This window comes from Pinus tabuliformis, chromosome J (assembly GCF_031772625.1).
Source record: "Pinus tabuliformis cultivar Carrire ecotype Pingquan chromosome J, CPIR1, whole genome shotgun sequence".
NCBI lineage: Eukaryota > Viridiplantae > Streptophyta > Pinopsida > Pinales > Pinaceae > Pinus > Pinus tabuliformis.
This window is the reverse complement of record NC_142295.1, coordinates 1,046,209,594-1,046,281,682: the sequence shown is the minus strand read 5'-3', so window position 1 is coordinate 1,046,281,682 and position 72,089 is coordinate 1,046,209,594. Positions and strand designations below refer to the sequence as shown.

At 35.0% G+C, this 72,089-nt stretch overlaps 1 protein-coding gene and 1 pseudogene across 1 annotated transcript; both read right to left on the bottom strand.

Moving 5' to 3' along the window:
* Positions 1 to 53,757: 53,757 nt before the first annotated feature.
* LOC149230496 (ABC transporter C family member 3-like) lies at positions 53,758 to 55,459 on the bottom strand. The gene is made up of 5 exons (XM_089378965.1): positions 55,186 to 55,459; positions 54,788 to 55,093; positions 54,580 to 54,643; positions 54,015 to 54,372; positions 53,758 to 53,912 (listed from the first exon to the last, which is right to left on the bottom strand). Exons 1-4 carry the CDS (start codon positions 55,435 to 55,437, stop codon positions 54,248 to 54,250), a joined length of 747 nt encoding a protein of 248 aa, XP_089235091.1. The 5' UTR covers positions 55,438 to 55,459; the 3' UTR covers positions 53,758 to 53,912; positions 54,015 to 54,247.
* A 567-nt stretch (positions 55,460 to 56,026) lies between these two features.
* On the bottom strand, positions 56,027 to 60,302 carry LOC149230495 (ABC transporter C family member 3-like; annotated as a pseudogene).
* Between the last annotated feature and the right edge of the window lie 11,787 nt (positions 60,303 to 72,089).

Below are 72,089 nucleotides of genomic sequence, written 5' to 3'. Positions count from 1 at the left end.
GGTAGTCGCTCCCTTGTTAAGTAGAGAGTTTGTATGACTCAAAGAGAGGGTTTTGTTTTTCTAATTACAGAAAAATCTCCTATACCCTATGCCCACTCGTATTTGTTTCTCAGATCTACGTAAGTGTGCATATTTAAGTAGAGGGTTTGTGTGACTGAAAGAGAGGGTTTTGTTTTTCTAATACACCACCTTTTTTTATGCACACCACTATTTCTGGCATTTGAAAAAAACTCCATACATCAAAACATGGAGGGAAAAAGTCATGTCTTGAACAAAAAAGATATCAAAATGGGCAAATTTACTATCCAGCCACGGCGTCAACAAAGGCATGGATATACTATGTTATCACCTCTTCCTAAGTGAAACAGAAACTTCAGAAAAGTAGTTAAGGAGCTTCCTCAAATTAGTTTACTTGGTTTATTTTTGTGCCCTCCATACTCACTTTAAGCATTGATTTGATCCCAGCTTGATCACAATCTCGTAACTCTACAACATTGCTTGAATCAATAGCATAGAACAAACATCTTGGCATTATCTTGAATTTTCAACACTATCATTAATCACTGAGATGCTTGTGTTAAAAAATATACAGAGCACAGAGACATTGGGAACACAACAAATCACACACTCACTGTGTTATTATTGAACACATGACAAATTACATATATAGTTGTAGATCACCAACTTCTAGATGATAAAATCTGAAGAAGGTGGATCTATGACTCATAGACAACTCACACACATAGAGAAATAATTACTTCTAGAATCATACATAGGGACTCACAATGACAACTCATGACAACTTGGAAGTAATGCGAGCATTACTTCCAATACCTCCCTCAATGCTTAGATGACAAATACAGAAAATAGACATTACAACAAAGGGTGAATCTCTATCAAACTTGTTTGATATGGTCATCACTAGCACTCATGTCCACTGTGAAATCTCATGATTTCCGCTCTTTTCTTCACCACACTTTTGATATTCCCACTTGATCCATTTAAGACATAACTGCTTCAAACCATCTGATTGACGTTCTCAACCTCCCGAAGCGCAACAGGTCAGTCTCAATACTAAACCATCATATGGAAGTGCCACCATCTGTTGAATCCACGACCCTCCGCAGGCTTCACCAGTTATCTAGGATAGCATTCTCAGTACGAAATTTCTACAACAAACAATTCTACAACTTGACATTATAAAATAAATTGTACTCAGTCTCCTAAACCACAACAGGTCAGACCAGCTTCACCTTATTGATAACTACTTGTGACTAATGTTCCTGGAGCATGGTGATTCACATTAGTCTCTTCAATGGTTGGCATGTTCTTTGTGGTTTTTCATCATTCTTTTATGCTCCAAAATAATATTACAACTAATAAAAACAGAAACACGAATAGGATTCCTCACACACTTCCTTTTTTTTAATCATAAAAATAGATAACCAAAAAAAATAGAATTGGCCCAAAATAGACTCATGATGGGATGATCCTCATATGGGCAATTTTCTCTTGCGATAGTGGTTACAAAATTTTGCTTCATCCCATTTTTGGTGTAGTCAAACAATTATTGGACCCATCTCACCCATATGATACACATAACATCACATTTTGAATAAATTAGTATAGGTCGTGGGATTTTGATAGTTCTCTTTGACTCATTCTCAGAGCTTTCACTTGACATTCAACCATATCATTCTGCTTTGAAGGCGCACGCTTCCATTCCTGGGACTATTGTTCAACAAAGAAGATTTTTGAATGAAGAAGAAAGTTGATTAGAACAATATTTGTGGACTTAGAAATTTAGGGCTCACTGAGGTAGAAGTTTTGAGGCCAAACCCTTAATTGCATGTTCTTGCACAATGGTTTGCATAGACCCAACTTCTCGTGGAGAACACTGATGACAAAATCTATGCATTAAAACATGAATTTATATTGTCATGATAGAGGCAAACACTGAGAATGTCATTGCTTTGTAGATCATTACTCTGAATTTGTTGTGTACCAATCAATTTTATGCCAGAAATGCTTATCCATAGAGAATGACAAGCCATCTGTAGTGGCTGACCTTTTGAAATTTATGAGCAATAACTTTTCGGAGGTGATCATGAGACGACCTCTGCCTCAACACAGATTTTCATTGCCATCCCTTTTTATCTCACCGCAGCATGTAAAGCACCTCATCACCTGTCTCCGTCAAGAACAACAACCTCTCCCTCAAATTCGTGGCTATCAATGGATCTTCTCCTCACATTGATAATGCCCTCATTGGCAAGGATTCAATAGCTAAAACGGTCCCGAGCTTGATTAAAATGCAACAAAGCCAACCCTAATCACACCAGATTGGTGGAGATCATGGTATAGAGATAACCAGACACTAATGCTTCTGCTTCTAGGTTATTTTTCTTGCCTTAGTGAGTAATTTCGGGTCAAAGAACCCAGAAACTACTTAAAGAAAGAAAAGAAAAGAAAAACGAATAGATCTATACCACACACAGGAACACAAAATCCCACAACAATACAGAAATAAAACACTTTTAATTAAACAATTTACATAGCATCAATAAGCTCAACACTCTCTCACATTTTCCTGGCCCTCCCTTGAGGGAGTTAAGTTAGTACCCGCTCTGATACCATGTTAGAAATTAGAGAGAGCATAGAGGGATTAGGAACACAACAAATCACACGGTCATTGTAGATCACATGTATAGTTGTAGATCACTAACTTTTAGATGATAAGATATCAAGAAGGTGGATCTATGACTCATAGACAACTCACTCAAATAAAGAAATAACTACTTCTATAATCACACCTAGGAACTCATAATGACAACTCAGGACAACTTGGAAGTCATGGAAGAATTACCTCCAATACCTTGCTCAACCTCCTTCATAGTTAGATTTATGCAGCATCTCAACAAATTTGTTAAATTTCTTCTCAACTGGCTGGTATCGTCTTCCACGTTGTTGCACAACTGCAACAGTTAATGAAACATCTCATGCACTGCAACAGTTAATGAAGCATCTCATGCACTGCAACAGTTGATGAAGCTTCATTGAATTCAAACCATGGTGGTTTTGCAATTCAAATGCATGGCACCACGTTGTCAATGGCAAGAGGAAAAGTTGCACCTTCAAAATATTGTGTATTTCAATTGAAATTAACTTGTAACACTTCATACTCCCAAAAACAGCAACCCTACATTACGTAATCAGACTACATGTATTCACTGAACAATGAATCTTATCCATTGATTTTTTAAAAATGAAAATCCACAACTCCACAACCACCAAGGTTTATATTCCTAGAGTTTAATATTAATATTTATAATAAACCCTATGAATATAAAACCTAAGTTTAATACATATTGTAACAATGATTATCATACTGTTTGTTGCGTTACGACAATTTTTTTCACACTACAGCGTTGGAAAGATTTTTGCACCATTCTAATATAACAATATTAAACCAAATATTATAAACCCTAACATTATAAAATACAACATTATCAACCATAAGATTAATATTAAAAACACTAGGACTGAAATTATAAATCGTAGTATTAATATTATAAACCATGAGATTAATATAGTAAATGCTAATTTTGTAATATCACAATATAAAACCCTAATATAAAACCCAAATTTTATAAAAACCCAAAGATTAATATTATAAACATTAAGATTTAAACCCTAAATGTTAGGTCCCTATAATACTAGTGTAGCCCCTTATTGTTATTATTAGTGTTATTGTTGTGCCCATGTAGTCCATGTATTGTTATTATTATGCCCCATAGAAACTCACTATTGTTATTGTTGTACCCTTAGATTATTATTGATATGTAGGCTCCGATTATATTGTGATCCCTTAAATTCCTACATATAGAAAAGAGGTCTTGTAATTTGTATTATCCAATAATTGTTCATTTATGTAATGTAAATAAGGTTTTCCCCTTGAAGAGGATAATTTTTAAGTCATTGATCTATACTTTTGTGAGCTCATTGCATAACATTTGGTATTAGAGCTTTGGATTCTAGGGTTTCCCTACTTCAAACAGGTCATCGTGCAATTTTCTCTATAACTTATTTTCTATGAAGATTCAAAAGCTAAAGTGGCAACCACATGGAGCTAAAATATTGGTGAACATTGTGTACTAATTTCATATCTTGTCTCGCTACATTTTTGGAGATATGATATGATGAATTTATCATTATTGTAGACTCCATAATTCCATCTCAAACAGGTGACCTATGAAAAATCACCATAAATTTCTCTCTAAGCATCAAATTTGAAATTTGTAAAAAGTAACAAAAATATAATGGACTTTAGTTTGTTTAGTATTATTTTCAGGGTTGAAGGTCGAAACAATAATGCATGGTACTCCATACAAGTTCGCTCTACTGAACTGGTCTATAATACGGTCATCGTGGGAGATTGGACATAACTCTTTCTTGAAGAATCCAATATTGGTCTAACAGGTTGGACAGGAAATAAGACTCATATTATACAACATGAAAACATTTCATATCTTGGATATTTGTAATTACAGAGATACAATAGCTGCAATATCTCGCTACTAAAAAGAAAGAAAAATGTGTGTATTTTTTGAAATTTTGCATAACTTTATTTGAAAAATCATTTTGAAGTGATTCAAAGGGCATAGTGAAGTGTAGATATCTTTTTTTTTATTTCAAAATGCCTTGAAACAAAAAAAAATGGAAACAACTAGTAAGCATCTAGAAAGATCTTCTATGACACATAATGAAGAGGAAGAAATGCAACATGATATATCAAAATTACGAGACCAAGTGCAACAAATTTTTCTCTCGCAAAGAGTAACCAAAACTAAAATGGGAGCTAAGATGGATGGTTTGAAGAATCATTTAAAATCAAACATGGAAGGTTTCAAGGATGGATTAAAAGCACACATGAAAGGTTTGAAGGATGGTTTAAAAGAAAACATGGAAGATTTGAAAGAATGTTTGACAAAGTTGCTATAAGAAATGCTTCCTAATGGAGAAAATATATTAGTTGAAACACATGATGAGAAAAAAAGAAAGGTTAATCATGATTTCATAGAATCTAATGTTTTATTGAATACGCACCATATTCCAAAGATCAATAGAGGATGTTTGATGGAAAGGATACAATAACATGGATACTATATATGGAGCAATATTTTGATCTCCACAATGTGAAACACACACAAAAGGTATGCATTAAAACCTTATATTTATAACCCAATTAATTTGTATGGTATCATTGGACTTTTTTATCATAAACCACTTGTCACATGGTAAATTTTTATGGAGAAAATGATAACACATTATGAGGATACAAAAAGCAACACCTTCTTTAGCCAATTGATAAATCTCAAACAAAAGGGTTCAATGGCTAAGCAAATTGAGGACTTCCAGAAATTGAATATAAGTGTAAATGATATTCCAAAGGAAAATAGGATTGATGCCTTCATAAGAAATTTAAAGGATAACATCCAAAATTAGGTTTTCCATTGGGAACTTGATTCATTGGAGAATACATTCTGGGTGGCAAGAAAAATTGAAAGCAAAATTATGGCAACAAGGAAGTCTACCACTCACAACTATAAAGATGGAAGTGTTACTATTCCTATCCTTCCACAACCTACAGGTTTGACACCACAACAATTGGAAGAAAAATGAGCAAAATGGATTTGTTATAGTTGTGATAGAAAATATACTAAAGGTCATAAGTGTGTTAAGAATAAATTATTTCACATAGATTGTGAAGAGGAGGAAGAAAACAAATAATAAATATCAAAAGAAGAGGATATACACCAAGAACCAACCCTAGAGAAAGAAGAAATGAATCTGACCATATCTTGTAATGGATTGGTAGGAATTACTTCTCCTCAAACTCTCAAGATAGAAGGACATATCAAGAAAAATAGGTAATAGTGTTGATTGATTCTAGTAGTACCCATAATTTTGTTCATTATAAGATATCCAACGAATTGAATTGATACCTATATCCAGCTCCAAAGTGTCAAGTGATGGTTTCAAATGGAGGAACCATAAATCTCTCTAGAAAGTGCCATAATATAAAGCTCACCATGGGTTAATATGTATTAAAGAGTCCAATACTTTCCATTCCAATCGGTGGTTTCGATGTTGTACTAAGAGTCCAATGGTTACAATCTTTGGGTACGATAGCTTTTAATTTCCAAGAACTTTTCTTGGGATTTTTGGGGAAGGAAAGGAAGTTCAGTTAGTGGGTATCACATGGAAACCAAGAAAGATAATTAGCTCTAATGACATGACAATTATTCAAAAGTAAGAGAAATGAGGTGCAATTTCACAATTATGTTCACTAAATATTCAAACATCGAAATCATTTATTCCTCCAAATCTCCAAAAATTCTTGGACAATCATTCTAAGGTATTTTAGACTCCCAAAGGCCTCCCATCTATTCGTGATTATGACCATGCTATTCATTTGATTCCAAGAAGTATTCCTCCAGGCATCAGGCCTTACAGATGTCCCTATGCCTAAATGATTGAAATTGAACGTATGGTTACAGAAATGATAGAGGCTGGTATAGTTCAACCTAGTCAAAGTTCTTTCTCTACTCTAGTGGTATTCGTGAATAAGAAGGATGGATCATGGTGCATGTGTCATGATTATAGGGAGCTCAAAAGGCTCACTATTAAGGATAAATTTCCCGTTCCTATCATTGATGAATTTTTGTATGAATTACATGGACGAATTTACTTCACCGAGTTGGATCTTCATTTAGGATATCATCAAAATTGAATGAAGACTGAAAACTTTCTTAAAAAGACATTTAGAACTCATGAGGGTCATTATGAATTTTGTTCATGCACTTTTGCCTTACCAATGCACCTTCTACAATTCAAGGTTTGATGAATTCCATTTTCAAACCCTTCCTTAGAAAATTGCTGTTAGTATTGATGATATAGTAATCTACATCAAGTCTTGGAAGGATCATGTTCAACATGTTGATAGGGTGCTCAAACTATTGGAGGAGAAATAATTATATGCAAAAACCTCCAATTTTTTCTTTGGAGTACAAGAAGTGGAATATCTGCATCATATTGTATCTCTTGAGGGTGTTAAGGTAGATGCTAACAAAACTAAATCCAATAAGGAATGGAAAATACCCCCAACCATAAAGAATATTCAAGGATTTCTGAGTTAGACAAGGTATTATTGCAATTTTGCTAAGAATAATGGGAGAATAGTGGCACCTCTAACAAGATTACTAAAGATAGATGCATTTTCTTCGACTCTAGAACCAACTAAGGCTTTTGAACATCTTAAAGAGGTAATGTGCCAAGGACCGAGCATAGCTATGCCAAACTTCACAAAAAACTTTATTGTGGAATGTGATTCCTTGGGAAATGGAATTGGTGCCATTTTAATGCAAGAAAGAAGACCCATTTCCTTTGAAATCCATCCAATCAAAGGAAAGTATTTACATGAACCTATTTATGGGAATGAAATGTTGGAAATATGACATGCACTAAAGCAATGGCAACCTTACCTAATGGGAAGACACTTCAATGTAAAAACAAATCATGATAGCCTTAAATACTTTTTGGAACAAAGATTATCTTTAGAAGGGCAGCAAAAATGGGTCACAAAGATTTTGGGTTATGACTTTGAAATCATCTACAAAAAAGGGAAGAAAAATTTTGTTGTAGATGCACTCCCAAAAAATGTTGAGGATGTGGAAGGATTTCTTTGCTCCATTTCAATTATCCAACCATATTAGATAACTGAAGCAAGGCTTGAATGGAAGAATTACAAAGAAGTGTGGACGCTCATTCAAAAGTTGCAGCAAGATCCAATATATATGATACATTTAGCTGGAAAAATGATTCATTATGGTTCAAATATTGCTTATATCTTTGTAAGGATTCCCAACTCAACCAAAATATTTTTTTGGAATTGCACACCTTTCGCTTAGGAGGGCACTCAAAAATTTTAAAAGCTTACCACAAGGTGAAGAAGGAATTTTTGTGGGAGGGCCTTAAATCTGATATTCAAAAGTCTATGGCAGAATATTTGGTTTGCCAACAAAATAAAGTTGACACAATTAATACCTCATGTCTATTACAACCATTATCCATTCCAAGTCAACGTTTGAAGGAGGTTTCAATGGATTTTATCATAGGTTTACCCAAGTCCGAAGGAAACAATGTCATCGTGGTCGTAGTTGATAGATTTTCCAAGTATGCACATTTTTGTGCATTATCTCATCCATTTAAAGCTAGTATAGTTTCTACTGAATTTACGGAAACAATTCAAAAGCTACATGGAAACCCAAAGATCATTGTAAGTGATAGAGATCCCATTTTCACTGGAAATTTTTGGACGGAATTATTTTCTTGTCTATGTACTCAATTAGCTCATAACTCATCTTATGATCCTCAATCTGATGGGAAAACTGAGATAGTGAACAAATGTTTGGAAGGATATCTTCAGTGCTTTGTATCTGATAAACAAACACAATCGGTCAAGTGGTTACCTCTGGCTGAAAGGTGGTATAACACTTCCTTCCATACTACAACAAAAATGATCCCATTTATGGCACTTTATGGATCTCATCCACCACCCATCACATCATATTTAACATAAAGTTCTAAGGTTCAAGCATTAGAAGGTCACATCAAGCATCAAAAAACAGTTCTCCAACCCTTAAAGGATAACCTCACTTTAGCACATAATCAAATAAAAGAACAAGCAGATCAGCATCGCAGCAAAAAAAGTTTTGATGTAGGCAACTTGATAATTTTTATGGCTACAACCATAGAAACAAATGTCCCTTAGGCAAGCTAAGAAGGATAATAAGTTATCACCAAGGTACTATGTTCCTTACAAGGTGTTGCAAAATATTAGTACTATGGTATATAAATTGTAGCTTCCTGCATCTTCTCGAGTGCACCCAATTTTCCATGTTTCATGCTTAAAGAAGGTTATATGTGACAAGCTCCCATTTCAAACAATATTTCCAGAACATCACAAGAAAAGAAAAATTATATTGGAACATAAAGCAGTCACATAAACAAGAACCCAACAACTACGAAATCGATCAATTTCAGAGTATCTCATCAAGTAGAAGAACTTACATGCTGAAGATACCACATGGGAGGATGAGAATTTTATATAGAAGCATCCAGAACTACTCAAGCATTGAGGACAACACTTTTTTGAAGTAGAGGGGCATGTTAGGTCGCTATAGTACTATTGTAGCCCCTTATTGTTATTTTTAGTCTATCTCACTTATTGTTATTGTTGTGCCCATGTAGTCCCCATATTGTTATTATTGTACTGCATAGAAACCCACTATTGTTATTATTGTGCCCTTACATTGTTATTGTTTTGTAGGCTCTGATTATATTGTGACCCCTCAGGCTCATATATATAGAAAGGATGTCTTGTCATTTGTACCATCCAAGAATTTTTCATTTATGTAATGTAAAGGAGGTTTCCCCATTGAAGAGGATAACATTTAAGTTGCTGATATATCTTTTTGTGAGTTGGTTGCATAACACTAAGCTTAATGTACTAAACCATAAGATTAATATTTTAAACCTTAGTACTAATATTAAAAATTAGGATTATGAACCTTAGGATTAATATAATCAACACTAAGATTAATATTCTAAATCATAGTATGATTAACCTTGAGATTAATATGTTAAACCCTAATTTTTCAATGTCGCACTCCAATGTTGAACTAATTGGATTAAAATGTAACATTGTGACAATATTATAAACCAAATGCATTCAAAAACTTATAATCCTTGGGATTAACATTATATTTATTGGCATTAATATTATAAACCAAAGGCATTACGAAACCCAAGGGATTTATATTATAACCCAAGGAATAAATAAACCCAAGGGATTATTAATATTAAAAACCCAACTGATTAATGAATGGAGTGGCTTGTTAATATTAAAAACCCAAAGGATTAATATTGTAGAATTAGGGGATTAATAAACACAAGGGATTATTAATATTGGAAACCCAATGATTTATTAATATTATAAACCAAAGGAATTAGTAAACCCAAATGATTATTATTAAACCCTAGGATTAATATTATAAACACTAGGAAACTAAACCCTAAGGTTAATATTATAAACATAAGGGATTAATAATATAAGACCAAGGAATTATAAACCTAAGGGATTAATCTTATAATCCCAAGGGATTATAAACCTTAGGATTAATATGATAAACGCTAATAATATAGACCATAGGATTAATATTATAAACCCTAGTAATAGAAACCATATGATTCATATTATAAACCCTAATTCTGCAATGTCACAATGTGATGTTGAATAAATTGCATTGTAATGTAACATTGCGAGAATGATTGTCAAATTGATTACCGATTGCGAGAATGTTTTTCATAATGCAATATTCGATAAATTTATAAATATATTATACCCTAATATAACACCCTAATTTTATAATGTGACAATACTAAATCCTAATATAAAACCCTAACATAGAAAAGAATTGTGTGAAACCATTCAAGAAGAAGAAACGATATTGGAAGAGGTCGTGGACTCGATCTACCAAGAGATGATGAATTTACATCAAGTTATGTCACCATTCCTATCCATGTAGAGAGAGTCTAAGGAAAGGGCAACAATGCTTAAACTAGACACCATAACTATCAAGAGCATACATGAGTGGACCATTCAATATCTAGATGCACCTAAAGCACTTCCAAAGAAAGTTTGGATAACAACAAAAAATGATAAGGATGTGGTATGCATTAAGGTGCATTCACATGACAAGTTGGCTAAATATTTGGACAAGGTAATAACCTCATACAAGCATTTACTTAGTGGACTAGAATCTCTTATTCATGTGCATAAAGTCCCTTCTAATGGTTCATTGGGTTAGATAAAGACAGAAGAAGAGGTCAAGCAGGACATCCAGGCATTTTTCAGTCCCTTCAAGTAAGCTACTACTACAAAAGACTTGCAAGTTATAAAGGAGGAAATTTCCTAATATGTGGTGGAGTCTGTAAGGATATACATGAAGCACATGACCCTATCGAATAAAGTGAAGGCAAATAAATTGATTCTATTTCTAGACCTAGAATGTGTTCACATGCATGGGGATGAGTTACAACATAAGGTCATCAGTCCTGCAAATGAATAGAAGCTTTGTTGTGCATATCTAGTACAAGAATTACATTTATATGTCCCAAACCTCTCTATTACTATATTACTAGATTGTGAATATTTCATTTCCTTCATGTAATGTATTAATAGTAGAGTAGAGAGTCACATGGGAATATGACATGTCATGGGGTAACCCAAGATTCACAAGGGAAGATGAAAGGTCACCCAATTTTCTATAAATATATCCTTAGGACTCAATGTAATGGTCTTTAGTTTTGGACTGAATTGGTATACATAGTTTGAGAGCTAATAGAGCTTTTGTGAATGCAAGTGGTGATTTAGCACTTCCACTTATGGTTCTCATGGACTCTTCATGTGATGGTGTTATGAGTATTTCAATTTTTTATCCTTCTCGAGTCTAAGTGTGAAATTCTTCCATGTGTTATCAATCATTGTAGGGTTTCTCTTGTGATTATTGGATGGTACATGTTGATTTTATTTTATGCCTATATTAGTGAACTATTTCATTGATTTGACCATATGTTATGTGTGGGATTATGCACCTTTATATTCTTTTATGAGGTTGTTGATTATGAACTTATTTATGATAAATGAACTAATCTCTATTAAATACATGGGTTTTATTTGAAGTTTTGCTTACATTTCTTCTCTTAAGATTCATGTTAACACTATTTAATTATTGTTATATGCATTTTGTTTCACATTTTTAATATCTATAATTTGTTAATTTTGATTTGTGGAATGTTTTATTTTGTTCTCTAATGATTGTTGTTTGTTTCATCCAAAGCAAAGTGTAAGCAATATAATGGTTGTTGGTCCTACATATTGGATGGGACTCCTAAACCAAACAGTGTATATTCTAGTTGGGATTATACATTAGGGAGATCCCCTTGCTCTTGGAAGAACATTCTAAACCGTCAAAACATCCTTACATAACGAAGCTCAATCTTCAAACTCATGACTTAGACAATGCTATTGACAGTAAATAAACTAGTTAGGGCATCATACATCTTCTTGGAAGTGTCAAGATTTGAAATATAAGGAATTAGATGATATATAATGGAATCCATAATAAGACCCACAAAAATGTTGTCAACTTCCTTAAGCTTCTCTTTTCCTACATTATTTGTTGTTTCTACAACATTGTGCTTCACAATATAAAAAACATTTTTTTTTGAAATAATAAGATCAATCATAGTTTTCCAAGCTCTAAAATTTGAATCCCCCTCTAACTTATTCTCAAATTTCGTAGTACAATCCATGATTGTAGATCAACAAGAAGAACTTAACAATATTTATCTCAATGTAGGTTTTCTTCAAGGGTTATCTTAGTGTTCCCTACTTCACGAAATCTTTTATACCATGTTGAAATTTTAAGTGCAATAGATACAAGCACACTATTTTTAAAAATTGTTAATTGATTCTAATGATTTTGATATTCCTTTAATTCTTCCAATATATCATTCAAAAATTATACTTCAGAAATTCAACCATACAAAAGTAGTAGAACAAGAGAGATCATAATGCACAAAGAGAGCACAATATTTACCCTGGGAAAACCCACTATGGGGAAAAACCTAGCAACCTTTTCAATAGATAAATTTGTATATTCAACAAGAGAAACACCTAGACTTCTAGTCAATTAGATCAAACTAATCTTAAACAAATCTATGGTGAAAGTTGTTCAAACCCTCAAATTCAAGCCTTCTAATATAATCCCACAAAGTTTCCTTCTAATCTTCCCTAGGCCAAATGTTTTCCTCCTTGTTATGCCCAAATACCTAGAATTTTTCCCTTGTAGTTTCTCAGCAAATTCCAATATCAAGAATTCAATTTTTATTTTTTTAAAAGTCCAAAAGGACATGACTAAAATTATTTAGTTTTTATTTTGATTTCGGCATGAATAAAATCCTTTAAAATAATGAATATCAATACATCAAGGGCCAAAATATACATTATGAATACTAACCATAGTTACAAAATTCAACATGAATTGTCACCTCTACTAGCTCTTTAGTGGTGAAAACCCATTTTCATACTCTATATTGTAACCCTCATAGAGTATATTTATCACACATGTGTTATGGGAAATCCTAAATAATTGGTCAACATAAAGGTTATGATTTTAGGATATTAAGTTTTGATTATACATACTAAAATGAATTAATATGATAGAAAAAAATGAATTATATGTGAATCCAGGATTGGGATATCGCAACACTAACTACATATAAGATTGAATGTTTTTTTCCTCTTCTTCCCATATATTAAACCACATTATAGTGCATATGTAACACACCTAGCCCTCTTATGCATGATTAAGGTTGCAGGATATCTAGAATCAATATCTGTGGCCACTTTATGAATATGGGGCTATAAATTTTTCTTCATTCCCCAATCTCCTCAAAACCTATTTTTGGCATTGCCATAATTTTTTTCTCATCAACAACATTCCAATGATATAATTTTTTGCTAAATAAAACCTCTAGGAAAAATTTTATGTTGACTTGAAGGTTTACCTTATAATTCCATGTGGCCTCTATACCACTTCCACATAGTAGACACATGGTATCCAATGCTTGTATGTCACTAGGGTATAGTTCCATTTCACTAGCATGTGGTAGCCTTAACCACATTATGTAGAGTGCCACTTCATGCTCCTTATTTAGCTTGGTAGTTTAGGGAGGAAAACCAAAAAATCTTGTTTATTTCTCTTGACCCTAGAAACTCTAACATCTAAATGTACATTATTTAACCATTCAATAATGGGAATAATGTCTCTCATACCTAATAATATATTGATTTCTATTATTATCTGGAATATACACTATTAGTAACTCTATAGATCTCTCGTCACTTAATATCTTAATGGCCTGATAGCTTTATCAGTTCTACCACAATTTACACTTGGAAACAACATTATCACCACTACAACCTAAAGCTTCATCATAATGCCACTTGGAAACCATGTCATACCATGTTAGCATGTGACATCATTAAAGGCTATGCCTTGTGCCATGTTATAATGACAAGTCATCTACCACATGGACATGCCATGTCATTCCATGTCAGTGTCATTCCAACCATGTCATCTTGCAATTCCATGCCTATATCGAGCCTAGTAGTATCAAGAGGTAGGCCTGACACCAATTTTTGATTCTTCCAATATCCAACCTCCAACTTCCTTACATATTCTAAGTGATTAATGAAAAATTTTCCCAACATTTAGTTAAGGGTCGACTTCATCAATACCAAGAAAACTAAAATCAACCATGATCCATGTATCTCTCAACTCCTAAAAATTTTCTATCCAATTTCCTAACTCTAATAGCTCAAACTATATAGTAATCGACAGTAAAACGGTGTGAAAATTGTCTGATAGTTTGTCAATTCCATTAGTACTGGGAATTTATAGAAGTCTAATCTTGCTAAAATATCAATAAATATCTCTATGCATATCAACACCTCATCCCCAATAGCTTGATAACCACTCAGGGGTTAGCTCTTAGTAACAACATGTGTGGGCCATGTGATCATGGCACCTAGAAGAGCTTCCAATTCCCCAACTTAGAAACCTAATCTTGGGAAACTTTTAAGGAAAAATACCAAATACTAACTTCTCCAAAGTCCCTAAAAAAGCATCTTGAAGACCCGATTTAGAAACAAATCATGAGAATAATTCCCATTTATTAATAGAAATTTTGGGACTATCAGTGTTGGGGATTTTGCATGGGTGTTTGAATGTCGTTCCTGACACCTAGGGTCCTGATACCCTAATACTCTCAAATTCTTGCTACCTCTTTGTCACCACTAGTGGCTATGTGACTAGGGGTTAGGGCTATAGAAATCCATCCCCATACTTCCAATTTTTTCATATGATCTCAAAATCCACCTAGGGGGATAATCCTGAAAATTCAATGGGTGCATCCCTAAATTTCTAGATATCTTGATATCTATTCTAAACCTATTTCAAAAGTCTATAATTCTTTCTAACAGAGTTGGAATCTTCCCCAAAGGATTCTAAATACTTGGAAACACTTCAACATCATATAACATCCTTTCAAAGTCTATGCATTTCTTATTGGACCCTTACCCTCTTTCTATTTACCCCCATGACAATTGTTGCTAGTGCGAATTTTAGGTGTCCTGCTTGGGTTATGGGGTAGTTCTTGGAAGGATATAGTGTGGTACATAGTCCATACACTAGGAAGACCAATATTGTGTCTTTCATTTACTCCTAACTACTGGAAGTTTGTTTCCCAACTACCGAATTAAGAAAATCATAGCATAATTTAAATCTAGAAAGATAGAGAGTTTCCAACCCCCTCATAGGTTTCCCAATGAAGCTTTTATCACATGCATTGAGATCCATATATGATGTACTCTCATTCAATTTTGGCTATACATATATACTCAAAATTATATTCACATCATGATAAAATACGATATAATATCAATGCTAGTTATCTAGCATTAAAAGCATAATTATTGATAGGTCCTACAATTACCTTCTAATTAAATAGTAGATAAGCAAGTAATTGTAGATTTAATTGTCAATTCAATGTTTGTATAAAACTTGTGAATTATCATGCACTCTATATGATAATACAATATGTTATGTGATAATGAAATTGTAGTGTTAATTAATTTATTAATTATAGAGTTTAGGTGTTAGTGACATTTTATTAAGTCACCAATACAATTAAATTATCCACACACTTAATAGGAATTGAAAGATCATACTTGAAATAATTGAAATATCACACTTGTAGAAATTTAAATGTCACACTTGTCATAATTAATGAAATATCACACTTGTAGGAATTTAAATGTCACAATTGTAGGAATTGAAATGTTACTTGTAGAAAATGAAATCACTCTTGTTGATAAATAAACATAATTTCACAAGAAAGTAAATTTCTATTGATAAAAAGTAAACAAATTAGGAAGAATGTAAGTAAGCCTTGCTAAAAAGTAAACAAACTAGTAGGAAAGTAAATAAGTCTAGCTAAAAAGTAAACAAAATGGAAGGAAAGTAAATTGGCGACTTAATTATGATGTTTGTTCAACCCTCAATCCTATAATATGAACATATGTGTTTCAAAGAATTGATAACTACTAAAAAAAATTAATCTAGAAATAAGAGAGCATTAGAAAAGAAATTGTTATATATAGACATAGAATTGATAAACAAATCCTGCAGAACTTAATAACTGGCTAACAAAAGCAATCTATAATAGAAAAAATAAACCTATGCTACAATATAAGTAATATCTGACTAAACATTGGCCCTACCTTCTTAGGTGAGGCACTATTTAAACTTCTACCAGATAATTTGGATTATCATCACAACGAACAAATGGATTGAATCAAACAATAACAACAATTTGTATTAGAAGTGAACTGGAGAAATATGATTACAATTCTCATAATTCAATCTCTATGCCTCACTCTAACAGAGTTAAGTATTTATACACTACTGGATTCTAATAATTAACATAGAGGTAAAGAACATCTATGGGAATCTTTGCTTCTTAGGTTGTCTTTCCTTGTTACAATGATGTGGGTAAATATAGGTCACATAATAGATACTAAATCATTGGTCATCTCAACCCGTGAAAGTTAGTCAAAAGCTATTTTAATTGAATCTCCTTTATTAACCAATCCTTTGTCATATTTCCCATTTATACCCATGGACCTTTAGGTGTTTTGCCTATTTCTACCTAAGGATATTAACAACTCAGTGATGCTCCCTTTTTAATAGCATCCCTTGTTGATATATTATCCCCTTCATTTTCCACTTGTCTGCTTGAGATTTCTCCCATATGTCTAGCACATCTATTTGGAAAATCATTTCTTCTTTTGGGTCAACCTCTATCTGAGGAACTTGGAACATGTACTTCAAGCTTTCCTTCCTCTATCTCAATATCCTCTTCGTTGATAGATATCACATCTATTCTTATGCCTCCTTCAACATTTCTTGTTTCCATGAGTATTTCTACTTGAGAAAGGTAGTCCATCCCTTTGTAGAATTAGTGATCCCTCAACCTATATTTTAAGGTTTCCACCTAATGATAAAAAAAATTATCGTTCCTCTCCAATATCTTATTTTCTAAAAAAGGTTCAATATAGTTGTAAAAAGAAGGGTGTGCCTATATATTTCCTCTTCTTCTTGGTTTTGTGGAGACCGTTCTGCATTTTCACACTATGAATGGGATTTTGAGTTACTACAACTATCACCTACCTCCCTATTTATCATTTTGGTGTTGTAGCCCTTGTACCTAATGCCTATTATTCCAAATCACTCTTTTCTATTGTTGGTTCTTGTTTTGCTACAAGGTTTTCTTCTATGTTTAACCATATTTTTTGTGTGGAAATAAGTTTTATCTATTAATACGCCCCTAACAATTCTTATATGGAAGAAAGCTTTGTCTCCTCATCCACCCTTGATAGTCGTTATATCAAAACAACAATTATCTCTTCATTCACCCTTGGTAGTTGTTGTGTTAAAACAATGATTATCTCTTCATCCACCCTTATTGGTTCATATGTGGTATTAGGGTCTATCTCTTCATCCACCATAGCCAATTCTTGCGTAGTAGCATGTTTTATCTCCTCAGCCACATTGAAGTTTGTTTCCATGCATATCAATTTTTTCAACTATGTCACAGCAAGTTCTATCTTCGAGTACCTTGTGCATTCTTGGGTATGTCTATGTAAGAGAGTATTTTGGTTCCTCTTTTTGTTATATCCCTCAACCTCCTAGTAGGTATCTAGCTCCCAATGACTTTAAGATCATTTTCATGAATCCGCTCTTATTTTAGTCTTATCCATTTTCATGGTTGTCGTGGCTCTATTTCAACCTCTACATCTAGTTCTAACATAGCTGCTAGTTCTTCTTAGGGTGTTGCAACTTCTACCCATAATGATAGCTTTGGAATGGGTGTTGCAACTATTTCTTGTAATGTTTCCATTATCATGGGTGTTTCAACATATACATATTCTTGTCAGTGTGTTGCAGCTTCTTCTTTCAATGGTTCATATGTTACGAATTTGCATTCTTCGAATTCTTCTACAACTATGGGTTCTTCTAGTTCTATTACATGATTGGATGCTTCTAATTATAGTAACCCTGCTAGGATATCCAATGTTCAGCCTACTAACTAGAGTGCTTGCATCATATATAAGGATCTTTATGATGCAGTGTTATACAAGACAATCTCCAGACCAACTAAACTTATGGGAACTAGCAGGCATTTTTTGTAGGGTTTTTCATAACAATAAAGACATGTTAGCTAACCCATGGTGTCCTAAGTTGTTAAAAACTTGTAGTTGGTGCTAGAAGATGATACTATGATGTAATTCATTGGTGAAGTATTTCTAGATAAATACAACCACATTTTCCCATGGTGCAAGAAATGAATAACAATCAAATCCATTCCACTTCTTCACCAATACTTGATTTTCTTCCAAGAATTCCCCCCTCGTTGTTGATTGTGGCTTTTTTGAGGAGCACTTATACTCTCCCTGTTGACGTAGTCCTAACATGGTGGCTATTGTCTCCTCATTGATTGAAATTGGGACTCCTCACACAATGGTTCTATCTCCTTGTAAATGTAGAGAAACAAAAGGAGTGATATCCTCATTAAACCCATATAACATTTAAACATGCATCAATCTTAGATTGAAAATCATGTGTATGGTTCTTTGATCCAATGTTTGTGCTCTAACATTGTGGTAAAATACTCCCTATATGTGATTGAGATTCAACACAATTGGTCTCTTTCTTTTCATGATTTCGAGGAATGTCCATATTTTCTTAGAAATCCTCTCTCAGAGAGGATTTTCCATGGAATTAATGTGTTTTGTATTTATTCCTTGATTTCCTTCATCTTTTATTCAATATTGTTATTGATTGTTTTACTGGGTAATTTAATTGTTAATCAAATTACTTCATTAAATTGTTGACTAGGGCTTGTGTACTTGTGAAGTGTATGTACACAATATATGTTAGGATTTTATTTTTAAACAAAATTTTAAAATGAAAATTGTAAATCTAGCTTATTCAAGACCAATCCTTATTAAGTGTATGCACATGTTCTTTTCTATAAGACTTTCTAAATTGAGATAAACTTTGGAAAAAAAACCTATTCTATAATGTGAGTAATCAAAGAAAACTATTCTAACAACATGAATCGAAAAACTACTCTATTGAGAAGAATTAAAAGTATATTATAGTGAACTCAATGGAAGGTTATTCTATTGATTAAAATTAAAATTCTATGCTATTCAACCTGAAATAAATCTATTACATTTGACTTGAAATGAAACTACTTTAAGTTCTTTGAAATTAATTCTATTCTAATGACACATAAGGAAATGTAACTATGAAGTAGAGCTGAAACTAACTTGAAAGACAATGATTGAATTGAAAAAGAATGATCTAAATTGAAATTCTTTACAGATTACTAGAGTGTGCAACTTAAATGAGAACTAATCCAAGCATTACATTAAATCTAAGACTAAGCAAGGAATTTCAATAAGTAAGCTACTAATAGAAATATTTTTTGTGTTTTATTTTTGATGCTAAGAATTCAACTTGTTGCAATCAAAATGATGATGAGTAAACTATGCATTAAAACAGAGAATCATTCAAACTAAAAGACATCTAACTAATTGAAAACAAGATCGAAAGAAATACCAGACAAGAATGAAATAAAAAAATACTATGCTATCTCACAACTCGTCAAGGGGCCCTCCTAGTGAGTGCGAGATGTGAAAACTCAAATCAACAAATCAGGTCACCAACATATTCATTTAGGAACATAGTAATTGCATTCACTGGAAATGAAGTATCAAAGAGTAATAATAATTACAGATTTTAAAACTTAGATGTTTTTTCTTCAAATAAAATTAATTTATACTATTTTTAACTAATAGCTTCTAAGAAAGCAACACTTAGAGGCAAGTTCCTCAATCTACACTAAGGATTCTTCTAATTAAAACAAAAATTGTATTCTCCTTGATTTTTTACAAAAGGAGAAAATCATAAAAGTTCTCATTCAACACATAATCATATTTAGCTCTAGAACCTTTCTCACTTGATTCCACGCTTGCCTGATGAGAATTGTTTCCCTTAATGTCTTGTGTGAGAATAGACCAATTTTGACTTTTGCTTTAACCAATCATATTCTCAAATTTTATGATCTTCCACGTAAGCATGATAAGTGGATATCCTTGCACTTGAAATTTTCCGCTTATACATGTATCACATTAGTCTTCAAACTCTTAAGAACCTTTTTAACCTTGGACTTCACTCCATAAATTCTGATTAACTATGAAAAATGTACGTTTCAGTAGCCATAGCTGTAGGAATTTACAGGGTAAGTTCCTCAGATAGAACACCAAAGGACACCGCTCACACACAGATCACAGATCAATACACTAGTATTTTGATGTGGTTACAACCCTCAAAGAGGGAAACAGTCCACGGCCTGAGCCAACGCGGCCACTTCAGGCAATTTATTAATAAAAGAATGAAATTTTACATAAGCTTCTCTCATGAACCGTTAACCTACAAATGACCCTCCATGCTCTTTAAATAGAGATCATGGACCAATCGGGTGTTAAGCCACGGATCAAGTGTCAATAATACCGAGGAGAGAATGAACTGTCGGATCACTACATATCGTGACCGTCGGATTGTAAGTTACAAAATGTACATAGTAAAGAAACACACTTTACCTAACTCTATACTAGACCAAGTTATACTTAACTATTTCCTATGTGTCGGAATATCCTAACATCCCCCCTTAAGAACAACCTGGGATAGGATTGAAGGATTTACAAATATGACACAATAGGAGAAGGAAGGAGGCACTAGAGCCTATCCCCCCTTAGTGACAACTTCCTGAACAACAACCATAAATCGAAGTTTAGTGAACTTCGCGTCTGTGAGAGCCTTTGTAAAGATGTCTGCAACTTGATCATCTGTTGAACAATATTGCACTTCAAGAACATGGTCATGGATGAGCTTTCTAATGAAGTGCATGTGCAGTTCAATGTGTTTGCTACGCTGATGTTGGACTGGATCTTTGCATAGTTGAATGGCACTTTGATTATCACACCAAAGTGTAGTCGGATGTTGCTGCTAAAAGCCAAATTCTGACAGGATCTGATGAAGCCACAAGGCTTCCTTACTAGCTTCTACGGCACGATGATATTCTGCTTCTGCTGAAGAGAGAGAAATGGCACCTTGTTTCTTGCACGCCCATGTAATAGGTCCTGAACCAAGAGTGAACACATAACCTACTGTAGAGTTCCAATCATCAGGGTCACCAGCCCAATCGGAATCAGTGAAACCAACCAATAGAGGAGCTTCTTCGGCACTGTAATGAATCCCAAACTGAATTGTACCTCGAACATAACGAAGTATTATTTTAGTTGCTTTCCAATGACTTTCATGTGTGTTTTGCATAAACCGAGCAACAAGGCCAACATCAAAGGAAAGGTCAGGATGAGTATGGGTTAGATACAAAAAGTTTTCCTACAAGTTGACGGTATAAGGTAGCATCAACTTCAGGAGAAGTACAAGTGACTGAACGTTTGACTCCAGACTGAAAGGGAGAAGGGGATGGCTTACAGTCTCCCATGTGAAAATGGCGTAGAATATCATAGGCATACTTGGACTAGGAAAGGGAAATATCTTCCTTGGATTGCAAGACTTGAAGACCAAGAAAATAATGTACGTGTCCTAATTCTGTCATTTCAAACTTCCTTTTAAGGCTAGACTTCACATGGTTTATAAGGTTGGGATCACTACCAGTCAAGATAAGATCATCAACATAAAGAACAAGAATGATAAGAGACTTGCCCATTTTCCTGGTGTAGACAATATTGTCATAATGACACCTAGAAAAGCCATTTTCTAAAAGAAAGTTATCCATTTTGGCATACCAAGCTCGAGGAGCTTGCTTGAGATCATAGAGGGATTTCTTAAGCTGACATACAAGGCTGGAATCTGTTTATATAAAGCCAATAGGTTGTTCCATATAGATTTATTCATGCAAGTCCCCATGCAAGAAGGCAGATTTAACATCCATCTGATGGACTTCCCATTTGAAAGAGGCAACAAGGGAAAGAATAAGGCGGATAGAGTTCATTTTGGCAACAGGGGAGAAGGTTTCAGTGTAGTCAATGCCTTCAACTTGTGAAAAACCCTTAGCAACAAGATGAGCTTTATGTTTATCAACTTTCCCATCTGGTCCATACTTGGTTTTGTAAACCCATTTGCATCTAACAAGTTTTCGTCCCTTTGGTAGACGAACAAGATCCCATGCATCATTTGCCAATAATGAATGATATTCTTCATTCATAGCTACTTCCCAATTTGGATGGCCTGAAGCTTCTCCAAAGGTGTCAGGATCATAATTCACTGAAGCTTGAGCCAGTAAAGAAGAGGCTCTATTAAACTGAGAACGTGTACGTCGCTGATCTGTAGGATCACCAGAAAGATCACCTACTCCACCCCGAGTAGCATGGACCCATTTTGGAAGCTGAGGAGCTGAAGGAGGATCCTAAGAAGGTGGGGGAGGATTTTCATCCTCGATTTCATCATCTGAAGAAGAAATATTTTCAAAAGTAGAAGAGATAGGGAGAGGTGGCACATCCGCCGAACTAGGCTCGTAGGCTGATATATTTTCAGCAAACTTTACATCTCTTCTAATGATAACATTTTTGGACTTAAGTGGAATAAGTCTATATCCTTTGACATCTTAAGAATATCCAACAAAAATACATTTTTCACTCCTAGGTTCTAAATCTTTATGTTTCTCATCTGGAATATGGGCCCATGCTTCACTTCCAAAAACACGAAAGTGACTTACATCTGGTTTAATTGAGCTCCATGCTTCTTCTGGAGTGATATTCTTTAAAACCTTAGTAGGAGTATGATTTATTATGTAATTTGCATAGTTAATTGCTTCTGCCCAATAATTAAGACTAAGTCCTTTAGATTGAAGCATACAATTAGCCATTTCCTTTAAGGTGTGATTCTTCCTTTCAGCTACACCATTTTGTTGTGGAGTATATGGAACAATATGTTGCATTTGAATTCCATTCTCAGTGCAAAAGTTGATGAATTTGTTGTTAACATATTCTCCGCCATTATCAGATCTTAGCTTAATAATTTGATGTCCAGATTGTTTTTCAACAAAGGCCTTAAAGGCCAAGAACATGTTAAATACTTCACTCTTGAGTTTTAAGAAGTATACCCAAGTGCGTCTGGAGAAATTATCAATGAAAGTTAAGAAATACTTGTAGCTAGAGAATGAAACAACTGGAAGTGGACCACATAAATCACTATTCACGAGCTGTAAAGGGGCTGAGGTGTGCCAAGAGGCACGCTTTTCAAAACTATCCTGATGATGTTTTCCGAGTACACATCCGGAACAAATACCATCTCTGCAAGATACCATTGGAAGACCTGTCACCGTATTTTCTTTACATAGATTCTGAAGGGAGCGATAGTTTAAGTGACCAAATCGCTCATGCCAAAGTTTGCTCACTTCATCATTATGAGAAACAAATACTGAGGGAAGATTTGATGACCCAAAGTTGTGAAACTTATACAACCTTATAGAATCATCAGCAATGCCAGTAGCTAAAATCTGTCTAGGATCTCTCAGGTCCTTAATTACAACATCGTGAGGTGAAAATTCAACGATTTTATCTTCACCTGAATGTGTTATCTGATATACAGATAGAAGGTTGCAGGATAAGGTTGGAACACATAATACATCATTAAATTGACCATTGTCTATATGAACAGTTCCAGTCCCTACAACACTAAGAAATCTATCATCACCAACATATATATTTTTGGTGTTACAATCATTTAAAGAAGAAAACATGGCTTTGTTTTTGGCCATGTGATAAGAAGCTCCAGAATCAATGAGGAACTCATGAGAATGAGAAGAAAAAGATACATTTAGTGCATAGCCTGACCGAGATGCTTGACAACCACATGCAAAAAGTGCCATTCCTGAAGATGAAGTTGAAGTTGAAGAGTGCTCCAAATGGATATTATGCTTCTTCATTGCTGCTTCCAAGGCTTCCATCTTCTTAAAGCATTTGGATTCTAAGTGGCCATCTTGATTACAAAAGTTGCAATGTCTATCAGTCTCCTTCCCTTTGTTTTTATTGGTCTTATCATTTTGTTGAAATGATTTTTCATTTTGAGGTTAAAATTGCTTAGGACCCTTGTTTGGTTTAGGACCATTCCTTTTAGGATACAACTTCTTAGGATTCTTTGAATTTGGTTGTTGTTGGGCAACTAATGCTTTCTTGGAAGAGTTTCCAAGATGAAGAAGACCAAGGTGTAAGAGTTTTTCTTGTTCTCTTATTAAAGAATCACAAAAGGAATCAAGGGAGGGGACTTGTAGGCTTGTCCTTGAGAAATGAAGACTTCTCTTGTAGAATGGAAGGTGGAAACAAACACAGAATAGGCTAGTCCCAACTTAGTAAGAATGGAGTAGATAAGGCTACTATCTTCTTTCCTAACCTTAACACCTTCCAAGAGAAGTCTAAGGGTCTTGAACTTGGACAAAAAATCTTCAATGCAAGAAAAACTATTGGGGTCTAATGTAAATAACTCATTTTCAAGTTGATGGGATTTAAGTTCATTTTTAATTCCAAAAACTTTAGTGATCTATTTCATTGCTTCTTCAGGAGTATCAAGTTCTGTAATATGGAATCTAAGATTTGGAGAAATAGACATCCCTATCAACCCACGTGCTTGATCTTGCCTATTTTCCCATTTCGCTGCCTTATCTTCATCTTTCGGTTTGGTTTCTTGGCCTGAGGCTATTCTGTAGAGACCTTTAGTTCTAAGTAAATCCACAATGTAGGACCACCATTGGAAGTAATTGGTGCTGTCAAGAATAACTTAGCATGGACTTTCCATTTTAACAGAAACTGAAGCTATAGATGCTGAGACTAACTGTTCCAATAGAAAGATCTCAAAAAATTAGGCTGGTTCAAAAAAACAGCTCTGAAAATGGCTTCTGGATGAAGAAGTTATGGCTTTTTGAAGAAAAGTTGATGAAGATGTCGACAAAGTGCGGGAATGTGCGGAAATGAAAAATCCGCCCCCACAAAAAGGAGACTTGAACTCAAGACCTCTACTCTCATAACTTAGCTTTCGACCAAGTGAGCTAAACTAAAAGTTTGAGAGAGAGAGGGGGGGGGGGGGAGCTTTGGGTTGCGTGCTTGCTTGAGAAAGCTCTTTTTCCCTACAAAACAAAAAACACAAAACCCAACACGGACATACAAAAAAAAAATGAACCTTACGGATCGAAGTTAGCTTTAGCCGGAAACTAAATATTTTCCTCAATGTTTCTGATTTTCTGAGATCACACTAAGGCGCAGGGGAAAAGAGCATACGCATGAGAAAAATCCTTCCTTTATGTTTCTGATTTGCCCAGGTCACACAGAGTCGTGGGGCAAAGAGCATACACAGAAATGAAAGGTACAGATCTGGTAATAAAAAAAACAAAAAGCTAAATAAACCAAAACTGAAATAAACAAAGAGAAAATAACTGTAAACTGCAAATAAACACTTTATACCTCCAGATCTTAAAAATGATGTAGATAGGGCTACCAGAAACCTTTTCGTGTGAAACGAAAGGGGTTCCTCACTGGAACAGATGCTCCCAACACAATAGAGCATTCCTCTCGGCCCGAAAGTAGTCAAAAAAAATAGATCTAGGAAACGAGAGTCGGATGCAGTTCTATTGCCTTCAGATTTGGATCACCAATGGACGCGGCCCTCAAATAGCTCTGATACCATGTAGGAATTTACAGGGTAAGTTCCTCAGATAGAACACCAAAGGACACCGCTCACACACAGATCATAGATCAATACACCAGTATTTTGACGTGGTTAAAACCCTCAAAGAGGGAAACAGTCCACGGCCTGAGCCAACGCAGCCACTTCAGGCAATTTATTAATAAAAGAATGAAATTTTACATAAGCTTCTCTCATGAACCGTTAACCTACAAATGACCCTCCATGCTCTTTAAATAGAGATCATGGACCAATCGGGTGTTAAGCCACGGATCAAGTGTCGGTAATACCGAGGAGAGAATGAACCGTCGGATCACTACATATCGTGAATGTCGGATTGTAAGTTACAAAATGTACATAGTAGAGAAACACACTTTACCTAACTCTATACTAGACCAAGTTATACTTAACTATTTCCTATGTGTCAGAATATCCTAACAATAGCAACATTTTAATCAATTTCACAATGAAATTGCAAATTATGAGTTATGAATGAATGATACCTTATATATAAGTTGAGAATGACCTGTACGAATTTATAACCTATAAATATAGGAAAAAAACATATGGAATAGGTGAAAAGAAAGAGAAAAATGATGTCAAAATGAGGAAAATTCAAGGATCCAACATGTTGCACATCTGATAAGTGCCCTTCCAACTTAGATGCCTAATACTCAACATATTTTATTTCCTTATGAGTCATAGATGATCCCTTTATAGGTTAAAGTGGTGAAGTAACATGAAAGACCCTTAATAGCCATGTGTATAAATAAAAATGCTACTATTTTTCCTTTTTACCACAAATTTTAAATAAACAAATACCTTGAAATGATTGTTGATATTTTTTTGGAAATCCACTAGAAGAGAGGATATAAATGTTTGAATGTCTAATGAGAAAAATTGTGCAGTTATGCCCATGGTTTCCCTTTATGAATCATTTTTTCATGCTATTAGAACTTATCACTTTAAATGGTTTCCCTTGGATATCTCTAAGCTCAATTTCCTTTCCTTTCATGGAAAATATCATGAAAAGATCTTAAAAATTAAGGGTCAATATTCCTAATTATTATAACCATTGGACCCCTAGTAGAACATTATAACCATTCATTTCAATTGAAATCATAGAACTATCCAATAAATGCTTACCCATATTAAACTATATACTATGACTTCCTAAAGAATTTATGATAGCTCCATCGACGATCATTACTTGATATTTTTTCATTGGACATACAAATAAATTGAGAAGTTTTTCCAATTTATAATTGATGAAGTTATGGGGCACTTCCTAAATCAACCAATATTGTTACAATTTCCTTTTTTATATATCCTTCTAACATAAAGGTTTATGGAATACTAATGTTTGACAATGCATGACAAAATATGTTCAAGTATTGTCTTCTAGCAGTAGGTTTTGATGCTCCTCTTCATATTTAGTGTATATTAAAATGTAATCAAGAAAAACAACAAAAAAATTATCTAAATATTCCTTGAAGACTCCATTCATTACACACATAAAAACTCTTTGTTCATTATATAATCCAAAAGGTATTACAACAAAATCATAATACCCATAATGAGTTTGAAAGATTGTCTTATTGATATCTTCTCCTTTGATCTATAGTTGCAGATATGATAATAATAAATATATTTTATAAAATACCTTTTCCCCATAAATTCGGTAAAATAGATCATTGATTCTCAACAATGGATATTTATTTTTAATAGTGATCATATTTATTTTTCTCAACAATGGATATTTAATAGTCATCAATGGATATTTATTTTTGTCAATTTAATAGTGATCATATTCCTAGTTTTTCTTAGTGATCTTAGTGTCTCAATAATTAAATGAACTAAGGGGCATAAGGGAGGAAAATTAAAGAGATACCTTATAGAGAAGCCAAAGTACTAAAATAAATGTTATCATCGCCTTTTATAATTATTTTTAACAATTTCATTAATCATTCAAAATATCTTAATAATATATAATAAGCCCATTGTATTTGTTTTCATAAATTTTGTATTCTTAACTTGTTATTATATTATTATATTACACATATAAATTTAAATTTTAGGAAAGAAAAGAAAAAAATGATTCCAAACCTATAAGAATAAAAGTGAAGTACTTACCAAAAAAGAGGAAAAAAAATTCAAGATACATCTTCACAAGTGTATTGCAATTATATACTCTATAAATTGATATAATAACATATTTTATTTTGTGGATAATTTCATTTATAATTTTAATAGTTATGAATAATATTCTTTTCTCCCAGTTAACAAAAACCTTGAAAAGTTCTTAAAGATATTAAAGAGACACTCTAATTTGTTTGCAAGGGAGTATTTCCTTTTCGAGATAATATCTATCCCATGAAATCTTAATTGGAAACTTTTTATACATGTTGGAGGTATGAGTTATTTTTCATATTTGAATTAATTTTATGGTAGAATAGATTGGAGTATACAATTTCCTTAATGGAAGGGAATTCTCACAAATGAAGTGATGATGGACCTTTCCAATTTAATTTAATTTAATACAAAGACTTATTGTAGTATGGAAAGGGGAAAAGTTTCCCTATCAAAGATTTTGGATACTGTCGTGGAGTTTTCCAGATTATATTATTAATATTGGTATGATATTGATAATGTCGAGAGGTTCCTTCTACCACATTTCGGTTGGAATTTGTTTATCCACGTGGAGGTATGATTTATCTTTCTTATTTGAATAAATTTAATTTGACAATAGATTGAGGCATACATTCGTCTTAAGAGAAGGAAAAGCTCACAAATGAAGTCAAGATGGACCTTTTCAATTCAGTTTATTTAAAACAAAGGCTTATTATAATATGGAAAGGACAAATGGTTAATGGTTAAGCTCACAAATGAAGTCAAGATGGAACTTTTCAATTCATTTTAATTTAAAACAAAGATTTATAAATTGGAAAGGGCAAATCTTTTCTTATAAAATTAGTGGATACTTTTATTATAAAAATATTGGATATTGTTATTTTTATTTTGTACTTTTCTCACTTATATTATTAATATTCATATGATATTGATTATATTCAAAGGGGTTTTCTAATTTAATATGAAAAAGATGTTGTAATGCTATGTTTTATATTGATACAATAAGAGATGTTGTAATATTTTGTCTTGTATTAATATCATATTGATTATGTATAGAGGGAAGGGATGTTGTAATGTCTTGTCTAGTCCTGTTATATTATGCAATTATTTTGACTTGGTAAAAATACATAAAAATAAAAATAAAACAAAATAAATCATTATAATTTTTAATTAAAACATTTTAACTAGTAAAATTATTTTAAAAAAATAATAATTATTACTAATTAAATTAGCATAAATTTATCTTAATTTCATATCTACCAAATGTTGAGTAAAAGAAATTTGATCATTTTTAAATTTAGGAAATCCATAATTAAAATAAGCCTACAATAACAATGAAATTCATTACAACCTCTTAATGAAATATCAACCCAACAATATTGAGAGAAATGGAAATGAGAATAATAAAATTGAGGGAAAAAAATACAAATAAAATCAAAAAAATAATTATACCACTCTAATTATAAAAAAATTGAATGTGTTAGAATAATAAAATTGAGGAAAAAAAAAAATACAAATAACAAAAATACAAATAAAATCAAAAAAATAATTATACCACTCTAATTATAAAAAATTGAATGTGTTACCCCTCCACTATAATTATCAAACGGGCACTTAAATATTATGTCTACAAGCAGCTGAGAAACTTTAGATGACCATATATGGGGGACAATGGACATCTTCAAGGATCTCATTGAGTTGAATATATTGTAGGTGGTTGGTAGGGTTTAATGATAACCTCTCCATCAAGGCTCAAATCTCATTCATTAACATTACTATGTATGATTACCCTCAAATATAAGATATATTGTGAGTTGAGAAAATGGAAAGAATCTTAGTCAAATGCGATTGAGTTTTGTCATATACTCATTAAATGGATTGCAAGGGCAAATTTAAAATCAATTGTTTTGCAATTTTATGGTACCATTTAGGATATAAAACTTTTGTTTTATTGTTTCTAATTTGTAATAGTGGAATTCATTGCCCAACACTCTTTTACTTCTTCATTTTTTTTTGTTTTTGTTTTAGAAATTGCCTTTTTTTTATTGAATTAAGTTGAATTCAGGTCTGAGCTAGCTCCAATATTAGATAGAAGAACCACCTGCCCACCACTAAAGTGCTAGCACTTAAATTTTAAATACACTTCAAATAATTTAATTCGACAAAAATAACTATAATACTCAATCTTTCTCATAAAATTTCAACATATAACTAGGTGGAAACTAAACTCCATACAAACCAAATTATCTAGCCCTGATAGATACTCTTCTATTTATATTTTAATATTATAATCATAGGAATATGTTCCATGTAAAAGCCCTTCATTCTGTATTTTGAATGCTACTTGGTTATAAAACTGTATTTGAAATACAAAAACTATAAAATAATTTCAAATTATAGATTTGTACGCTAGATACGGTGAGACGATGTGGAGTGACGCTAGATAGTCGAATAATGGAGCAAGCCACAGGACTAAGCGTCAAAGGTTCCCGGTTACAAGTCGCGTCCCTACACGAATACTGTGATAAGTTTTTCCATATATTCAAACGTCATCTAATACCGGTTATTCAAATTCATATTCCTCATAACAAGAATTCTGCAATCGATGGAGAGATCGAGTGAGATGGAAAGTTCGTCTGTGAAAGCTGTGGAAAGGATCGCTAAGGAAAATATAAAGCAGCTGCGATCATGCATCGCCCGTCTTACAGGTGTATCTATACTTCATTTCCTCGTAATTTAATTTTAACGTGAATGCCAAAGTCTGTGCAGTAAAATTCATAGTATAACGTTTTGGCAGGCAAAAAACCGAAGGAGAGCACAAAAAAGGTGAAAGCTGTGGGGATCATTAAAAAGGAAGATTCAAATCCGCTGCCATCCATCCTCGCCCGCCATACAGGTATATATACTTATAAGTAGGACTTCGGCGTAAATCACATAAAGAGAGACATTTGTCGTGTCAATTGTTGAATTGAAGTTTCTGTGGTTTATAATATTTATAATATTTATAAGTAAGACTTCCGCGTAAATCACATAATATGTGTACCTCATTCTCTCCAAATGCCAAACTGTCAATGCGCAGTGAAATTCATGGTTTCGGGTTTTTGCAGGCGAAAAATCGAAGGTGAAAAAGAAGGTACATTGGGCTCCTGACGTGGTAGATCCCCAGACCAACAAAGAGGAATACCTGCCGAAGCATCTTATGGATCCAAATGATTTAGTTGAGGAAAAGATTGCTTCTTCAGAAGAAAATAACAAGAATGAAACATCACATGAAAACAGCATCACGAATTCAAACAGTAAAGAGCCTGTGAAATTACAGAGGTTGAATCAATTTGTAGCAAAACGGTGACTAATCGTTAATAACTTGGGTTTCCATTTTTTCTTAATTCATTTATTATAAATACTTGTATAACATAGATTTTTCCCAATCACCAAATATATATAATCAACCAAATCACCAAACATATATATTTATATAAAATCAAAAGATATCTGAAATATAGGTAGAGATTTTAGTTTAATCGAAATTTAGGTGGGTGATGTGTATATAATTTGAACTAATAGAGGTTTAACTTGAAGGTAAGAGTGTGAAAAATTTTGTAGAATTTTGGTCCCAAACAATTCACATCAAATTGTGAAATTTAATTGGAAGACAATAAGCGGAGCGATCTCAGAGTATGTTTGGTGCATTTTTTAGATTTTAGTTCATTACATGTATAGAGATATACATTATGAAAGTTATGGTAATTTGTGAACGATCTTAATTTCAAATGTGTAGTTTTGAAATTTTTGTTACAAATTATTTTTTTGGGAAGACTTAAGACCATGAAATTTATAGGATATTGAGGATACTTTCTAAGATACATTTAATAAAATTTTATGTTTTATTTTACTATAATTTGGAGATATATTTTATGAATGATATGGTTGGTGAATAGTTTTGAAATCAGTATCAAATAAGTGATCGTGATTGGGGGATTTTTGTATAACTTTCTCGGAGAAGTTTTAGATTTTAAAATGTTTAGGAATATGAAATGAAATATTAAGGTATTTTCTACTGGGAAGAAGAAAAAAAAATTATATAACTTTCTCGGAGAAGTTTTAGATTTTAAATGTTTAGGAATATGAAATGAAATGCTAAGGTATTTTTTATTGGAAAGAACAAAAAGGAACAAAATTCGGGAAAGTTACCAAACCTTTCACTTCACCTTAAATTTTGGTCAGACTGTAAAGAAAAATTACCAAATGATTTTAGGCCAAAATTTCAAATTGATAAGGGAACATAATTTAGAGATATTTTAAGGCAAGGGTTAATCATACAAATAGTATATAAATTGGAGTTTCAAATGTATGGAACTTACAATTGTCATAGGGTTTTATTGGAAAATCTATTTTTTGTTGATTCAAATTCATGATAAAGGTAAAATAGAGGAACATTATTATTTACAATGATGGCTCTTACTGCACCACTTAAATTTGTAGAGGGTTGATCTATGACTCATGAAGAAATAAAAGGTGTTGAACATAAGGTGTCTAAGCTAGAATGCCACTTGTTACATGTGCAATTATTAATAACAAAGAGGCTTTTTAAAAACAAGAGATTTTAGGAAATCTTAAAAATAAGTAGAACAATTGTGTTGAAACTCACTCACATATGGTGAGTATTTATCATAATTGGAGACCACAAATATTGGATCACAAAACCATAATCATCGTTTTTCAATATAAGATTCACATCATTAGGGTTTCAATTTAGCATCAAGGAGCTACTTCATTCTAAAGATTGATATGAGAAAATTTAATGGTAATGATCTTCTAATATTGATATTCAAGATGGAGTAAAAATACTTATATCTACACCAATTGACATCCCTATAATAGGTAAACTGGGGATTCATGTATTTATAAAAATGTTATGGGGATGCTAAGAGAAATACATTATTTAGACAACTGGTAGATATTTAACAAAACGTTTGATTACAGAGCACATTAAACAATTCAAAATGTTGATTTTTAGGTTAAAGAACATTTTAGTGGATAATTTGTTAGAGATATTTGTAGAACCTTAAAGGAAGACATCCAACATGAGGTCTGTCTCTTTGAACCAAATTCCATAGAGCATGATTTTTTTTTGGAGAGGAAAATCGAAAGTAAAAATATGGCTATTAGAGGACTGCTTACTAATAACTATATAAAACATCATGCTCTCTCTTCTAAGCTCACTCAATTGATAAGATTAAAACCATTGGAAATGTATTAAAGAAGAGAAACAAGATTATGTTTCAATCATGGAAATTATAGTAGGGGGCATAAATATCGCAAGAAGAAATTATTCTACATACAATATGAAGAGGAAGAATATAAATGATTGGAAACATAAAAAAACCTACTGCTAGAAGACAATACTTGAACATATTTTGTCATGCATTGTCAAAAATTAGTATTCCATAAACCTTTACGTTAGAAGGATATATAAAAAAGGAAATAATAACAATATTGGTTGATTTAGGAAGTGCCCCATAACTTCATCAATTATAAATTGGAAAAACTTCTCAATTTATTTGTATATCCAATGAAAAAATATCAAGTAATGATCTTCGATGGAGCTATCATAAATTCTTTAGGAAGTCATAGTATATAGTTTAATATGGGTAAGCATTTATTGGATAGTTCTATGCTTTCAATTGAAATGGATGGTTCTAATGTTCTACTAGGGGTCCAATGGTTATAATAATTAGGAATATTGATCCTTAATTTTTAAGATCTTTTCACGATATTTTCCATGAAAGGAAAGGAAATTGAGCTTAGAGATATCCAAGGGAAACCATTTAAAGTGATAAGTCCTAATAGCATGAAAAAATGATTCACAAAGGGAAACCATGGCATAACTGCACAATTTTTCTCATTAGACATTCAAACATTTATATCCTCTCTTCTAGTGGATTTCCAAAAAAATATCAACAATCATTACAAGGTATTTGTTTATTTAAAATTTGTTGTGAAAAGGAAAAATAGTAGCATTTTTATTTACACACATGGCTATTAAGAGTCTTTCATGTTACTTCACCACTTTAACCTATAAAGGGATCATCTATGACTCATAAGGAAATAAAATATGTTGAGTATTAGGCATATAAGTTAGAAGGGCACTTATCAGATGTGCAACGTGTTGGATCCTTGAATTTTCCTCATTTTGGCATCATTTTTCTCTTTCTTTTCACCTATTCCATATGTTTTTTTCCTATATTTACAGGTTATAAATTCGTACAGGTCATTCTCAACTTATATATAAGGTATCATTCATTCATAACTCATAATTTGCAATTTCATTGTGAAATTGATTAAAATGTTGCTATTGTTAGGATATTCCGACACATAGGAAATAGTTAAGTATAACTTGGTCTTGTATAGAGTTAGGTAAAGTGTGTTTCTTTAATATGTACATTTTGTAACTTACAATCCGATGGTCACGATATGTAGTGATCCGACGGTTCATTCTCTCCTCGGTATTACCGACACTTGATCAGTGGCTTAACATCCGATTGGTCCATGATCTCTATTTAAAGAGCATGGAGGGTCATTTGTAGAGTAATTCATCTATGAGAGAAGCATATGTAAATTTTCATTCTTTTATTAATAAATTGCCTGAAGTGGCCGCGTTGGCTCAGGCCGTGGACTATTTCCCTCTTTGAGGGTTTTAACCACGTCAAAATACTAGTGTATTGATCTGTGATCTGTTTGTGAGCGGTGTCCTTTGGTGTTTTGTCTGAGGAACTTACCCTGTAAATTCCTACATGGTATCAGAGCTATTAGAGGGCCGCGTCCATTGCTAATCTAAATCTGAAGCCGGTAGAACTGCATCCAACTACCGTTTCCTAGATCTACTATTTCTGACTGCTTTCGGGCCGAGAGGACTACTCTGTTGTGTTGGGAGCATCTGTTCCAGTGAGGAACCCCTTTCGTTTCACGTGAAAAGGTTTCTGGTAGCCCTAGCTGTGTCATTTTTAAGATCTGGAGGTATACAATGTTTATTTGCAGTTTACAATTATTTTCTCTCTGTTTATTTCGGTTTTCAGTTTATTTAGCCTTTTTTTATTACTGGATCTATACCTTTCATTTCTGTGTATGCTCTTTGCCCTGCGACTCTGTGCGATCTGGGCAAATCAGAAACAGAAAGGAAGGATTTTTCTCATGCGTATGCTCTTTTCCATTGCGCCTTAGTGTGATATCGGAAAATCAGAAACATTGAGGAAAATATTTAGTTTCCGGCTAAAGCTAACTTCGAGCCGCAAGGTTCGTTTTTGAAAATATTTAGTTTCGAGCTAGAGCTAACTTGGAGCCACGAGGTTCTTTTTTTTGTATGTCCGTGTTGGGTTTTGTGTTTTTTGTTTTGTAGGGAAAAAGAGCTTTCTCAAAGCAAGCACGCAACCCAAAGCATCAACCCCCCCCCTCTCTCTCTCTCTCTCTCTCAAACTTTTTGTATAGCTCCCTTGGTGCAAAGCTAATTTATGAGAGTAGAGGTCTTGGGTTCAAATCTCCATTTAGTGGGGGCAGATTTTTTCATTTCCGCACATTCCTGCACTTCGTCGGCGACTTCATCAAATTTTCTTCAGAAAGCCATAACTTCTTCATCCAGAAGCCATTTTCAGAACCGTTTTTTTTAAACAGCCTAATTTTTTGAGACCTTTCCATTGAAACACTTAGTTTCAGCATCTATAGCTTCAGTTTTTTAAAATGGAAAGTCCATGCCAAGTTATTCTTGACAGCACCAACTACTTCCAATGGTGGTCCTACATTGTGGATTTACTTAGAAGTAAAGGTCTTTACAAAATAGCCACAGGCCAAGAGACCAAACCGAAAGATGAAGACAAGGCAGCTAAATGGGAAAATAGACAAGACCAAGCACGTGGGTTGATAGGGATGTCTATTTCTCCAGATCTTAGATTCCATATTGTAGAACTTGATACTCCTCATGAAGCAATGAAACAGATTACTAAAGTCTTTGGAATTAAAAATGAACTTAAAGCCCATCAACTTGAAAATGAATTGCTTACATTGGACCCCAATAATTTTTCTTGCATTGAAGATTTTTTGTCCAAGTTCAAGACCCTTAAACTTCTCTTGGAAGGTGTTAAGGTTAAGAAAGAAGATAGTAGCCTTATCTACTCCATTCTTACTAAGTTCGGACCAGCCTATTCTGTGTTTGTTTCCACCTTCCATTCTACAAGAGAAGCCTTCATTTCTCAAGGACAAACCTACAAGTCCCCTTCCTTTGATTCCTTTTGTGATTCTTTAATAAGAGAACAAGAAAAACTCTTACACCTTGGTCTTCTTCATCTTGGAAACTCTTCTAAGAAAGCGTTAGCCACCCAACAGCAACCAAATCCAAAGAATCCTATGAAGTTGTATCCTAAAAAGAATGGTCCTAAACCAAACAAGGGTCCTAAGCAATTTCAGCCTCAAAATGAAAAATCATTTCAACAAAATGATAAGACAAATAAAAACAAAGGGAAGAAGACTGATAGACATTTCAACTTTTGTAATCGAGGCGGCCACTTCAGGCAATTTATTAATAAAAGAATGAAAATTTACATATGCTTCTCTCATAGACGAATTACTCTACAAATGACCCTCCATGCTCTTTAAATAGAGATCATGGACCAATCGGGTGTTAAGCCACGGATCAAGCGTCGGTAATACCGAGGAGAGAATGAACCGTTGGATCACTACATATCGTGACCGTCGGATTGTAAGTTACAAAATGTACATAGTAAAGAAACACACTTTACCTAACTCTATACTAGACCAAGTTGTACTTAACTATTTCCTATGTGTCGGAATATCCTAACATCCCCCCTTAAGAACAATTTGGGATAGGATTGAAGGATTTACAAATATGACACAATAGGAGAAGGAAGGAGGCACTAAAGCCTATTTGAAGGCGGATTTAACATCCATCTGATGGACTTCCCATTTGAAAGAGGCAGCAAGGGAAAGAACAAGGCGAATAGAGTTCATTTTGGCAACAGGGGAGAAGGTTTCAGTATAGTCAATGCCTTCAACTTGTGAAAAACCCTTAGCAACAAGACGAGCTTTATCTTTATCAACTTTCCCATCTGGTCCATACTTGCTTCTGTAAACCCATTTCCATCTAACAAGCTTTCGTCCCTTTGGTAGAGGAACAAGATCCCATGTATCATTTGCCAATAATGAATTATATTCTTCATTCATAGCTGCTTCCCAATCTGGATGGCCTGAAGCTTCTGCAAAGGTGTCAGGACCATAATTCACTGAAGCTTGAGCCAGTAAAGAAGAGGCTCTCTCGAACTGAGAACGGGTACATCGCTGATCTGTAGGATCACCGGCAAGATCACCTGCTGCATCCCAAGTAGCACGGACCCATTTTGGAAGCTGAGGAGCTAAAGGAGGATCTTGAGAAGGTGGGGGAGGATTTTCATCCTCGCTTTCATCATCTGAAGAAGAAATATTTTCAAAAGTAGAAGAGATAGGGAGAGGTGGCACATCCGCCGAACTAGGCTCGCAGGCCGATACATTTTCAGCAAACTTTACATCTCTTCTAATGATAACATTTTTGGAATTAAGTGGAATAAGTCTATATCCTTTGACATCTTCAGAATATCCAACAAAAATACATTGTTCACTCTTAGGTTCTAAAGCTTTATGTTTCTCATCTGGAATATGGGCCCATGCTTCACTTCCAAAAACACGAAAGTGACTTACATCTGGTTTGATTGAGCTCCATGCTTCTTCTGGAGTGATATTCTTTAAAACCTTAGTAGGAGTGCGATTTATTATGTAATTTGCACAGTTAATTGCCTCTGCCCAATAATTAAGACTAAGTCCTTTAGATTGAAGCATACAATTAGCCATTTCCTTTAAGGTGTGATTCTTCCTTTCAGCTACACCATTTTGTTGTGGAGTATATGGAACAGTATGTTGCATTTGAATTCCATTCTCAGTGCAAAAGTTGATGAATGTGTTTTTAACATATTCTCTGCCATTATCAGATCTTAGCTTAAGAATTTGATGTCCAGATTGTTTTTCAACAAAGGCCTTAAAGGTCAACAACATGTTAAATACTTCACTCTTGAGTTTTAAGAAGTATACCCAAGTGCGTCTCGAGAAATCATCAATGAAAGTTAAGAAATACTTGTAGCTAGAGAATGAAGCAATTGGAAGTGGACCACATAAATCACTATGCATGAGCTGTAAAGGGGATGAGGCGTGCAAAGAGGCACGTTTTTCAAAACTGTCCCGATGATGTTTTCCAAGTACACATCCGTAACAAACACCATCTTTGCAAGATACCATTAGAAGACTTGTCACCATATTTTCTTTACATAGATTCTGAAGAGAGCGATAGTTTAAGTGACCAAATCGCTCATGCCAAAGTTTGCTCACTTCATCATTATGAGCAACAAATACTGAGGGAAGATTTGATGACCCAAAGTTGTGAAACTTATACAACCTTGTAGAATCATCAGCAATGCCAGTAGCTAAAATCTGTCTAGGATCTCTTAGGTCCTTAATTACAACATCGTGAGGTGAAAATTCAATGATTTTACCTTCACCTGAATGGGTTATTTGATATACAGATAGAATGTTGCAGGATAATGTTGGAACACATAATACATCATTAAACTGACCATTGTCTAGATGAACAGTTCCAGTCCCTACAACACTAAGAGATCTATCATCACCAACATATATATTTTTGGTGTTACAATCATTTAAAGAAGAAAACATGGCTTTGTTTTTGGCCATGTGATAAGAAGCTCCAGAATCAATGAGCCACTCATGAGAATGAGAAGAAGAAGATACATTTAGTGCATAGCCAGACCGAGATGCTTGACAACCACATGCAAAAAGTTCCATTCCTGAAGATGAAGTTGAAGTTGAAGAGTGCTCCAAATGGATGTTAAATCCGCCTTCTTGCATGGGGACTTGCATGAAGAAATCTATATGGAACAACCTACTGGCTTTATACAAACACACTCCAACCTTGTATGTCGGCTTAAGAAATCCCTTTATGGTTTCAAGCAAGCTCCTCGAGCTTAGTATGCCAAAATGGATAACTTTCTTTTAGAATCTGGCTTCTCTAGGTGTCATTCTGACAATACTGTCTACACCAAGAAAGTGGGCAAGTCTCTTATCATTCTTGTTCTTTATGTTGATGATCTTATCCTAACTGGTAGTGATCCCAACCTTATAAACCATGTGAAGTCTAGCCTTAAAAGGAAGTTTGAAATGACAGACTTAGGACACTTACATTATTTTCTTGGTCTTCAAGTCTTGCAATCCAAGGAAGGTATTTCCCCTTCTCAGTCCAAGTATGCCTGTGATATTCTACGCCATTTTCACATGGAAGACTGTAAGCCAGCCCCTTCTCCCTTTCAATCTGGAGTCGAACTTTCAGTCACTTGTACTTCTCCTGAAGTTGATGCTACCTTATACCGTCAACTTGTAGGAAAACTTTTGTATCTAACCCATACTCGTCCTGACCTTTCCTTTGTTGTTGGCCTTGTTGCTCGGTTTATGCAAAACCCCCGTGAAAGTCATTAGAAAGCAGCTAAAAGAATACTTCGTTATGTTCGAGGTACAGTTCAGTTTGGGATTCATTACAGTGCCGAAGCATCTCCTCTATTGGTTGGTTTCACTAATTCCGATTGGGTTGGTGACCCTGATGATCAAAAGTCTACTGCAGGTTATGTGTTCATTCTTGGTTCAAGACCTATTACATGGGCTTGCAAGAAACAAGGTGCCATTTCTCTTTCTTCAGCAGAAGAAGAGTATCGTGGTGCCGTAGAAGCTAGTAAAGAAGCCTTGTGGCTTCGTCAAATCCTATCAAAGTTTGGCTTTCAGCAACAGCATCCGACTACACTTTGGTGTGATAATCAAAGTGCCATTTAGCTATGCAAAGATCTAGCCCAACATCAGTGCAGCAGACACATTGAACTGCACATGCACTTCATCAGAAAGCTCATTCACGACCATGTTCTTGAAGTGCAATATTGTTCAACAGATGATCAAGTTGCAGACATCTTTACAAAGGCTCTCACAGAGGCGAAGTTCACTAAACTTCGATTTATGGTTGGAGTTCAGGAAGTTGTCACTAAGGGGGGATAGGCTCTAGTGCCTCCTTCCTTCTCCTATTGTGTCATATTTGTAAATCCTTCAATCCTATCCCAAGTTGTTCTTAAGGGGGGATGTTAGGATATTCCGACACATAGGAAATAGTTAAGTACAACTTAGTCTAGTATAAAGTTAGGTATAGAGTTAGGTAAAGTGTGTTTTTTTACTATGTACATTTTGTAACTTACAATCCGATGGTCACGATATGTAGTGATCCAACGGTTCATTCTCTCCTCGGTATTACCGACACTTGATCCGTGGCTTAACACCCGATTGGTCCATGATCTCTATTTAAAGAGCATGAAGGGTCATTTGTAGAGTAATTCGTCTATGAGAGAAGCATATGTAAATTTTCATTCTTTTATTAATAAATTTCCTGAAGTGGTCGTGTTGGCTCAGGCCGTGGACTGTTTCCCTCTTTGAGGGTTTTAACCACGTCAAAATACTTGTGTATTGATCTGTGATCTGTTTGTGAGCGGTGTCCTTTGGTGTTCTTTCTGAGGAACTTACCTTGTAAATTCCTACACTAGAAACCAGGACCGAGGGTGCAACATTTATCTTGTTTATTATGGTTAAAATCAAGTCGATTGTAATACAAGGACTTGACTCATTAACATATTAATAAGTAAACTTACCTTAATATATTACACTTGCAACAATGCTCTTTGATTATTGCATGTCTTTTTTGCATCATAGAATGAGTTCCTATGTATTGCACTTATAGCGATGCTCTCTGATTATTGCATGTCTTCTCTGCAGGATGTTAAGTGAGCTCATGTCATAGGAATAACATGACCGAATCAGACCTTTATTCGCAGTGGAATGAAGTAGCAATAGGAAGGTGGAATGAAGAAGTGGGGCAAAGATGTGTTGGCCTTGAAATGGAGTAGTGGAAGATGGCGAAAATTTGCTATCAAAATACATGGCAAGTGGAAAAAAGTGATAGAGGTGGCATGAGTATCAAACTTTGGATAAAGGTAATCCAAGCAATCTAGACTTTCGATAAAGGCGAATATACTATTCCCACCTGATGGGCTCTACAAACTTTGGATAAAATTAATAGAGCTAAATTGCATGTTGAATCTATACTTTGGATAAAGACAGAGAAAGCATTCCCACCGCATGGGCTCCACCACAAGCCATCCAAACTTTGGGTAACATTAACAAAGCGAAATGGCAAGTGAATCCAGTCTTTGGTTCAAATTTAGTTTTAGATGTGCAAATTCTGCACCCCAACAATAAGACCTCAAAATGAAACGTTGGATAAAAGCGAATGTTTTTGTAGAAATATTGGTTAAATGCATCGGTCAACTCAAATTAATATGCATTCAACACCAAAGGTAAAGCTATAGTCTCTGTGCTGCCCTAAACAAAGACTAATAATAACCATGGTTAACTATAAACCAAATTTTGATCAACTAATAATAACCATGGTTAACTATGAACTAAATTTGTATTGATCTAAGCTAAACCATTTAAAAAACAAATACAATGAACTCCATGTTATGGGCTTTCTCTTTTCTAAGTTTGATAATAAATTACAAATGACACCATCGCACTGCATGAGATTTGCATTATGGTTTACACTTCAACGTGAAGAAGCGGAAGGAGTGAAGAATAATGAGGAGATAAAAGTGGAAACGCCATAGCACAGGGCCTCAGCAAAACAACTCCAAGCCGTCGGTTCCAGTTGGATCATTTGAGAACTATATATTGAATCCGGCCATCAATCATTTTAACAAACTCCAGTTGGCCATAAAAAAAAAATAGAAACCAACCCCTCAACTGTCACCATTGTTGCAGGATATCAGGTGATGGCCTTCCCATTTTCAGAGGATTGCAGAAAGCCAAGTGTCTTTGAGCCCCTTCACGCAGAGCTAGATTCCAAAGTAAATCATTGATAATCAACAAGATGGTCTTATGACGAGCCAATATCAGCTCTGAGTTCAGAATTGCAATTTGAAAACAGACCCACCCGTCATAGTTTTCACAATTCCCTGATCCGTCTTCACAATTTTAACCCCAACAAAAAAAATGTAAGGGGATTTTACAATCTTTCTCATAGTTTCCGAATTCGAATTCGATTTGCCAGTTAAAATTCAATACCTAAAAAATTGGCAGTATACATCTTATCAGGCCTTAAAAAAAAAATTGATTTTTAAAAAAATTCAAAATATTGAAATTAGTACTTCTGATATTCAAAACTTTAAAGATTTCATAAAAATTATTTTCAATTATGTTAAAAAAGTTGCAAATAAAATTAGATATCAAGATTAATAAAAAACTCCTTGCAAATAAAATTAGATATCAAGATTAATAGGAAACTCCTTGTGAAAAGAGGTGACTGGATAGTAGGAGAGATCCAAATTCTTAGAATGGTTAGTTAATTAATATATAATAGTAAATGTGTTTGTTTTGTAGTGATATAAGTAATTTCTTAATTATTAACTAAAAACACATAGATCAAGGGTCATTTGAGTAGAATATTCTATTATAATCATTTTTATTGCAAATACACAACTCAAGATCATCTAAATAATACTTTATTAAAAAAATAAAAAATAAAAAAACACGAATAATATTTGAAAAATGAATAATCTAATTTATAAAATAATATATACGAACTCAATTAAGAATATCTTTTAAAATCTTTACTTTGAGGTGAAAGTTGAAAATATTTTTTAAAATCTTTATTTTGGAGCGAAAATTTAAATGGAAAGAATTGACATATAAAATAATATCCAATAATTTTATTTCTTATTTTTAAAATTTAATTTTATATTTAATGTAAAAATTCAAAAAATATTTAACAATACACAAATAAAGAACATACACCATCTCTTAATGAAAGTGGCTGAACACGCACTATATAATGAAATCATTAATCAACCTCTATTTTTATTTTCGAAGACAAGTGGACATTATCTTGCATTTTAGGAGTTATGGGTTCTAAACTCATCAACATCTCTTGAAAGAAAACGACATTGTCTACACCAAATGACTAATCATCCACAATAGCTTTTTATTATGTAGGGGATTAAGAATTCCATATGATAGAGTGTGGGTCTCTCTCATACTTTTAATAGTAACTAGTGCAATCTTGACGATTGTCCCATCTCCAACCTTCCACCTAACTAATCCTGTCATGCCCTCAGGCCGGTGGTAATCTTTCAACTGCTCTGGACGAGGTGCAGCACCACCGAACACTTTCTTTTCACCAACACTTATGTTCATGGACTACGCCTAACCACTTGTCCTACTTAGTTTGTGTTTCTCAACCAAGTAATTATTATGTTTCCTTTATACCAATGAACACCCATACACATTCATTATAATCAACAATTATAAACGAGAACACAATTGCACAGTATAAAGGAAGGGGCAACTCCTTGAACAATGAGTTTGCCAGAATATATTATACAATCTTTCAATGTTACAAAGATTTACAAGTATACTTGGGAAACTCCAAGTTTCATACTTAGCCAACATTACAACTTCTCACACCTCCGTGTGATAACCAAGATTCTTTGCCCAAGTCGGTCGGGCGCGCCCTCACATGAGCTGCCTTCCGCACTTCACAACCGAACCTTGTGCACAATGGGCGGGCAACTCCACCAAGTCACCAAGACACCCTTTTTTCTCCTTTGCACGATGGTCACACCAAACTTCACCGTGTTATGTTTTGCATGACGGGCGGGCGCTCACTCGAGCCACCCAAGAACCTGTGTCAACCAAGCGCCTGACGCTTCTACCCGTGTTCTACCCGAACACCGGCACCTTCGCCTTCTTTCCAAGAACTTGTGCTACCGTATGGAGCTACCCAAGGTTGGGCGCATGAGACTTTTACCTTCACCTTTCGCTGCGGCCCTTTTACCTCCTTGCACTTCATGCATTGAAGACTTGTTTGAACGCTTGAGCAATGTCCAAATGAACCTCAACGCGCCAATATATATACGCTCCACACATGGTAAACCATCTCCATGGCCAACCTGCATTATATGTCAAACCAATGCCTTCATTTGTCTTTGCGGATGGTTGGCCCATCAACCAACGCCCCACCAAACAATCCTTCCACCGTTGGCTTATCAAGTGAATTCCCACGCTGTCCACTTCTCATGTGCATTATAACTATGTCTCCACGCGCACTTAGTTGTAGAGCTCGCACTTTGCCTTTCCCACCTTCGCTCGTTTAACACCAAGCTCAGTCGCACATCGGGTGGGCGTGCCAAGGACCGCAGGTCCTTACATCCTGCTCCACCTAAAATCGTTGTTGTCCTCGACAACATCCCATCTTGGTAGCCATCCACCAAGATCAACATAAACAACTGTTTCATCCTTGGTCCACGATATTGATTCCTCCATATACTACAAACATCCCTGCAACATATGTAGAACTTCCATTTCCATCATGTGTCGTCCTATCCTGTGAACTGTCCTCTTTGCCTGCCTGATGCCAACATCTTTCCATGCACTTCCGGACCCCATGTCTGAACTAGTTGGGTAGCTAATCCAGCTGTCACGCTCAAGCCATGAGAGTGAACATCCTTATGCCTTCACCAATCTATCTCAGACTCTGCCACATCCTAGATTCACCAAGAATCTCACACATGCTCAGTTCCATGGAAACTCCATCCCATCTACAACATGTCATGATGCTTGATGCCAAGCCATCCCTGCACCATCTATCATACCTGCTCAACCTGTTTCAAGGACTCATTTCCATGAGCAGCTAACAATGAGCCCCATCTTCTATGTCATCTAAGAAGATGTAGAGGGGGTAGAGCCTGAAGGCTCACCCTCACTAATAATATCAATCCATCTGTCATGATTCTCTATCTCCATCCTTTGTAGATAAGTGACCCGATCCTCCTCTCGAACATTCAACTTCACATATGGCTCCTCATCATCATCATCATCCTCAACCGCTTCTAGCCTTCTTGACAAATCCAAGAGACTATCAGATAGTGTCCTAATGACCAATGACTGCTTGGTAAGATTTCTCTCAACCATAGACAACCACTTACTCATGTCTTCCATGTGTTTCTCATCCTCCATTTGCATCACTGCCAACTTACAATCAGGCCTTGTCACACCAATGGTTGGAACACCAATGGGCACAGTTTCCCTTCCATCGTAAATGTACAGCTTCTTCAAATGTGGAACAATCATAGCATCAAATTGTTTCAAGAATTCCATCCCCAGCACAGCCTCATAGTCATCAATCCACACTATGGTGAAGTCAACTTTCCCAATCCACTCACCTAGTGTTGTCTCCACTCTTTCAGCTACACCAAGAACCGAATCAGGAGGAGAATTCATTGTCTTCATTTGTGCCTTCGCTGGTACAAATTTCAACCCAATTCTTCTCATAACATCTTCACTCATGAAGTTGTGAGTAGCCCCACTATCTACCATAGTAAGTACCTCCATACCTCCAATCTTCATCCGAACATACTCCAACCTGCTCCTTTCAGGATCTCTCCAAGAGACCACTTCCGTAGCAGCAGCAACACCAAGAATCTGCATCATCCCCACAGAAGGTTCTTCTTTCTTCGCATTAGATTGTGTGATAGTGGCCACTTTCGGTCTAGAAGGGCAATTCTTAACCATATGTGGTTTAGCACAAATCCAACACTTCAATGGCTTCTTCATCTTCTCATCCGACTTCGAAGCTTCATCTTTCTTCTTCTCTTTCGGTTTATCGGACTTCTTCTTCCTCTCGTCAGAAGTCTCATCATAATGCTCCACCAACCTGTCCACAGCAGCAAAATCGTCTTCAAGTGTTTTAATCTTCTGCCTCTTCACTTCATTGCATGCCCAAGGCTTCAATCCAATAATGAAGTTGAACACCTTGTCCATCTCTGCCATGTAAGGAAGTTCCAGAACTGCACTTGCAAACTCCCGCTGATATGTCTATAGGTTCCCTGTCTGCTTTATGAATTTAATCCTCATCCTTGCTTACCACGTTTCATCCCGAGGACTGAAATGAGCCTGCAAAGCTTTCTTCATATCATCCCAAGAAGTAATGTCATCAGCACTACCATTGGCAATCTGATCCATTCATCTTCTCCACCACATCTTAGCATCTTTTGTCAGGAATTGAGCAGCCACTTTAACCTTTGTCTCATCATCGGATAGACCTAAGCATTCCAAGTATTGCTCCATATCCCAGAGAAAGTTACCAAGAGTATTCGCGCTTCTTGTATGATCATAAGATTCAGGTTTTTTGACTTTCACATGAGACACTCCTCCACCTGAGTTATGTCTCACAGCCTTCTTCAACACTGCGATCTCATCGTTTGAACCATCAAGAGATTTCCGCAAGTTCACTATCTATGCCAGACCTTTTTCTCTTGCTTCTCCAATCTCCTTGACTTCATTCTCAAGTTGTGTACACTTAAGATCAATGTACTCATGCCGAGTCCGGAGTTCATAAAACTCTTCCCTCAACTGCACATGATCCTCTAGCTCTTTCATGACAAGATCCATCTTTGTAGTCCAGTAAGATTCCAATGCCTCCACTCTTTCTAGTAGTTTTTCAATAAAGGCCTCGGTTGCATTGTGGCTAGATTCACTCAATCCCACTCAAGATTCACCTGCCATTTCTGCTTCCTTTTTCCTTCTTTGTGATCGAGTATCGACCATCCAACAGCTTCACCAATTTTCCTGCAACCTGAACCAGCGCTTGTTCCACTTGTATGTGAAACAGCTTCCTTCACCTGCAAGTACCTGCTTCACTGTCACCAGTTTCCAAGCTTCTTCAACCCTGAATACCACTTGTCAAGCTTTTCATTTGTCACTTCATCACGAGCGACCATGCTCTGAACAGCCTTTCACTAAGCTCCGATACCAACTGTCACGCCCCTAGGTTGGCAGTAGTCTTTCAACCGCTCTTGGCGAGGTGCGGCACCACCGAACACTTTCTTTTCACCAATACTTATGTTCATGGACTAGGCCTAACCACTCATCCTACTTAGTTTGTGTTTCTCAACCAAGTAATTATTATGTTTCCTTTATACAAATGAACACCCATACATATTCATTATCATCAGCAATTATAAACGAGAACATAATTGCACAGTATAAGGGGAGGGGCAACTCCCTGAACAATGAGTCTGCCAGAATATATATTATACAATCTTTCAATGTTACAAAGCTTTACAAGTATACTTGGGAAACACCAAGTTTCATACTTAGCCAAAATTACAACTTCTCACACCTCCGTGTGATAACCAAGATTCTTTGCCCAAGTCGAGCAGGCGCACCCTCACACGAGCTGCCTTCCGCACTTCACAACAGAACCTTGTGCACGATGGGCGGGAAACTCCACCAAGTCACCAAGACACCCTCGTTTCTCCTTTGCACGGTGGTCACATCAAACTTCATCGTGTTATGTTTTGCACAACGGGTGGGCGCTCACCCGAGCCACCCAAGAACCCGTGTCAACCAAGTACCCGGCGCTTCTACCCGCATTCTACCCGAACACCAGCACCTTCACCTTCTTTCCAAGAACTCATGCTACCATATGGAGCTGCCCAAGGTTGGGCGCATGAGACCTGCGCCTTCACCTTTTGCTACGGCTCTTTTACCTCCTCGCACTTCTTGCGTTGAAGACTTGTTTGAATGCTTAAGCGATGTCCAAATGAACCTCAACGCGCCAATATATATATGCTCCACGCATGGTAAACCATCTCCACGGCCGACCTGCGTTATATGTCAAACCAACGCCTTCGTTTGTCTTTGCGGATGGTTGGCCCATCAACCAACGCCCCACCAAACAATCCTTCCACCATCGGCTTATCAAGTGAATGCCCACGCTGTCCACCATATAAACAAGCTCACCCTCCACTTCTCATGTGCATTATAACTATGTCTCCACGCGCACTTGGTTGTAGAGCTCGCACTTTGCCTTTCCACCTTTGCTCGTTCAACACCAAGCTCACTCGCACATTGAGTGGGCGTGCCAAGGACTGTAGGTCCTTACAAATCCCATCCTCCTCTCGATTTTTTTCATCATACTCCTCCAAATGTATGATGAATTAGTCTTCTTCTTGGCCCCTCTTGAAATCCAAGAAGTGAAAGACTATCCATACATATACTTTTCAGTGATGATCTTTGGCCATATGCCTAATTCTAATACTACCATCCAGATATTCTTTATGATTAGGGTATTATTGAAGGCGGTTGGATCAATAATGCCCCATCCCCCTTCCTCAATGGGTCTAGCAAATTGTGACCATTTAACAAGATGATACTTCTCTCGAGATAATTTCCCATTCCAAATGAATTGACCCATAATAGATTGGATATTTTTAATGATCTTTCTTGGATGTTGGAAAAGGTTCATTTAGTATACCGCAAGGTTTTGTAGAACATCTTTTAACATTATCATCCTACCTCCCATAGACAACCATCGATTTGTCCATCCATCCAGCTTCTTTTGGAACCTTATTACTAACCATTCCCAGTCCATGATGTTATAATGGTTGGGCTTCAGGATGAAACCCAAATATGTGCAGCCCTCGTCCAAGTGTCTCACCCCCACAGCTAAGTGCAATCTAATATCCTCTATCTCAAGATCGATGTTCCCATTGTGGATGAGAAAAGACTTCGAACCATTCATGCACAAACCCGAAGCTCTACCAAATGATGAGATGATGCTATGGATAGCAGTCCATTCAGCCAAGGTAGCAGGGCCTCCGAATAGGAGGTCATCTACGAACATTAAGTGTGTAATGGTAATCCTTTTTGACACTTTAATACCTGAGATTTCCCCCACCGCTTTTGCATCCCTCACTTTTTTGTTGAGGTTGTCAATTACCATAAGAAACAACATAGGTGAGAGGGCACACCCCTGCCGCAATCCCCTGTAGGCCGAGAAGAATTTGGATGGTATTCTATTTATAATTACTGCAAAATTCATCCTCTTAGTGCATGCCATAATCCACCGAATAATCAAAATGTACAGTCCCACTTTGATCATAATCAGTTTGAGGAATTCCCAGTATGCACAGTCGTATGCCTTTGTCAAATCAACCTTTAGCATACAAGACTTGAGGTTCCTGTGTTTGATGGTATGCATAACCTCCTGAGAAATACCTATAGCATAATGAATGATGAATCAGATTTATAAGTTTGATGCACTGTGCATAGACCAAAAATCATGGAAACGTTCTAGGGACATTCAACTATCGGAGGGGGATGTCGGTGAGTGGGAAGATTATATCACCAACCTAAGAAATGTGGGCATTTCTCTAAATGACCAGCAGGATCATTTCTCATGGGGGGCATGAAAAAGGGGCATCCTTTGGTAAAACAGATTTACAATGGCATCCCTAGGGAGGCATTGGGACATCAGGGGAACTCTTAGATTCAGAAAATTTGGAAAGGGAATATCCACAACAAAATCAAGTGTTTCAACTGGCTGGCTATAAAGGACAGAGTACTGACATGGAATAATTTACTTAACAGAGGACACATAGGGTCGGGGATATGCCTCCTTTGTAAGAAAAGTAGTGAGGATAATGCACATTTATTTATGCATTTCCCATATGCGATGGTTGTTTGGGAAGGGGTATTGGACACCTTAGGCATCATACCAATGAAGAATTTCACTACATTAAGAAGCTGCATATGGAAGTGGATTAAATCTCATGATAAATTTCATTTTCTCCCTCTATATCTCATATGGATCATTTGGCGAAGCAGAAATGCACTCATTTTTTAGAACAGGAACCCGACAGTAAGGGAGGACGTAATCAAAATTGTTGCCTATTTCTTGGAGCTTGGACCAACTCAAATTGCAAGCAAGCATAGAAGAATCATTTGGAAAAACATATGGCATACACTCCTAGTGGGTTTCTTTGATGGAGCTTGTTGTGGGAGGAAATGTGGATGTGGGGTTTACATAGTCACTGAGCTAGGAAAAAGCTATCACTTTTGGTGGGAAGGGGGACAAGGCACGAACAATAAGGCAGAGATAGTGGCGTTATGGGGAATGTTGATAGCAGGGAAATGGTTGGGATTGGAGAGCCTACAGGTCTATGGGGATGCAAAAGGCATTATCAACTGGACTAAGGGACAAAATAAATTCAACCCTCCGATTTTGAATAATTGGATGAAGCGCATCAAGACGATGGTAAGCACATACCAACACATCAATATTGATCATACCTACAGAGAACGGCACTGGACTGCAGATTTAATATCCAAAAGAGGTATTGGGAAACAACCTAGTAAGTTTTTTTTACAATATTTCATCATGGGGTTAAGACAAATGCCGGAAGTATCAACTTCTCAAAAAGTTAGAAGACAATGCTAAGTAATGAAAGACACATGAGACTTTTTTTACTGTAATAATATGAATTCATTTCGTGTTTTCATTTTTATCATTAAATGGTATATGGACTAAGTAGGAGTGATAGTCAACTAAAGCGGTTATGTACATAGAACTTGAAGATATGGTTACCAAAAAAAACACAAATCATTGTCTTTTTGGAGGAAATATATGTTGAAGAAGGTTGTAATCAAGATACATGACACATGTACTCTCTGTTTAACATTAATACAGAAGCGTTTTTTTCTCTTAAAAAAAAAAGACTAATTAGCGAGATTGAAGATGAAGAAGGATCACTTTAGATTTTAACTATTTCCCTTAGGAATGTTAAGAATAAACATTTTTGAATCGCTATATGCTAGACGAAAATGAGGCGATGAAAATGGAGGATGATTGACTCTTGAAAAATAAAAATAACTAGCATTTGCACCAGATGTTGCAAAGGAAACGCCATAAGGCATAAATTGAAGAACACAAATACAACAAAAGGATACTTTGATAAGGAATAAAAATATATTGAACGCTCAAATCAATGCCCCATTAACTGGAACCACTTAGTAGACATATCTATCAACATTAGGGTTATATACAATGATCAAGAAATTTCCCATATACAAACAACACCTTCCACAACAACCTTTTGTCACATCCACATTTTAAAAAATGCCTTGGAACGTGATTGGAATCTCCCATATTGCCTTTTTCATTATGCAAATAAATCTTCCACGGACAAAAATTTACAGCTAATTTGTTATAATCGGGATTATGTTTTATTTATTTCCTTCACAATCTATCACTTTTAAATTTTAAACATGGTTCTCTGGTTTTAGGTCGCAAATTATGTGATAAAAATGTGCTCATCATTTTCACTATACCTATATTTTTTTCCATTTGTAAGTATTTAACACTGGCAAGCAATTGAATTTGCACAGTTCAATCAAATTTGACATCATTAAGGAAACTCTGTTTTTTACTGTCTAACAGCATTGATACATACATGGCCAACAATTAGGTTACAGAAAGTATTCCCAACAATTATCTTATTGTTGCACAGTTCAATCAAATTTGACATCATTAAGGAATCTACCCGAGTATGAAGAGAAAGCAAGAAAACAAGGGGGGCCAAAAGGATCTGGAATGTATGGATAAGATCAATATCTCTTTAATTAGTTTTCGGGTTGTAGTTTCAAGTTATCCTTATTAGTGTTTGGTAAGATTGACTCATTTTCACTCATTGTGTTGTACAAACCAATGGGAGTAGGAGAGAGAAGAATACGAGTGTTGATGATGATGCCAAATGAGTTGAGAGGTCACGGGTGAAGAGTCATGTCCATTGGGCTTCATGAGCCTCCATGATGATGTGGCCAACCTGAACAATTTGCACATGTGTGGGCATAAATTCAAAATCTCACACTTCTGCTTGTCCAAATGCGATGATTTTTATATCAATTTTGGTCTCTCTCATAAAGTGAAATTTAATGCAATCATCATCTCCATCAAATGAATTGTCACAAGGTGGAATTTGGCCCTAGTTGCCAATTTTAACACTTTCGATCTTTCAATGGTCTTAAGTTCCAAATTTCACTCCACTAAAACCTAAACCCTTAGTAATGATGAGAAAGTTTTAAATGGGGGAGAAAGCATAGTATGAATTCTATAGAAAGTTTGGAATGATCCCTCATTACATTTTAATTGGCATGGAAAGAACATTAAACTAAGGAGATAACTCCCTATACTTTCATACAAAGGAGATAACTCCCTGTACTTTCATGGAATTGTTTTCAAAGTTTCAATTTTAATTTGAGAGCCACTCTTATAATCAATCACGTGCATTCTAAACTTTTCATTTAAACAAGACACAACTTTTCATTTAAACAAGACAATTTATACTTTTCATTTAAAAAAGACACTTTATACTTTTGTCAGTCAGTGTTGAACTTTTATCATAGTGAATTTAAAACATTTAATGGAGTATGAAACTTTTTAAAAGAACATATTTAATTTTTGTGCCAAAAAAAATGTGTGCAAGTTCCTCCCATAGCTAAAGTGAAGTTTTAACTCTGATAAAAATGAAAATTTACCTCAACTAGGTGAATTAGAAGATTTTTTGAAGTTGATGTAGAATATCTTTTTTATATTGAAAATTTTAAATTAAAAAAAAAAAAAAAAAAAAAACAAACAAACAAACAAACAAACAAACAAACAAACAAAACAAAACAAAACTTGTTAAACTGAATATTAGTTAAAACAACCACTCAAACCAATATTTTCATCATTATTCAAAAGAAAAGATTACAAAAATATATATATATATATATATATATATATATATATATATATATTGAAAAAAATAATTAAATAAAAAATAAATTGCTTTTAAAGAACAAAAAGCCTATGTCTATTTTGTACATCTCTCATTTTTTCTTATATTTTTTTCCCTCTTTTGGGCATATTTGATGGTTAGATAGTAGAATTCTCAAATTCTTACTCATTGAAATATTAGGTAACTTTAAAAGTTTATAACTGCAAAATATTGTGAATAAAATTGAGTTGGTTCATTGCATGAAGGAAAAAAAACACATTAACAATTAGCCATCACTTATTATTAAGACCTATAAATAACAAGACCTATGAACCTTGACAAGTATATCATAGCTTGTTTGGTAGAAATGAGAATAAAATGTTGATGTGAATTGGCATAGTATTACTACATATAGAGGTCAGAACTAAAATAGAAACAAAAAAATGCAGATGTGAAACTCAAAATAATAGAATCAAAGCAGGAAAAAAAAAGACAAATTAGTTAGAGGCACCTTACATCCAACTACACTGCCTGTACAAATCCAAGTTGTCTGGAGTTCTCCAATATTACCTTGATTACCTTGTTGAAGTGATAAAAGTTACACAGGAAAAAGGGTAAACTCCATTTGTATATAACAAGTGAAAAATCATAACTGTCAAAGTCAGTGAAAGTCACTGATAGGAGTTATTGAACTCTTCTTAAGGACTTAAATATAGAATATTATCAGAAAATAATGAGCTTACATGGTAGCTCATAGTCTACTATATTGTATCTCTATATTGTACATTTATCCAACTTAAGTTTTAGGGAAATGAAGATTTTTCTCCATTCTATTGTAAACCCAATATGACCAATGTCCAAAGCTCTAGTTAAGATATCTATTGGATGGAGTACTCTGAAACAAGTTTTGCAAATGCAGAAAATTTGTTGCTGAGTAGTTTGGATGGAGTGTCATACTCAGCAATTTGTCCTGATTCAAAACAAATACAAAGTAAGTAAAAAATGAAATGTGTCCAAAAAAATAGTAACTGTAACAAAACACTAGAAAATAAACAACTAAAAAATGTTATACCATCCTTTAATAGGAGAACCATATCACTCTCAATAACAGATGGAATCTGATGTGCTATAGTAATGACTGTGCAGGTAGAAAATTGGTGGCGAATTATTTGCTGAATAAACCCATCAGTTGCAGTGTCAACTGAGGCAGTTGCCTCGGCAAGGACCAGTATCTGACTTTGTTTTAGTAGTGCCCGTCCCAAACAGACAAGCTAGCATTGACCCACACTCTAGTTTCCTCCATTCTCAGACACTGTACAAGACAGACAAGCTGGCATTGACCCACACTCTAGTTTCCTCCATTCTCAGACACTGTACAAGACAGACAAGCTGGCATTGACCCACACTCCAGTTTCCTCCATTCTCAGACACTGTACAAGAGATCATTCCATTAAATTCGATTCTCAATTTTCATTCTAAAAAAAAGGGGTCCTACAGACCAGGTAGGTCTCAAGGACACCAAAAAATAAACAAAACATGAGCACTAAGATGGAAAGCAAATAGCAGAAATAGCTACTGTAAAAGGTTTTATTTTTCTCCTTCAGGACTTCCATTGAATGTGATAAAGACACACAGACCTGAGGAATCAAGTTTCTTTTCTTTTGCTCGTACAATCTCACCAAGTTGGCACTTGTCCAAAGCCTGAAAGGACAAGCAAAATTGAAGTAGATTCATAAACAATAAACTTATAGCAAGATCCACAGGGAAATATCTATATTCTTCAAGGCAAGAATAATTGGCGCTAAAATTGATGCTAATGCTTATAGAATATGAAGCAGAACTAACCTCCCAAATCTCATCATCCAAGCAATCTTCGAGAGGATCCAAATTATTTCTTATAGTGCCTTCAAACATTGTTGGTTCTTGGGGAATAATGCTTAATTTGGATCTTAGGTCATGGAGGCCTATGGATGAGATGTCGACTCCATCAATGACAATTCTGCCCGTTGTTGGTTCCACAATGCGAAAAATGGATTGAATAAGAGTAGATTTGCCACTTCCTGTCCGCCCCACAACTCCCACCTTCGTGCCTCCAGGGAAAGTGCATGTAAGGCCTTTCAAGACAAGCAGAAGATGTGGTCCATAACGCACCTGATTGTATGGATCAAATTTATAGATGAACTGACATGCAAATTACTAGCATTGAATGCGTGAAAAAGAGTCTATTTGTATTGAGTTCTGACCTGCAAATCAGTTAGATCTATCGTTCCTCTAGATGGCCAGTTGGAGTTTGGTCTACAATTCTCTATAATCACTGGTGACTCACTGGGAATTCGTGAATACTGCATTATTCTCTCCGCTGACAACATGTTGGTCTTCACATAACAAAGGCACCATATTATCCAGGCTTGTACCATGTTCAGACTTAGACTATATGTTACTGCCAACCCTGCAGTGCCTGTTAAGGTGCCATTTCGTTTACTTTCATATTTCATTATAAAGAATATGTCTAGTCTGCTGAGATCAGTTTAGGAAAAATAATTGTAAGCCAAGATAGTGCTTCTGTACCTACTTGGGCTAATAACACCAAAAAGAATGCAAACACAAGATTTGACAGAAAATCCATCCGAATGCCAAGCCACTCATTGGCTCCAACATTGTGGAGACTAGGTCTCATATATATATATATATATATATATATATATATATATATATATATATATATATATATATATATATATAGATATAGATATATATCAATCAACTCAAGATTTCATTCCATGAATCAAAATTCCTAGTCAAAACTTCTAATGGTGGCTGCTCCAGAGATTGATTCTCCAAAATGTTGTACGATTGGAGCTCTACAAACTGATGCCAGCTGAGCCAGTTCCCTAGCTGATGTTATGTAGTATTGCTGCATGCAAGGAAGGTCAGAGGAGTTACAAGAATTCTCTTATTACTATAAAAACCCAAAAGCATGGAAACAAAGAAATACAGATAAATTGTTGTCATGATAGAATCCTAATGCAACTTAATCTATTTGATAACATCCTTTTCAATTAGATTATGGGATCTACCTACAGCAAACCTTGAAGTAGAAATCAAACTCTCTTATCGCCAATTTATGTTCCTCTGAGAAAATTAAAATTTGCAAGTTCGTATTTATTATTATTGAGAAATACAGAGAATACTTGATACCATATACAACTTTCACCCACTGGTATAAACACAATGAAGACCTGCCAAGCAATATGAGACATGACTGCAATGATCCCCAAAAGTTGTATAAATGCAAAAGCCAATTCTCCTAGTTGAGAAGGAATCAATGTGTCCACTGCACTCTGATCAGTTGATGCCTGCCAAGAAACAGAGAGCTTGTTACTGACCCACTAGAATCAAATGATTTCCTCCTCTCTCAGGAAAGGTATTAGCCTATTAAAACAATAAATGTCAACTGACCCGATTCAGTATTCGCCCAGATGGAGTTGCATCAAAGAAGGACATTGGTGCACAAAATATACACCTGTGCAGAGTGCTAAAAAGCTGATTAGCAGTTTTAAGTCCAACCAATGAAAGAAGCATAGACCTCACAAGAACGCACAGGGAGCTGCTTAATGTCAAAGCAACATAAACCAGAATGAAAAGGGACTTTCTCATAGGGGAACTCTCATTTTCTTTTGTAGAGGCTTCCGATGTCATCCAGAGGTTACTACATATTTGAAGTAGCTGACTTATTATTTGGGCCAGTAGTATTAGAGGTATCAAAGTACCATTGTATGCAGCAGTAATGTAAGACCAGTGTACCGACATGCTTACCCTGCCTCTCTCTCTTTCTTATTCTTGTACAAGCTGTGAATTTTTATTCTCTTTATCCAATCTTTCTTTGTGGTTTTCTGGTTCAACCTCTTCCTCTACATCTATTGAGTTCTGAACACCGCACTGCTCCAGTGTGTCACTGGCAGTAACATTTTTCACTGCAGCTGTATTGCCAGGACATGAGCTTTCAACAAATCTCTCTGATGTGTACACTTCAGATTTCTCCATAGCAGAAATAGCTTTCAAAGCTTTCTGATGTGCACCAACTAATTCCACAAAATCTGTGCCTGATTGTAAGATGTCATCATATCTGCCAACCTGAGTAATTTCACCATCTCGCATTACCTGTGAAGAATATCATTTACATCAACAAAATATGGATCACTTATCTCCTCCTCTCAATAAATGATCAATAAGCCCACTGTCCCTTTACCAATTACATTGAAAGTTTTAATATCACTAGAGCAGGATGAAAGAAATTCAAACCTACCAGAATGATGTCAGCAGAGGGTAAAAACTCCACTTGATGAGTTACATAGACTAGAGTCTTTGAACCCAGAATACCAAGTATGCATTCCTATAACAAGCAAGTCCAATTTCTTAGATGTTTATGGACATGAATTTGCAGCGGCACAACCAGCAATGTATATTATCCAGACTGAACAATGAATTGCAGAGTGCTACTGTAGAGCTTCATCATTCCATCAAAACATTAAAACTAATTAATTCAGCAAACCTACAGTATGTAAAGGATAAGAGAAACATACTTGGAAAATATGTTTTCCGGTATGTGCATCCACAGCACTAAAAGGGTCATCAAAAATATAAATGTCTACATGTTGATATAAAGCACGGGCAATCTGTATTCTCTGTTTTTGTCCACCACTCAAATTTAACCCTCTTTCTCCAATGTCTGTCTCGTCCCCATAAGGAAAAAGTTCAAGCTCTTTTTTCAATGCACAAGCATCAAGTACACTATTGTATCTAATAGTATCCATCTGCTTTCCAAAGAGAATAGCGTCTTTAATTTTCCCACTTTGTATCCAAGGAGACTGAGGGACATATGCTTTGGTACCACTTAAGCTAACAGAGCCTGATATTTTTGGTATTTCACCTAATATGCAGGATAAAAGGCTTGATTTTCCTGAACCAACAGTTCCACATACTGCAACCCTCATGCCTCTCTCTAGTTGGACATCTAAACCTCTTATAGTTGGACTAGAGGAATCGGGATTCCAAGAAAATATCCCTCCTTGGATTTGAATCGCGAAGTCTGTTGACTCCTTTGATACCTTTTCTACCCCATCGTGTTGCAGCTCTTCCTCCTGCAGAAAGGCCACAATGCGATCTATTGACACTTTAGTTTGAGCAATCTGAGGGATTAAGCCAGGAAGCATGCCCATAGCTCCCTGAAGTGTCCCATAGGTTGCGAGTGCAGAAAGAATTCTCCCTGCTGTCAAAGGCACTCCTATAAGCATACACATACCAAAAGTTGCAACAATGATAAATATTGGTCCAACAGAGGAAACAGATGTTGTGATAGCTGATGCGTAAACATATTTTTGTAGCCAACTATATTCTGCCTGCCTCAAAATTTCTAGTTTCCGAAGAAATCTTGTCTCCCAAGCCTGCAATTTTAAGATCCTCATAATTTTTAATGTCTCCGATGTGGCCTTCATCCTTTTGTCTTTTTGTTCCATTATTCTCTCCTGAAATTTTGCTTGCAATTTTGCAAGTGGGAAATTTGGCAACATAACTGCAAATGAGGCTGCCAACCCTGAAAATGCTGCCAAGCCCAACGTCTGATATAGAATAATGAAGGCCAAAACAAATTGAAGAGGGAAAATCCAAATACTATGCATATAGTAACAGAAACATGAAACATTCTGAACATCTACACTCGTGTAGTTGATAATCTCTCCGCTTGTATGCTTCTGTCTTGACTGACTGGAAAGCAACAAGCCCTTCCTGTATATAATAGCTGTCAATGCTGCTGTAACCCGTAAAGTTAACTGATGTTGTTTGAAAAACCCTTGTCGCTGTGACAAAGACTCTAATACCTTTGCCACAAAAAAAGCACAAGCTAGCACATAGCCTTGACTTTCAAACTGTTTCATTCCACCTAGAAACTGAACAAAGGCATTTATAAAACATGGACCTACATATGATGCACAAGTCTCCAGTGCTGCTAAGAATGCAGTCAAAAGTACTTCCTTCCGAAAAGATAGGAGTAAGGCTTTTGCTAATAAGCCTGTATCACCTTTGGCCTCTAGCTGAGCTCTGAATTTAGGGTATAATTGGCCTGTCCTGTCCGCCTCTGCAAAGGGCTCTTATAACCAACAGCAAGCAAAGGACTCATCCAAGAAAATGACAGCCGACTGAGAAGGTTGGTTGTTGCATAAGTAGAGACTGCGTTAATGTTTCCACATTTTTGGGGATTGTCTTTCAAGAGAGGTTCTAGAATGGTCTGTGAGGAGGACTCTACACCACTTCTGGCACAACAACTAGTATAACACAAGCAAGCCAAAATGAGAACAGCCATAATTTCAACAAAGATATCAACAACAACGCTTCTTTGTTTTGTCAACCGTTGAATGTCGAGGACGATGAAGAAAGCCTGCAGAATGAATGATAGACTCCACCACAACTGCAATAAAAGTGGAAACTTCTGTTTACCTTCTTTTCTGAAGGAGCGATGAACATAAGCTGACATTGTAACCCAAGTCAGAGCCTGGACAATATACTCGCCCACATTTTCAAAACCTTCAGGCCTCTCCTTCAGCCACCAATACACAGGGCTCCATATCCCAAGAACGCTATAGCATATACACAGAAAAATGCAACCACCTAAAGCCAGCTTTTGCATAATCCCCAGTTTAAACTTACTCGAAAAGCTGTTAAATGGAACAGGAGGTGTAGGTGGCCGAGGTGTGCGAAATTTACACCTTGTCCAACACAGTTCAAGGATGACAGAAACAAGAAAGAGCAAATTAAGCCCAATTGCAAGTGCATGTCGAAAGAACTGCCCTCCAAAAAGAGCTCTAAGTCCCTCCCACCCAACTGTTTCACCCATTTCCAGCCAGAGGGTATTGTTATTCTTGTTTAGTGCCCCTATGGCTTCCATGACTGCAAACAAATAATTTACTAACAATATCAACAAAGTGCCTTATGAGTATATCTACTTCAGTACCCACATGAAAAAGTGCCAACAGAGCTCTTGGTTACCATTACCATTTATAAATGCACATACATATTGGGCTTCATACAACAAGGATGTTGCAGTGCAAAAACCTTCTTGTTTACTGGATTAAATAATTCTAGAAGCAGCATAAACATAACTAGCACTGAGAGATGGTGAGATTGAATAACAGGGCAATAACTGATACTTGTATACTTGACATGCCTGGGTAGCTGGCTGCATGCGCTCTCCCTCTTTCATTCTGGTGGGCAAGATGCAAACATTTAAAAGAACAGAGAAATGGGTGTATCAATTGAATGCTTTGTTAAAATATTTATTTTATTTTAATTTTTAATAATTTCTCAAGCTCATCCTACTGTCAGCTCATTGAGATTGTCAGAGCTTCGTCTCCAATGTTCTTCTGGGTAACACATATCCAACGCAAACAACATGATTTCATGTAAGTTTTTTCACTGTGTAGTCCTTTCAACACCATCATTGCTTTGGCATGTTTTTTTGTTTCTTTTCCTGTGCTCCATGCAAAATCTGGAGTGTAGGGACTCCATATTTAGAAAGGATAACCTACAAGACTGAAAACTGCATCTGGATGGCATATCTGGCATGATCTTGACTTTACGCACTGCATCAAAAACAATGTATTGAAAGCTCAGTTTAAACTGTCTTTCTGAATCATGAGGTGTTTTACATTCACTTGCTTTATTTCAAGTGCAATCAAACAACTATAGACTCCCAAACCTACCTAATGGAAAAAATTTGATGGAAATTACAACAGCGCAATAGATCTCTATTCTCTACATCTATTTGTTTCTTTTTCACTACCTTTCAAGAAGAACGAGATATGTGTCATTTAGAAAATAAGGAATAAAAACAAATCAACTGTACTTATTTATTGATGCATCCATATCAAGTCAATACAAAATAACCATGAAAAGAATCAGATGCTACTATACCTTGAACCTTAATTTTTCCAATAGTTTTCTTTGGCTTAGGAGCAATTCCTTAGGAGCAGTTCCTTCCAGGGCAGCATCTGCAGAATCATTTCTCAACAGTTCTTCCTGGTTGCAACAGTATTTGCTGTAGTCTATACAAGTTGCAGACATTTCAATTTACACAATTACTTAATAATATGCAAAATATTACCTTCATTGTGAAAGAATTTGCATTTTCCGAACTACATGACAATTAAAAGAAATCAACAAAGACAATTTTGTTAATAACCTACCCAAAGGCATTACGCAAAACAATGCACTCATTATGAAGGAATTCAAGAGCTTCCATGCGACCACTGGCCCATGCCAAGAGACAAAGACGCACACAGGCCTCATAGGCAATGAGGGCTTGCCAGGCTCCCTGCCCACTACACTCAATAATTGCAAGCACATTATTGTCAAAATGCATAGCAGATGAGAAATAACATCTATCTGATAAATAATTATTGATCTACATTAACATGAAAAACAAATCTTAAGACATCCTGGGCACGGACCAGCTACAATCATGACAGCTGGCTCATGCCCAGAAACAAAGGTGCACACATCCCCCATAGACAATAAGGGCTTGCCCACTACACTCAATGAATTGCAAGCACATTCAGGTCAAGATCCAGAGCAAATGAGAAGTACATTCTATCCCGTAATGAATCACTGATCCACATTAACATGAAAAATAAATATTGAGGCATCCTGATTGTTTCTTTTTATATATCAACACACACAAGACCTTAGGTAGGAAGAAACAGTCAAACCTGAGGTGAAAAGTGGGTGGCTGGCTTGCTGAAACTGTTGATTGCCGGCAAGACCCTGCTGCCTCTCTAACATTCACAGAAGCCGGCCTGTGGTGTACATTGTAAATTTGGGATTCCATATATCTGTGTCTACCTCGGCTCTCATATTCCTGATCAGCCATCCCGTTTTGCTTACCACCTGCTCTCATATTCCTGATCACCCATACCGTTTTGCTTACCACCGGCCTGTTCCTTTAGACAGGGCACTCTGTTTGAATCTAATGAAAACTGGTATTCGAATCGTATCCACCGATGGTATTTGAGTCTTGTTTCCACTCATGGTATTTGATTGTATTTGATTATTTGATTATGATATGTATACCATATAATCCATGGTATCAATCCAATCCAATCCATCCATAAATGATTCCTCAATTTAATAAAGAATTTTCTTCTTTCTTTTGTATTGTTGCGAGGCCCTTCTTTCTTTTCTTATGTTCTGAGGCATTCACTGTGTTGTGTATTCTCTGTTGAATGTTTAGTTACATCATTCACTGTGTTGAGTATTCTCTGTTGAATGTTTAGTTACATCTGTATGTTTTCTCTCCTCATGCTCCTAAATCTTAATCCCTGAGATCTGGATCACTATTTCTCTATGCTACATAGCGCCATGAATACACGACCTCATGCTGTTATGCTCCCTTTCCCTGCTCAGGGTCACATTCACGCCATGATGCAACTCTCTAAGATTTTATATGCTCGAGGCTTCTATATCACCTTCGTCATTACTGAATACATACAAGAGCGCTTCGTCGTATCCGGATCGGTGGACTCTGTTAAATCTTGGCTCGGATTCAGATTCGAAGCTATTCCAGACGGCCTACAACCATGTTGAAACGAATTGAACGATGAATCGACTTCGAATCAAACGGTGAATATTAATTCCATTGTCTAACAACGAAATCAATGGTGCACGAAGGTACAGAGTGGCACTGGAGGGGAGTCCTTCCCAGAGGAACGCCTTACGGCGTAAAAATTTAACAAAATTCTTGCGTACCGGAGTGAATTTTGACATATTAATAGTCGAATCGAACCGAACCACCGAATTTTCGAATTCTTCGACGAATTTGGTAACTATGAATTTTTTAACTATATTGGGCGGAAACCGTCCCTTCAAATTCCATCCCTGAGTGAGCTCTACACTCAGTAAACCATCCCTTCAAATTCCATCCGAGAGTGAGCTCTACACTCAGTATCCATGTACAACTTACGGCGCCCATGAAAATTGACCATATCATTGTATTATATTTATAGACAAACCAACGTTTTCATAGATTATGGTCTGCAGATTATAGTCCGCTAGACAACAACATACTGGACATTAACAATTACTTACCATCAAAATCTCAGATGGGTTTAATTCTGAGAAACGGATGAGGAGCCCTTCGGTGGATTCGTGCTTTGTATGGTTTGGACATTGGTTTGATACTTATTCTGTGTATCTTACGAGAGTTTCTTTCTTTATAATAAGGGCCACCGTGTGTATATACGATAGACTTGGGATAGATTCCTTATAATTATATTCGAATAAATTTCGATGGGAGCTGAACGGTTTTGGGCAGTGATCTTATTGGAAATTATTGGCATCGCAGCAAGTGGTACAATAGTAAGGATTTTCGGTTTCAGGAGATGGCTGTATGTTGCACTGTAAGGCAAGGTTTGGGTGAAATGGGGATTTGGCCCTTTGGTATAGCTTTTGGAATATCATTCCACAAGGGCCAATAGTGGTATATGAATGTACTATTGTGCGTTTTTTATGAGTGCCATTTTAGGTGCAGTGGGAGGAAAATGGGAGTAACCAATACAATGTACTTCATATAAAGTATTTATAATTGTAATAGGAAATAATTGTGTTTTCAAGTTATATGCTTTTTAAATGGTTTGAGTATCGAACCTATATATATAGTCAATTCAGAATGGCTGAATTCCTGATATGATTTTTGAGTCATATACAATGAAGCCACTTATTTTTTCATTTTCCAAGGGTTTTTTTCATTTTCTGACAACTTTTTTCTAATTGTTTTGGGAAAGATGTTTTCGATTTGTTTATATAAAAACAAGGTTATAAATGAATTGTATTGGGTTCTATATATTATCGAATTAAATGGTACTTGGTGTTGATGTATTTGGTTCAATCATAAAATTGGGGTTTTCAGCCAATTTGATTGTTGAAGTATTGTCAACACTGTAGATCTTTCTTTGTGCTTGTCAAGTGAGTCATTTGATTTGTACATTTTCCTGAACACCCACTTGCAACCAATTTGTTTAATTCTGATTGGAGGATCCACCAACTTCTATGTTCCATTCTTTATGAGAGCATCACACCCCAGCATTGCTTCTTTCCATCCATCATGAGACAACTTTAAAAGAAAATGGTTGAAAGTTAATAGATAAATTCAATTCAAAGTCATATGAAACATCCATTTTATCTGTATCAATTGAATCATAACCGTTTACATCACCTCCATCTTGTCTTGTGGAACTTCTCATTCTTGAATTTCTTACTTCATCATGACAAACACCTTTAAGTCTTTTGATGAGCCATTTTGGAGGACCTTTTTGAGATGGTCAAGGTTGCTCCATGAATTGAGATAGGTTTGTTGTAGTAGAAGAATTTTTATTTGAATAAATTTGTAAATAACTATATATATATATAATGTTAAAGCACAAGAGCACAAGGACATATTATAATGGATTGGTGCTTTAACATGAGAAGTATTGAATGAACCAATGGAAGTCCAAAAGGGTCTAGGTTGCATTTTAGCACCCTTGTTGATTAACAAGAGCTTTATTCTAAAAATGTAGATCAAGTGCAAACTCTCTCACACCTTAGCTCAATGTTCCATGAGATCCAAGGTGGGGGAAGGGGGGTAGGGGGTGAAATTGGAAGTGGTGCCAACCCACTCATCATAAAGAGACAATGGATATTTATTCTGAGTGGCATAACTTTCAAATACATTCTCTAATTGAAGTAATTACTGTGTCATTAGAAAGGTCTCTGTGTGTAGAATAGGAAAACATGTGCAATGAGAAAGTGACATATTTATCCCTGAAAAACATTGTTTGATGCCTCAAAAATGTCTTGGAAGGTTTTAGACCCTAATTTTCCAAACTAGATCGCATTGGTAAAAATGGCCCTAACAGTTGATTCCTCCACTTTTTCTATTCTGAAAGCATATATGGATGAAAATAAATATAATGATACAATATAAATCATATAACTTTTCATTGTGCCACTAATTGTTCTCGCAGAACTTGAATGCCACCCTTTGGAATGGCGGAAAGCTCTCATTCTATGATCTAGGTTCTAGTGATTTCAACATTTTCAAGGTTTACGTTTGTTTAACTTAAATGTTCAGTATGCTTGTTAAATAAATGTTGTATTTTATTTTAAAATTTGTTTGGACATAATGGTATTTTTTAAGTTTGATGGACTGTCAGTTCTGGTGCTACTTGACTTTTCTGTAATTTCTAAAGTGATTAATCCCTATGGATGTAATTTTTGTATTGAATGGTCAGTGCATATGGATAATGTAGCCTTCTCGAAAATGTTGCAACTAAAACATCATGTAAGATCTAACCGCTCATTTTAATTTTCCTTTTTTGGTTTAAAGAAGATTTACATTGTTATATTTCTCATTTAAGTATAACTCAACTCGTTTATTTAAGGGTTTCAACGTTTGTAATGTTCGCAAAATTTATTGGTTATTGTGAAAATTGGATTGTTTCAATTTTTTTTTATTTCACTACTATGGATTCACAAATACCCTTACATCATGTGTCATGGCCATCTTCTATTTCTTTTAAATCATATGAGAAAAAATTGATCTGTGTCCATTTTTCTTAGGGTTATATTGTTATTTATAACATTATTCATTTTTACAACATTATTCAGCAACATATGAAATTATATAGAAACAAAAATATAATTATCAATGTAGCAAAACATAAAGGAACGATAGAATAAAAGCATTGACACATAGAGATGCCAAGATTGGTTAGAGACGAGGGCCAAAACTCACTACGGGGAAAACCCTTTCAAAGTATTCTTCTTATTAGATTGTCATTGAATGTTTCAACAAAGGGATGGTATCAAGTAAACAACATCCATGACATGAACCCAACAATGCTAATAATCAAAACCCAAATTCAAAAGCCTATGGTCAACTATCACTCTTTGCGGTCAACTACAAAATTTTCAGTCAACTAAGGTCAACAGAAAAATTAAACCCTAGTTTCCAACTGCACGTAGAGAGTATATGTGCATGTGGCTAAAACCCTCCAACCACACTCATGATCCTACGTGCTTGCATTTGCAATTAAAAATTTATGTGTCATCCCTGCGATTGGAAACCAAAACCTTAGATCTCACATGCAAGCTTCAAACCCTGTAATTTTAGAATTGTATGAACTAATCTCCACGAACAATATCAAACCTCTATGAGCCAAACCAAAGAATGAAAAGTAATGACCATTATAATGTCCAAATGAGGGTCACTTGACTTGTATTTATAGTCATCGATGGGTGTCCAATTTCTCTTTTGGGCTAACTTGTCCTTTTGTGCACATGTGGGCTTTTATTCAAAAATACACTTTCCCTTGTGCAAATTGAGTGCTTCAATAGTCAAAATTGGTCCTCTCAAAATGAAGAATCTAGTCGCATGGTTGGAATACGTCACTGAGCTACCAAAACTTAACACTAAGCATAAACCATCCAAACCTAGGTTCCATATACCTTGAGTTTGGATATTTTATTTCCAATATTTGATATGTCTGCCATTTGTCTAGACTAAATACATACATCCTCGAGGTTTACATTTTCAAATATTTGAAATGGGTTTAGATGGGTTTGTCACCTATGTTAGTTTCCATGTTCAATATGTGCAATGAAATATTTAGAATTAATGCTTTGACGCATAGTGTTGAGTTGATGGATCAATTCCATCCTCACTTAGCATGTAAAATGCAATTGCTTAGATTGCTAAAAGCTAAATTGTATATCCAAAAGTATAAGAAAGTTGTAGTAGAAGTAGAAAAGGGACAATAGGATACATTCCAACTTTTCTTCCAGACCTATAGGAAAATCATAGGATGACTAGAGTGATGTACACTCTCTTGATGTTGCAATTCCATTCGCCAGGTGTAGGCCTATGAGAAAAAGAAATCTATTATTAAATCTAAGGGTTTATTTTTAGGACAATGTCATAATACTACCTTGGTATAGAGATATGATGAAATGCGCCTTTTGGATAGGAGTGTTTTAACCCTAGCATTCTCTTATGGGATATCATGCCTTTCATGTGGGAGTAACATTATCATCATACAAAATGGTTTCTCCTTTTTTGTCTTACATCCTCAAGACTGTCTCCCATATTGGTTTTCTCTCCAAAGAGATTTTACTCCTGCTTATTTATTTTGAGTAGGTTACTACCATGTGGCTATATTTATGACAAATTTTGCATCTAAACTACCAAATTTTTTAAGATCCAAATTTGGCTTCAATTTACTTATACAAACTATTATCATACTTTTCATCTATTTCTACATTATCTTGGGCACATGTACCCTTGTTTTTCCTATATTGGACTATATAGAAGACAAGATCCAGAATGATAGAGAAGAAGAAAACAAGAAACTTGGGTAGTCAAAATTACCAGGCATTTATCATAAAAAAAAAATCAGAAGAGCATATTTCTGACTAATATGATGGAAAGTAAAAATAAAATGGCATGTGACCAATACAAGCTAAATAATGTTAAACCCCATGAAATGTCATGAAAACCTACTGGCACATACATGTCAAACAGTGCAGTAAATTCTGGAAACTGTCAAAAGGTTGACTTCAAAGGCTACAAAAGTTGACAATTCATTCCTCTAGAACTCTAATAAATAAACAATATGCTCTTCAAACTGCCGAAAATGCCACACTAAAAAAAATTAAACTTAAGAAACCATACAACTGTTATATATAGCTAAGGTTTGCAAACACCTCAACATCCTCTTAGATATTTTGCAAAAGACACCTATAATACAGTCAGAGATGTCACATACAAAAACTTTTGATAATTGAATTAAATATAAATCACCATGTTTGACCCCGTGGGCCCACAATTTTACTAGTTGTTTGACTTTGTTGGTTGACAAACTTATCACTTGTATCTCTTGTGATAACCCAATGTGCGCTATCGACTAAAGGAAATTTGATATTTAAGATGTACTTGACATAACCCCACCATCAAATGGAAGTCTGAGGCAAGGAAAATATGTTCTTCGACAATATCCTTGCAAGTTTGCAAAGGATTCAAGATTGAGTGAGGTTTCTAGCATATGAATATTGATTTATCTTTCTAATCAAGCTTTTCACACATTGATTTTTCATTCAAACTCTTGAAAGTGGAAAATGAGTTTGGTTTGGGAAATATACTTGTCACTCTATCTATGTTTCTATTCTTGGGAAGACAAGGAAAAAATGTTATTTGAAGAGGGAGAAAGTGAGTGCTTTGATTAGTTTCAAAGTTGCTATGACAAGCTTCGTACAATAGTTGTTGATTATTTGTTCCTTCTCCTACTAATTGGATGAGTCCATCAATCCTCTATATATTATAAAAGAGTGGTAAAATGAAAGGAAGGGTCATGAGACATGTTGTATACTGAATATATGTTCTATGTCCTATATAATGTTTCTATTTCCTAATTCTAAAGAAACTTGAAAAGAAAATAATATTGTGAACTATAGGTACTTCCTAAAAGGATTCTATGAGTTTTCCTTGGGCTTATACCTGATCACTTGGGAAAAAAAGGATTTTTAATCACTAGGATCTTTGCACAATTAGACCTAAGATGGATTCCCCAATTACTCATTCTCTTCAACCTTTGTAAGAGGCCCTTGAGACTTAGAAGACCATGCAACCTCATAAGATCAGCAATGACTTATTTTCTCTTCTAATATCCTCCTCCACTCTAAGGCTCAGTCTTTAAAAAAATATCTCTTTTCGTCTTCTTGATATTTAAAAAATATGTCTTTCTAAACAAGTTATCCTCCCTTACTAATCTAGCACAAAAAACCCTATTGTAATTAACGCTTATTGTAGGACCAAGTTTTAGATCCTACTCTGATAGGTCCTTACCTGGGTAGTGCCCCAACCCATTTAGACGGTTCACATAGAAAGCAAGAATCGACCTTCCCATGAGTAAAGTCATCACTAAGATCTTCACATGTTTCTATGCTCAGAATTGCCCCAAACGTATCCACTGATTGATACTTATACATCTATATCTGTATTTGTAGCAATTCCAAATCCTCTTGAGAGATGATTTAATGACTTACTGAGCTAGTTGAAAAACCTATTAAAATCCCTTTTCTACAAGGCCCCATTTAACGCTTGTTTCTTACCTATATCGATCTTGTTTCTTACATATATCGCCGAGGCTATTTAGGAAAATCTAGTTTAATTGACCGGAGGCTTTTAATGTTGATCCATCTAGCATGCAAATCCCTTGTGATGGTGGAGAAGCTATTCTTGTAAATGAAACCATCCTTGTAGAGGTTTTGCATGCCTCTACTATATGGATTTTTTTCTTCATGTTCTTTCTAAAAGCATGTCTTACCCCATGCCATTCATGAAAAATTGCTCCCCTCCTTCGACTGTGACGAGATTCTTTGGATCTGAGGTATAAGGGTTTCTACTTTAGAACAATTGCATTCAAAATATTGTATCAAGGTTTTGTTATTACATCCAAATGTACATCAATATAAAGTAGGGGTGCACATTAAAGATGAATTGGATTTTTCTTTCTAAAACTATTTTTCACTTGAGGTTCTTGCAGAATAAGATTTTAAGGAGTAATACACACATGTTATGTAGAAGGGTTGAATGGTTAATACAACTTAGATGCATGTAGACACATGTGGAGCATTGTGGATGACTTAAGATGTAAACAAAAGTGTCATACATGTGGCATCAATTCAAATATAAGTTTTTTCATGTAGAAATTAGAAATTTGCATATCTTACTTGGAAACCTTGAATATCTTACTTTGGAACTTTGGTTATCTTACATTAGACAAGAATATGGATAAGCTAAAAAGTGTGAAGCTTGCAATAAGGCTTCAAGGCTTATTATCCAATCATATTAAAATTAAACAATTTTAAATATAATGTTTTACTAAAAACTTTGGTTAAATGGGATGTATTCAAAATCATCAATTCATATTAATAGTGAGTCAAAGTTCTTGCAATAACTATTATCACTACGCTACCAAGGCGAGTAATGATAATATATTACTATTAATAATTTTATATATTTTTGGATATTGCAAACTATATTATAGTTTTAAGAATTAGATTATAATTTAAAAAATTAGAAAATATGGATAATATTATTAAGATTTAAAAAATTATGTAATATAAGTTATTTTATATTATAATTAGTGTTTCTCAATAAATAAACGAAAGCAAATTCATTCCATTTAATGTCTAAAAAAAATATTTTATTTACCAATTAAAAAAAATATAAATGACAAACTATTATCTTTATTATTTTATTTCAATCATATTTTAGAATAAATTTATGAATAAAAAATATACTCAAAATTAATTAAATAATTATATATCTATCTATAAATGAAAAAAATACAACATATAATTATGATTGTCATTAAAAATTAGATAACCTTCACACATAAAAAAAAATTCCCTTTCATCCGATAGAAATATTGCTAATCATATCGAAATCATTATTCTAAACAAGGGAAGTTGTGAAGCATCAAGTCCCTGCAAAAGAGTGAAATTGGGAATGATGAAGTTAAAGTACATTAAGTTAAAAGTGTATCAATATTCTAAACAAGGGAAGTTTTAAAGATGCAAGTCCCTGCAAAAGACTGGAATTGGGAATGATGAAGTTAAAGTCCATTAAGTTAAAATGTTAGTGTATGACTGATTTTTTTTCTTGAAAAGAGCATCAATGTCATTGTAAAGCTCTCTATAGACATAAAGGAAGGAAGTATCATTAAAAATTGTCAAACATTGTTTACACTGAGCAAACATATGCCTAAGCATAATTGTTTGAGCCTCACCTCTGTTGAAATTTTAATTAATATGCTTCAATAAACTCTTCCTTTCTTGTGACCATAAAAGTACACCATGCTTAAATGTTATCAATGGGTTCATATATTGAAACCCATATTTTTTAAATTAACTTAAAGTTCTCATATACACTTTCCTTGAAACCTTTTTTTTTAAGTTAACTTGAAGCTCTCAAAAATTGTTCTAATTTACAAGAAAATGAAAGGAATAAATAACTATATTATCAAATATACTAACATTTATAACATCCATCTTTGGACAAACCTCACATGTATATGTATGAAGGTATTCCTTTCTTTAAAAGAATTCATAGAAAAGATTTACATTTAGCTTTAGATAAAACTCAGACTCCAGGGGAACTTGCACCCACTTAAAACAAAAAGATTATTTTTAATTTCTATTTCTCTACATCACTAAGAAACTTATCAATTAAATTATAAATTACAAAACTAGAAGATATTAAGAATCTATATTTGGATTTCAATGAGTCACAAAGAGTCCTCTAATTACCAAAGGAAATATTTCCATGCACTTTTGGGAGGAAAGAATCCTACTAAAGCTAGAACTCCGAGATATCATTCATGAGTTATGATTAAAGCAAAGAGGGAAAGATTGTGGATTTCAATGAGTCACAAAGAGTCCTCTAATTACCAAAGGAAATATTTCCATGCACTTTTGGGAGGAAAGAATCCTACTAAAGCTAGAACTCCGAGATATCATTCATGAGTTATGATTAAAGCAAAGAGGGAACGATTGTGTGTGATATAAAAATCACTAATCATGAGATCTACTTTCTAGGAAATCACTTATTTTCATTCCATATTATGCAGGGAGACGGATCACATATTGGACACTTTCCACAAGAAGTTTGGAAGGTTGGATATCCCTTAGTTATAGATCATAGTAGATCCATTAAGCAAAAGATCTCGCTTACCTCCTAAGATGCTTTCTAGGAAAAAATCTCCAAATGGGGATGCTTTCGAGGGGAAAAATGTCCAAATGAGTAATGGGGGATTTGAACCTTTAGGGAGACAATGAAAATACCTTCACAACTTCTCAAAAGTATGCTAATTCATGACCTAAACCGACAAAGATAATAACGTGAAGAATCTAGTAAATTATGAATAGATTTAGAAACGAGTTTATGTGTAATCTTAAGAAAAAAAAAACTAATTTTTATTTTTCAAAAATTTCTCTCCATACCTTGACTTCACTTGATTGTGTGATGAATATGAAGTCAATTGAGCTTCCTACTTAGTTCCCT

Bases quoted from the DNA above. Each gene is read 5' to 3' on its own strand.
- LOC149230496 (XM_089378965.1), bottom strand. From the start codon at position 55,437: ATGAAATATGAAAGTAAACGAAATGGCACCTTAACAGGCACTGCAGGG. The intron at 55,094-55,185 runs GTCAGAACTCAA...CCATACAATCAG, and splicing joins TAGATCTAACTGATTTGCAG to GTGCGTTATGGACCACATCT. The intron at 54,373-54,579 runs GTCTGTGTGTCT...TCTCTTGTACAG, and splicing joins AAAGAAACTTGATTCCTCAG to TGTCTGAGAATGGAGGAAAC.